General features: G+C 46.8%; 1 protein-coding gene, 2 long non-coding RNA genes and 1 pseudogene across 3 annotated transcripts; all 4 read right to left on the minus strand.

Moving 5' to 3' along the window:
- Positions 1-11,553: 11,553 nt before the first annotated feature.
- Positions 11,554-13,519, minus strand: LOC123046735 (uncharacterized). Its single transcript, XM_044470158.1, has one exon. The coding sequence runs from the start codon at positions 13,505-13,507 to the stop codon at positions 12,053-12,055; it is 1,455 nt and encodes a 484-aa protein (XP_044326093.1). The 5' UTR covers positions 13,508-13,519; the 3' UTR covers positions 11,554-12,052.
- Positions 13,520-34,053: 20,534 nt separating this feature from the next.
- On the minus strand, positions 34,054-34,659 carry LOC123042096 (uncharacterized). The gene is made up of 2 exons (XR_006418704.1): positions 34,421-34,659; positions 34,054-34,333 (listed from the first exon to the last, which is right to left on the minus strand). It is a non-coding gene; the product is annotated as an uncharacterized lncRNA (long non-coding RNA).
- Positions 34,660-35,006: 347 nt separating this feature from the next.
- LOC123042097 (uncharacterized) lies at positions 35,007-36,177 on the minus strand. Its single transcript, XR_006418705.1, has 5 exons — positions 36,065-36,177; positions 35,636-35,974; positions 35,500-35,562; positions 35,171-35,430; positions 35,007-35,077 (listed from the first exon to the last, which is right to left on the minus strand). It is a non-coding gene; the product is annotated as an uncharacterized lncRNA (long non-coding RNA).
- Positions 36,178-46,814: 10,637 nt separating this feature from the next.
- On the minus strand, positions 46,815-55,295 carry LOC123042098 (glutamate receptor 2.7-like; annotated as a pseudogene).
- Between the last annotated feature and the right edge of the window lie 16,794 nt (positions 55,296-72,089).

Here is a 72,089-nt window from a genome sequence, read left to right on the forward strand (position 1 = left end):
AATACCCGAAATCTGTTCGACAGAATGCCGGCCACCAGTAACTACGAGATGGCCAACCGTTTATCATCGAGAACATCATCTTCGAAGGCGGTGCGGGAGCTGCTGCCTTCGCAGACGGTGCAGGCGCGGCTGCCTTCGATCCCGACAAGACCCGAAGCCAAAGACGGCGGAGCGCCCTTCATGTCAGCCTCCTTTGATCAAGCTAGCATGGACGAATCCTTCATGCAAGACCAGGTCGGCATGGGCAGCACCTTCCTGCTCAACCTCAAATTCCAAAAGGACTATGGCCTTGAGGAAGAGGATGAAGTGAACATCGACAGAGAACCTTTGTTTGAGGACGAGCTCGCCAACCAAGCCGACGCAAACAAGAAGCGCAAAAGCAAGCAGACGAAGGCATACACGCAGTCGGAGGACAAACTCCTTTGTGAGTGTTGGAGGGACATTGGACAAGACCCCAAGGTCGGTGCCGAGCAAAAGGCATCTACCTTTTGGCTTCGTGTTCATCATGAGTACTATGAATGCGAGAAGTTCGCGTCGTACCAAATGGAGACCAAGCGTGGGTGGGTGTCGCTCTCGAAACGATGGAGGGTGATACAACAAGAGTGGAACAAGTTTTGTGCAACCCTTGAGAGCATCCAAGCACGTCCCGTGAGCGGCCTCAGCCTCAAAGATATGGTATACGTGCGCCCCTCTTCGTATCTGTTTTCCGTTGTGCTTGCATGCACATTTGCCCATATGGTTGCATGCTATTCAACATTTTAAGCTTTGGAGACATTCAAGGCCCCACATGGCGGCAAGCCCTTCAACCTCACCCATTGTTGGATGATCATCAACGGGGAGAAGTGAAGGAAATATGCCCTAGAGGCAATAATAAAGTTATTATTTATTTCCTTATATCATGATAAATGTTTATTATTCATGCTAAAATTATATTAACCGGAAACATAATACATATGTGAATACATAGACAAACATAGTGTCACTAGTATGCCTCTACTTGACTAGCTCGTTTATCAAAGATGGTTATGTTTCCTAGCCATGGACAAAAGAGTTGTCATTTGATTAACGGGATCACATCATTAGAAGAATGATGTGATTGACTTGACTCATTCCGTTAGCTTAGCACTTGATCATTTAGTATGTTGCTATTGTTTTCTTCATGACTTATACATGTTCCTATGACTATGAGATTATGCAACTCCTGTTTACCGGAGGAACGCTTTGTGTGCTACCAAACGTCACAACGTAACTGGGTGATTATAAAGGAGTTCTACAGGTGTCTCCGAAGGTACATGTTGAGTTGGCGTATTTCGAGATTAGGATTTGTCACTCCGATTGTCGGAGAGGTATCTCTGGGCCCTCTCGGTAATGCACATCAGTATAAGCCTTGCAAGCAATGTGGCTAATGAGTTAGTTGCGGGTTGATGCATTACGTAACGAGTAAAGAGACTTGCCGGTAACCGAGATTGAACTAGGTATTGAGATACCGACGATCGAATCTCGGGCAAGTAACATACCGATGGCAAAGGGAACAACGTATGTTGTTATGCGGTTTGACCGATAAAGATCTCCGTAGAATATGTAGGAGCCAATATGAGCATCCAGCTTCCGCTATTGGTTATTGATCAGAAACGTGTCTCGGTCATGTCTACATAGTTCTCGAACCCATAGGGTCCGCACGCTTAAGGTTTCGATGACAGTTATATTATGAGTTTATGAGTTTTGATGTACCGAAGGAGTTCGGAGTCCCGGATGAGATCGGGGACATGACGAGGAGTCTCGAAATGGTCGAGACGTAAAGATCGATATATTGGACGATTATATTCGAACTTTGGAAAGGTTCCGAGTGATTCGGGTATTTTTCGGAGTACCGGAGAGTTACGGGAATTCGCTGGGGAGTATATGGGCCTTATTGGGCCATACGGGAATAGAGGAGAGAGGCCAAAAGGAAGGACGCGTGCGCCCCCCCCCCCCTCTGGTCCGAATTGGACAAGGGGCGCAGCCCCCTTTTCCTTCCTCCTCTCCCCCTCTTTCCTTCTCTCCTACTCCAACAAGGAAGGGGGGAGTCCTATTCCCGATGGGAGGAGGATTCCTCCTGGCGCGCCCCTCCTGGTCGGCCGACCCCCTTCCCCTGGCTCCTTTATATACGGGGGCAGGGGGGCACCTCTAGCAACAACAACAATAGATGTCTTGATCTCTTAGCCGTGTGCGGTGTCCCCCTCCACCATAGTCCTCGATAATATTGTAGCGGTGCTTAGGCGAAGCCCTGCGACCGTAGAACATCAAGATCGTCACCACGCCGTCGTGCTGACGGAACTCTTCCCCGACACCCTGCTGGATCAGAGTCCGGGAATTTTCATCGAGTTGAACGTGTGCTAGAACTCGGAGGTGCCGTAGTTTCGGTGCTTGATCGGTCGGGCCGTGAAGACATACGACTACATCAACCGCGTTGTTCTAACGCTTCCGCTTTCGGTCTACTAGGGTACGTGGACAACACTCTCCCCTCTCGTTGCTATGCATCACCGTGATCTTGCGTGTGCGTAGGAATTTTTTTGAAATTACTACGTTCCCCAACAAGAAGTTCAAGGCGCAATATACAACCGCCAAAGCATGTGGGGGGGGAAGCCGTGGAGGAGTATGATGAGGGCGAGAAGCCATGACCGCGGGGAAGACCAACTCCAAGGAGGACAAGTGCAATGCGGCGTCGATTGCCTCGCATGCCAGTTTGGAGGGCATGATGAGGGAGGACACAAGGGAGGAGAAGCGCCCACAAGACAAGGAAGAGCAAATGAACGCCTTCATGAAAATCCAAAGGAGGAGGCTTGAGCTCGATGCGGAGAAGCCAGCCAAGATGCTCGAGATGAAGGCGGAGAAGCAAGCGAAGATGCTCAAGATCGAGGCCGCCAATGCCAAGACCAAGGTAAAAGAAGTGGCGCTCGCTAGCATGATGACAAGGGTGAAGATCATGAAGGTGGACTTGAGCACGGTGTCACCGAGGAAGAGGCAATGGTTCGAGAAGATGCAGGCCGACATGCTCAAGTTCGATGACGAGTGATCTATGACCGAGAGCGCCATTCTTTTTTTTATGTCGGCAAGTGTACTGGCATGACCACGGCCGAGATGGCGTGGTCGAACTCCCGCCCCTTTTGTGTGTGCTGGCATGTGTGCCGGCCGCTGGCAACTGCGCCTGCATGAACTGTGTGGTTTTTTTCTAAAGGCTGGTATGTATGCCGGCCGCTGACATGAATTCTGGGCGATGGCATGGCCGCAAGCCTTTTAAAATTTATGTGCGGACATAAAATGAATCTGCGCGTTGAACGCATGGCCAACCCAAACGTAAAATGAAGCGGACGACCCAAACAGTCAAAGCGTGCGTCCGTTTGGCTCGCGTCGCGTTGGAGTTGCTCTTAGTCAATACAGTCACTGTGTACTCACCCAGCTTCATATATTCTCTATGTTGATCGGTCAACTCTCCACCCACACGGGTCCCATATGTCAGTGAATAGAAGAAAGAAAGAGAAGGATAAATATTGCGCAAGTGGGGATACGAACGGGAGAGTTGCGAGTGAGGGATCGCACGCACTAGCCACCTGAGCGCACAACGTGCTCTGTCAATAAGAAGAGCTCTACGCTGCTGTAGAGAGTGTTCTATTGGGCTAACTGTGACCGTTAAGCATCTTTAGCCTACCCCTTAAAAGAGCTTAACTCTAGTGCAACCCTCGAAACGTTTAAGTTCTCAAGGAGTGAGGATCGGAGTAGTGTCGGCGGCCGCATTCCTTGCCTCCGATGACCACCGTACCCGCAACCCTTCCAATCTCCGGTCACCAAATTCCGGCTAGATTTCGACAAGATTCCTGTGAAGTTTTTCTCGGAAGAAATTGGAGGTCAGTACATGATGAAAATCACTGCAAGCTCAGTCATATCCATGAAGACGGAACCCATCTATTTCTCTATGCAATTTCTGCGTGAGAATCTGAAACTATCTAGAAATTACTTGGACATACGGAGGTTCTATCGAGGATTGCGTATTGTTCCCCGAAGAGACTGCGGACATCCTCTTTTTTCCTTGAAGTGGTCATTGTTGCTAGTTGGAATATTTGAATGCTTAAAAGAAGCTCGAAGTCGAAGCTGAAATGTGTGTGTGAAACCGAGAAAACGCATGGGCTAAAAGTGATGGCAGTGTGTTTTTCTTAACAAAAACCATGAGTACAGCGCCCAGTTGGGGATAAGTTTGGAAGAAATCATTCGTAGAGAGGGTGACAGCGGAGTGTCCTCTTGACTAATCCGGACCAAGTTGCGTAGCCTAGCAATCGGCAGCACTCAAATCATGGCGCAGGTCAAAGTCATAAGAAAAACACCCGTCGTGGAGCCATGGAGGCCAGCAGCTGGTCATGCGATGCGAGCCGCAACCCTGCAAGTGCGCGAGGAAAAGGACAGACCGAGCGAGTGGCCTTTGTTCGGTTTCGAGCGACCCCATGCACATGCATGATTTCAACTGTGGGTGTGGGTGCCGATGGCTCCTGCAAGTTGGTGAGCACGGGAGCTGCAGCCGCGTTGGCAGTACACGGCGCCTGCCTTGTTGCGTGGAATCCGGAAAACCGGCGGTCGCGGGGACGAGGCTGGTCATCGCCCATCAGGTTGGCAGCCGTTCCATCGTGTGGCTCTTGCAACTACAACGGCAACGCACGGTTTCGGGCCTACACGTACGGCTCCATGGCGCGGCCGCGGAGGTCTTTTGTTACGGTGTATTTTGCTACTGGTGGTTGTAGTGAGTAGTGCAGGCCACATTTCGCTGATGATTATGTGCTTGTAGACTTTCCTCTGTTTCAAATTACGGCATCTCCAATCCACAATGTCAGAGGGGAGACGCGCCTCGGCCAGGAAGGCGGCAGATCTGGGCCAGGCGTGGCCGCGCAAGTGGCAACCGGGATTCGCCGCGGCGGCCGTTGTGTGTGGTCTGCCCCCTGCCGACCCCGGCGAGGAACTGCAGGTGCAGCTGTGGGAGCGGATGGTGGCGGCGCGGGCTGGTTCTGGGGCGCTTGCGCTCAGGTCAGCAGCTTGGTTGCGATGGAGCATCGTGCGGTGGTGCGCGCTGGATGTGCGTCGTGGTGGCTCCCCGGCCATGGGCTCCAGGGATGTGGCCGCTTCTGGGTTGTCCACCAGGAGTGGTCTGACAGCCGTTGCTTGCAGCCTCAGCAGCTCCTGCCCGTGCTGGTTTGTAGGAGTGTTGGAGTTGTTTGTCACCGACCATGCGGGAGGTGGTACCTGCATTGCGTGTCCTCGGCGTGCAGGGTGTTAGGGCATCTCCAGCCGTTCGGCCCCCCAGGCGCCTAAATAGAGCAGCCTGGGGCGTGGCGGCGCTAGTTCGGTCCCTGGGGACGACCTGGCTCCCAGTCACGCCCCCACGCGCCGCCCCAGGATGCGGGAAATTTAAATTTGGTCGTTCCCGCTCTTAAAAGACGCCGCAAATCCGGCGATCGGACGTAGTCTGGCGTTACAAAAAATAGAGCGCCGCCGCCGCAAGTTCGCGTGCGCAACGATTCACTCGGCGGGGTCGGCTCCAGGCGTTGGCGGAGTCGGCGTGCGCGGGCTCGTCGGCGGCGGAGCTGCGTCGGCGCGGCTTCGGCACTGCTGGGCGGCGATGCAGAGGCGTCGGTCGGGCTTGGCGTCCGTGTGGTCGTGGGCGTCGTCGGCGTCGTCGGCGTTGCCGTCGGCAGCTCGTTCAGGATGAGGCCGCGCTGCACCAGGTACCACGCCTTGAGCTTCTCGTCGTTGCTCTGGAGCATGTCCGCCCCGCCCATCAAAAAAGTCATGTCGGTATTCCTCTTCTTCGCGGCGACGTTCGTCCGGAGCAGGTCGAGCTTGATGGCGTTGTTCTTCATTAGCGACGACCACCGCGCCTCGGTCTTCTCTTCGCGTAGGACGGCCCGTGCCTGGGCGTCGGCGAGGCAATGCTCGATGGACTCCTGCACTCGCGTGGTTGCCGCGTCGGCGCTTTTCCCCTTCTTTGCCAATTTATGGCCGTCCGGGCGCCCCTCTGACGCGCCCGGAGTCGTCGCGTCCGGCTTGTATGTCTCCTTGGCCTTGTCGAGGGCACGTCGGACTTCCGCCCACTTCTCGCGGGAGAGATGCGAGGGAAAAGCGTCAAGAAACGGCGGGAAAAGGCCTTCGGGTCGCCTCCAGGGCGGGCGCACGCGCCTTTTTCGCTTGTGCCGGCTCCCCAAGCGCCCCCAGGGCGCCGGGTTCGGCCTGGGTCCGCCGGGCACCAGTTTTGGCCCGAGCCGGCGAAAAACGGGCTCCTGGGGCCTTTTTTTGGCGCCGGCGCGGCAAAATCGCCCGGGGAGGGCCTGTTGGGGGCGCGGCTGGAGATGCCCTTAGGTGTTCTGTTTCGCTATGATTGCGATACCAAGGTGCTGCGGCGGCGACGGTGTGATCGAGAGCAGACTATGCAGCCTTAGTTCTTCGCGAGGGGTGGGAGATGGCCGACGTTATGGATGAAAATCCTGCACGGCTTCGGTCGGTGTTGACGGCGATGGCGCCCGTGGGTGTCGTTCCCCTCCTTGAAGGCGTTGCTTGGATGTGTCGGGATCTCTCCCGCTTGCTTGGGTCGTTGTCTCCGGACGAACGCCTAGGTCTTGGACCGGCGATGGCGGCGTCATGGCGTCGTTCCTCTGTTGGGAACATAGTGGATGGAGACATGGCTTGGAGGTTTGATGTTGCGGTCCTCCGGTGTGTGGCACTGGTCCGAGTAGAGGTTCTTGGACGCAATGTACACCTATGCCGGTGAATCCAAGAAGGTGACTTTCTCGAGACCAACCGAGTCCCTCCACCCACTCGTGATCTCCTTTTTGGCAACCAAGGGTGGGTGGTGCTTCGGTAAGGGAAGTCCAGTTGAAGTTGCTACTATTCGTGTGATCGGTGTTGGTTGAGACGTGGCTATTGCTCTGGTAAGGACAGGTTCCTTTGCGTTGTGTTTCTAGTGTATGCAAAGGCTTTTCTTCGGATTAGCGCGGATGTGGTGTTGATACTACACTTGTCTTCTGCATCGAGTTGTGGTCTCTTATAATTGTCTTCTGCCTTCTATAAAAATATGGTACGCCATTAGCGTACTCTCAGAAAAAAAATGTTGACCCGTAAATTTGCTCCAGCAACCATCCGTGGACAGGGAGCCCGACATCCAACGCTACCCGCATACATTTTAACCATTGTTTGAACTAAATGGACGAAAGTCATGCAAACACGACGGATTTCATATAAATTAGACAAAATTCATTACATTTTGAACAATTTTTAAATAAACCATACTCTAAACCTAATCTAAATGATTGTTGGCGTCCGTTCTACATGTCCGGCCATGAGCCCCAAGAACTGAAACTTCGGCTCTTGCATTTGCCTTCTCGAGTTCCGTCTCGGCACTCTCCAGCTCCGCCTCCGCAACCTCGGGAAATGAAGTTGTTCGTCTTCACGTCGCTGCCAAGCAGCTAATCGGCCGACGATGTTCAGCCCACCAAGCTTGGCTTCAACGGGAGGGAAAGAGCGGTGGCCTTCTTGGGACCCAGTGGCGGTGACCTACCATGCACTACACTTCCTCGCTGCCGGCGGCGCCCGCTGACGTGTCGGCTTCGTGGTCGTCGCGGTGCTGACGATGTCCTCCTCATCATCACTCTTGCCCCACAACTCATCTGCCGCCTCATCAACTCCCAGTAGGTGGCTTCTAACTTCGCTTGACGTTGGCGGTACCGCTAGCGTTGCAGCGGATCACGTAGGCGGAGCGGTAGTACGCGAGCTACGCCTTCTTCTCACGCACATCCACGTTGATGGATGTGCCTGCGGCGAGCAGCTCCTCCGCGGGTAGGTGCTCCTCAAGGAGGCAGAGGTTGTAGGCCTGGTCGGCCTGCGCTTGTCGGAACTTGGCCTCCTACTCCTCCCACGGCATGTCCGTGTATTGCACATGGGCCTCGCCGATGGTGGGGCCAGCATGCATCGACGAGGAGGGTAGAGTCGGATCGTCCTCCATTGGGGCGTCACCGGCCTCCGTTTGCCGGCTAGCCTGCTGGCCGGCAGCAATGGTGGCCATCTCCTTCTTCGACTCCAAAGAGAGGGTGTCCCAGAGGGCTTTGGAGCGCAAGGAGGCCATGACGGGCGTGATGCGGAAAGGACAAAAGGGCCGAAGGAGGATAACTGTGGCTATGGCCAGGGCTGGTGTTTATATAGTGGTCGGATGGCAATGGGCCACAACGGTGTGGTTAATGGTGGGCGGCGACGGATGGACGAGTGATGCCGAAGTATGTTCCTCGGCAACCCCCTATTATTAATTCAGCACGGCGGACGAATGGGGTGTCGTTTGAACACGGAGCAGTCACCTACACCGGGAAGTGGCGTTGTCAACGTTCTCTCAGCCGGTGCGCCACTTCAATGCCAGCAGCAGTGAGAGGTCGCGTCCGCTCTGGCTGCGCATGAATGCGGCACTGACGCTATGGAGCGGCGCTGACTGTTTCGGGTAGGAAGCGCGCCCGGGCGAGGGAGGGGGTTAATGGTGGGCCAGTGTAGTCAGATGCGGACTTGGCAGTGGTCCGGACGCCCGCAAAGCCCCCTCCCCATGTTTTGTCTCTGTTTTGCAGGAAAAAGTGCGTCTGGACCACTGAGGGGACCGATACAAGACCATGTTGGATGGCAAAACACGTCCGGACCGCGTGGTCCGGACTGTTGCGGGTGGTTTCAGGGTCGGCATTGGAGATGCCCTTAGGATCGATGGGTCATCGATTGGGTTAATGAGAGTTTAGAAGGTACTCCTACTCCTGCTGCTGAGAACCAACCAATTGTTAGGAGGTTAGTGGTACCCTTGGCTTATCAGTGATAAAAGACTAGGGTTTGACGCTTTGGTGTCTCATAAAAACGAAACATTCTTAAGTGGGAAATGATGTTCCCGTTCATAGCAAGCCACATTTGATAACTTCATCAATCTCAAGACCCAACGACTCAGTCTCTCAACTCTAGTTCCCCTTTTTTTTCTTTCTAAACTACAACTTCCCTAAATCACAAAATTCCAATAATTTAAATTATCTTGCAAAATTCGCCCCCATCGTACCTTGCAATTTCACCGAATTAGACACGCACGCGCGCGCGCGCACAACAACAACAACACTTGTTAGGGAACATATGTTGAGTAAAGTCGCAATTTTTTGATTAATCTAATCCAGAAGTAAATCATGAGCATGGCATTGATAGTATTAATATGGTACTGATACCTAACCATGCAAGCTCATACAGTAGGTACATCTACGTAAACATCAAGCCTAGTGACCACGGGAATAAACAGGAGAGAGATAAACAAATTATACCCTCCGGCCAGGTTGTAGTCGTGGGCGGCGGCGATGTCCTATGCGGCCTTCTTCTCAGATTTGATGGACACGGTGATGTCGAGGAGAACGAGGATGCAGTCGAAGTAGCAGACAAAGGCGAACAATGGTGAGCAGTCGCGTCGGAGATGCTCTCCAGAAACCTAATCGTCCTTCTCACGGTGTAGGATCGCAAAGGGCGGAGTTCTGGAGGTCTGCTCTCTCGTTCAATCGTACATGCGGTGGACGGGATGGGATCGCCGGAAGCAACATCAGTGAGTGAAACAATGGTGGGGGAGTGTGCGAGCAGGTGGGGCAGATGCGGTCTGATCTGGGTGACGGCTAGGGTTGTCAACGCCTCCAGTATATATATTCAGTTGTGGAGGGAGACGTGGGTTGGAAACATGCCCCAGTCATCAACAATCCACGATCCGACGTCTCAGATACTCATAATTAATTAACCATTCCCGATGAAAAAAATAAGCGCACACATAACATAGGTCTGAACTCGGCTCGATCACGGCACGCGCGCGGGGGCAAGGCATGGCGGAGGATGGAGGTGCGCGCGGGAATCACTCCTCTTCTCAAGCTCCAATAATATGTGGAAGAGAAACACTTATAAAGGTTTTTTTTAGCGGTTCCTTCACTTGTGAGGTGAGACTATTTGGACAACATACACAACAGGAAGCATGATACTAGTTAATCCATCTTGTAAAAATCACAACAATAAGAAGCATGTCGATAGGAGTTGGCACAATGAGCCACTCGATGGGTTCAACTTAATACAGTTACGACTCCCTTGTCATTTGTCCTGACAGAAGGCCACGTTTTGTGCTTCATATGCTGATCTTGCTAGTTATAGAAAGAAAGGGAACAATGGAGCATCTGCCACTGGTACCACCAGGTGAGATGCCGAGGCCGACGACTTACACGGCCGGCTTCGTATCACGCATGCTTAAACTTAAAGGTTCACGTGGGAATAATACTTGTCGTGTGTAGTTAGTTTACCACCGCTGCACGCTAGGTAGCCAGCTTGGTCTATATCTATCTTCCACGTACGATCACACAAGCTCTCAGCACCGTCGAGGATATAGTTAGTTTCCACAGATATGCACAAGCAGCAGCACTCCATCACGATTCACGAACTCATTCACGTACGATCCTAGTTAGAGTTTGGACGAGGATGTGCAGCTGCGGTAGGACGTTCAGCTACGACCGGCAGCTGCACATCCACTTCCAAGCGCTAGCTAGGATCGTCAACAACGGCCTGCAGCAGGACATCCATGTACGTGGAGGTTAATCTTGATAGGCGACGCCGAGTTCAGCAAGGAGAACCTGACGGGGGTGTTCGAGGAGGAGGTGGCGCTGTGGGGCGAGGTCAGGTACCAGTCGCACTACAGCGAGTAAGTTCCAGGCCAGATGCACGCTCAAGCTGCAGCTCGCACTGCCGGGCACGCCGGCTGTCGTGTACTCGTGTTCCAGATGGTCAAGTGCAAGCTCGCTGCGGCCGGCAGATAAGAACTGTAAGCGGCTACGATTGGTGGCTTTTCTTATATTATTAGCTATAAATGTCATACTCTCTCCGTTCCAAAATTCTTGTTTTAGATACGGATGTCTCTGGTCATATTTTAGAGTTAAATACATTCATATCTAGACAAATACTACTGTATAAGACAAGTACTACTGTATAAGACAAGCACTACTGTATATAAGACAAGAATTTTGGGACAGAGGTAATAGATAATTTCAGATGTGTGGTTAAACTGTGTCCAGGATAATAATTTCAGATGTGTGGTTAAAAGTGTGTCCAAAAATTGAAACGCAGACAATGTATAGAACGAGACTCTGGTTTTGGGCGCTATTTTAGATGCATAGAACATCAGGACATCAGCCATGAGCTCAGGAAAATACTGATGTCCACGATCATACAGTTCAATAACAGTCTGAAAAGGCCTTGTCATGCATTGTACATATGTGTGTGAGACTGCTTGCTAAACCACAATCTGATACGCCTTTTGCTGTATGTTGTGTATGGGTTAATCAAGAGAACATTTAAATCATACTGTGATAGCCGGTTCGCCAATATGCTTGTGAAAATTGACATGGTTTTGTTTTAGCAGAGGCCACATTTCATATGACAAAAACTTATAAAGGTATGAAGCCAAATGAAATTGCATGTTGAGACAGCATAAAGCAAGATGTGGACAGAGTGATAGTAGAGTATGCACCGTAATATTACATGTTTCCACCAAAATTTGAAGACATGGAGTGGAATATGAGCAATGTACTCTTGGTTTTGTTGACATGGGAGTTTGTAAATCCAATCAAGAAAAACTGATTCATTGCAGGAAACTGACTCTCCTTTTAATCCCAAGTACTCATCTCTGCAGTGGCAATGCTTTGATTTTATCCAGCTAATAGTTGTATGAAGCAGGAACAAACACATCATGTTCAGAGTCATCAAAAATACACACCAGCTCAGTGGTTATGGGGAAATAGTTACACTGAGAACAGGGTTGGTAGTATGCTCCATCCTTGCAGCTCTGAAAGTGGAGGCGAACAAAAACACTGTCCAGAAATGCTGGCCTGTTTAATCACTCAGTATGAAATAATGATACAGAAAACATCTGGACCGAAAATGCATCCAGAAGTCCCCAATAAAAATTAGATCAAACACCCGTCAAAAAATTAGATCAAAACAGTGGGACCCAATACTATGGCTTTAGTTTTGGTTTCCAGTTCTCTTCCTTGCAACGCCGCTGATCAATAATCATTGACTCGAAAACAGACAGAACATCATCCAAACCCATCTCATCCTCTCCAAGTTTCTTCATGGTGATAACTATGCTCTCAATGGTCGACAAGCACCCGGCCTTTGGCTCCTGCCTCACCTCGCTGTACAAGCTAACCTTATCTGATTCTAGCTTCACGTGTGGCAGAAGTTGTAGCCATGGATTCTCATGGTACATCCGCTGCGCCTTTGCCCAGGTGCCATCCAACACAATCAAATGTTTCACCTGACAATCTAAAGCATCAAGGCTGATTGCACCCTGGCATGGAAATAGCAGAGCTGCATGTGGCGGTATGGTGATGGAAAATTCCTCAAACTCCGAGACTTCACCTGTACGTCTGGACTTGTTCTTCTGTATTTTCGTGACAGTAAAGCCATTCGAGATAGCTCCTTGACCAACAGAACCTCTGCACAACCATCTGATTTTGGGCTTTACGCCGCGCTCAATGTCAATCTTGAGTTCCGTTTCTGTATAAGCAACAGAGCACTTTTCCATATTTTCCACGGCCCAACCTTCTCCAGTAACAACACCAACTTCAACATTTTCAGTGCAAATACCATTAACTGAGGTAGTTTCAACTAAAGGGTGAGGCAGATCAGCATGTACCTTATATGTCACACATGTCTCACTTCTGTGTTGGCCGTCAGCATTAACGGCATTGGCTACATAGCTTTCCGACTGATTTGCGGCTGAGACTGGCCTTTCAAAATCTTCAGCATGTTCATTGCTTTTCGCCTTCTCGAATCTGAAACACTCATCACCATTAGAGTCACATTCAATGACACCGCCAACTTCTCGATCCAGATCAGAGGAAACACCATTGCTTATTTCCCCATTATCTAATCCTTCACCACCAGCTTTCCTAGAGATTGCAATAGTGGCATTTTCCTCACCCAAATGAACACCGAAAGGATTGATCCCCATATCTTCAGAATCACTGCACTTTGCATGATTCAATCTTTTGCCTTGGCTTGGCTCGAAACCATCACCATCTTGTATGCCAGTCTGCCCAGAAACAGCCGAACCATCATGATTTCCGGCAAGGGAGGCGCCAACACCAGTTTCTCCGTCTGCAAGATTCGAGGTCGTGGCGCCGCCGAGCGTCCTGAGGAGGAAGCTGGCGCGGTGGTTGACGTCGGTGACTTGGGTGACGGCGAGGTTGCGGAGGCCGAGGCGGGCAACACGGATGGAGCTGAGCGGGTGCCGGACCTCCATGGTGTGCTGCAGCACGGTGACGCCGACGGTGGTGTCCAGCGGGGGGCCGCGGAGGCGGCCGCAGAGGCAGACGCTCAGGGGCTTGGTGCAGACGGCGCACATGGGGCGGCGCTGGCCAGGCTCCCGGCGATGCGGGTCGCTCTGGCCCTCGCGCGCCGCCATGGGTGACGAGGTGGGGGGGGGGGGGGGGGGTCGGTTGAGTTGCTGCGGGGTTGGGGGGTGGCGGCTGTCCGGCGGTTTGAGAGTCTAGGGTTTTGGAAGGGGGCCTTTTGCGGAATCGCTTTGGAGGCAAATCCAGTTTGCCGTTTATCGCGTCAAATTGTCGACCAACTGCGTGCACACAGTCAGAGAGAATGGGCCGGCCCAATTAGGTTAGGTTAGTCCGGTTTCTGGAATGTTTGGGTCCTTTTTTTAATTTAAGGAAGGTTCTAGAATGTTTTATTCTGTTTTTTCGTTTTTCTTTTCTTGTTTCTCTACTGATTATTATCCTTTTATTTTTTACTTTATGTTTTTTCTGGGTTTATTTTTCTTAGTCTTATTTTCTTTCAAACAATGTTCCTGGAATTTAATATGTTCAAGTTTTTTGAAAAGCTTTCAAAATTTTAAGAAAAATGTTCAAAGTTTAAAGACTGTTTATATATATTATTTAAGAATGTTCACATTATTTCAAGGAAGTGTTCTTAATTTTCAGAAAATGTTCTTTTCTCAAAATAATTAAATTTGAGGTATTTTAGAAAACCAAAGAAAACCCAACTAAAAACTAATAAAAAGGTCGGAAAAGCCTAAAGGAGCTATAGGGCTGAGCACTAAATCGGTTGGTTCATCAGCGCCCCCCTATGCGAAAGATAGACATCTTGACACAAAGTGTGTCACGTAGGAGCTCTCCAGCTTTGGATCTAGTAAAAATGTGTGTTTTGTGATATTTCTCTTCTAGTAGCTAACAAAGCCAATAGAAGTCACTAGGTAGCGACATAACAACACTACACGACCCCACAACGACCAAAACAAATTGGTTAAATAAAAAGATGATTTTTTTTAAAAAAAAAGAAAGAGAGCTCCCTCTCCTGATTTCACTAACAAAACCAATGTCCTTTTATGTAAACGAAACTAAAAGAGAACAAAGAAAAATCAAAATGCACATATCCCAACAAAAACCTAACATAGACTAATTAGTTTTTAGCCTAACACCGACAAGTACCAACAACATCAAGGGAACCATGGAGGGAGAAGCAAGGAAAGCCACTACAAAAGTGCTTCCCAATCCCATCTGTCGCCCCGTAAGGTTCACTTGCTACTTGTTCGAACATTCTTGTTCCCCAAATCAACGCTTCTCATTTTTCATATTTTTATTGCAATATGGTCCAAAAACTTATGAGATGACTCATCAGGTGTACACAAAATGTATCAATCCATGGAGTCCTTGACTGAGAGTCAATGATTAGTGCCTACACACAACTAAAAGACTTTCAATTGGTCCCCAACACTTTTACTGAGGGTGTCAACCTCACTAACCTTGCTATTTACAATTATTAATGTATTGTGATTGGAATTGATGATTGTAAGCGAGTGTAAATAAATGTTACTATCATAAAAGAACAAAAAGTAAATTGACCGTGGTTGTGATCATGAGAAATAAATGACCGGGATCTATAATTTCACCAGTGGCATCTCTTCAGGTAACATATGTGTGGTGAACAAATTACATTTCCGTATCAATTAAATTCCTTTCGCGGAAGCGCTTTGGAGGCAAATCCAGTTTGCCATTCATCGCGTCAAATTGTCGACCAATTGCATGCACAGAGTGAGAGACAATGGGCCGTCCCAATTAGGTTAGGTTAGTTCCGGCTTCTGGAATGATTGGATCCGGTTTATTGTGGTTTTAGGAATGTTCTAGAATGTATTATTCCGTTTTTTTTTGTTTTTTTTCTTGTTTCTATACTGGTTTTTACCTTTTTAATTTTTAACTTTATGTTTTCTCCGGCTTTTCTTTTTATGATTTTATTTTCTTTCAAACAGTTTCCTGAAATTTAAAATCTACAAGTTCTTTGAAAACTTGCAAATTTAGAACACACACATTTTACAAATGTTCATAAATTTTTAAGAATATTCCCATTTACTTTCTTAATTTTCAAAAAAGGTTGTTTTTAGAAAAAAATCAGGTGTTTTCATCAACCAAAGAGAAAAGCAAGTAAAACTAATTAAAAACTGAAAAAAAAACCCAAAGGAATCACTCGCTATAGCGCTGAGCGCTAAATCTGACGTTTCATCGGAACGCCCTATGCGAAAGGTAGACATATTGACGCAAAGAGCATCGCATAGAAGCTCTCCGGCCTTGGATGTACTCAATCCGTTCGGAACTACTTGTCGCCAAAATGGATGTATCTAGATGTATTTTAGTTTTAGATACATCCATTTTCGAGACAAGTAATTCCAAACGGAGGGAGTAGTAAAAAAAGTGAGTTTTGTGACATAAACACTGGTACCCTTTCTCTTGTACTAGTAGCTAGCAAAGTCGATAGAAGTCACTAGCTGGCGACATAACAACACTGATACACAAAGTTCTCAGTAGCTAGCAAGGCCCGTAGAACTTCAAATCACGCACACAAAAAGTGACACGTTAATCAAAAACTATGACTTGCCATCGTGCCTCCTTTGCAAGTGGTGGCATGACCCCACTGAGACCGAAACAACTCAGCTAAAATAAAAGATGAATTTTTTTAAAGGGCTCCCTCTCCTAATTTCACTACAAAAACAATATCCTTTACATAAACAAAACTAGAAGAGAGCGAAGGAAAATCATAATGTACATACCCAAGAAAAACCTAATATCAACTGAAGTCTTTTTTAGCCCAACATTGACTGTTGAGCATAAGATTATTAGGAAGTATAGAATAGACTATGATTTGGTCCTGTCTTGTCTTGTACTCCAAGTTGGTCTTTGTACTCCTCTACATATGCCCACGAGTCTCAATCAATACAATGAACGGACTATTTCATCAAACCTCTCTCTCCTTTCTAACATGGTATCAGTTTCCGGGTTCTAAACCCTAGCCGCCGCCGCTTCCGCACCCACGCGCCGCTCCTGGGGCGGTCGGCCTCCATGACCGCCGCCGGGGGCCGCGCCGCCCGTACCTAGGGTTCGTCCGCCGGTCGTGTTGATCGGCTGCCCTACAAAGTCTTTTTCCCGAGCCCTTGCTTTGGATTTTTTCGCTCTCTCGCCGGTCGCTTTGATCGGCGTTTTTTTTTGGTTTTCCAATCTATGCTTGATCGGTTTGCGTCCCCCGCCGCCGTCGTCGACACCGAGTGCCTCTACTTCGACCCCGGCGCAACCAGCCGGCCTCTCATCCGACCCGGCAGCCACGCGCGTCGAGGCGGCCCGTCAAGGCCAGCCGTCGTCCGTGCGTCGGTCCGCCCGTCGCCCTGCGCCAGCCATCACCGCCCTGCTTCGATCGGGACTTCTGCATCACCCGACCCGACGGCCTCGCGCCATGCGGCGGCCAATCATAGCCGCCCTGTCGCCCGTCGTCGCCGGCTTTATCTTGGACTCCGCCGCCACCCCATCTCGCGCACGATCAGATTGATCACCCGCCCGCCGCCGCGATCCGCCTCATCTACGCCATGCGACCGACCTGGCCCGTCGGTTGCGCGCGCCTCTGCAGGTCCCGTGAAGATCGTCCCCGAGTTCAGCACGTCCCTCCACCGATCGAGCAATGGGCTGCCGCTGCGTCGCCCCGTCGGGCCGCAGCGCCGCCGCCCCGTGGTTCTTCTCCCGGCTGCACCGACCCGCGTCAACGCTGCATCGCCAATTCAGGCTGTAGTGCTGCGGCCCGCGGTCCACCGCCGCCCCGAGGCCGTCCGCTCCTGGTCGTCCCCGTGGCCGCACCGACCCTCGCGCCGCCGCTGCGTCGCCCCGTCGGGCCGTAGCGAGCGTGGCACGCGGTCCACGCAGCCGTCCCGAGGTCGTCCCCGCGGTTGCACCGGCCCGCACTCCTCCGTCGCGCCGACCCTTCGGGCTGTTGCGCCGCGCGCCGCCGCTCGCCGTAGCCACGGCCACCGGCCCTTCCTAGTCCACCCAGCGTGTCCAAGAGAACCACCTCGGCTCCGTCTTCCTCCTAGACGCCCCACGCAACCGGGGAAGCACCATAGTGCCTGCATCGCCCTCGTCTTCAACCTCGGGCGTCCGAGATCGTCTTCACCGCCCTGCTCAGCTCCGGCCTCCCCCGAGCCAGTCGACCCGCTCCGTGTGTTCTATGTGAACTCCTGATCATCCCCCCTCTCCGTCTTCTCCCTAGCATGCCGTAGCCGCCGCGCCTCTCTCACCCGACAGCGCCGCCGCCAAAGCTCATCGGCGATGACGCTCCGGTGACCATTTGGTCCCGGGAACGCGTCCAACGTCCTCGCCGCGCCGCGTAGACGTCATAGGTGCTAACCTCGCATCGCCAAGACCGTTGTAGCCTCGACCCCGAGCTCGCCCGAACTCTGGCGGCCGCAAAAGAGCTCGCCGCCGTCAGCTCCAGCCACCCCAGCTGCTGCTACTTGCCTCTTTGGACGCGCCTTCCTCCCAGGAACCCGTAGGAGCAAACAACGCGTCAAATGATGCTCCGTAGCGAGCGCACGGTGCACCTCCACCGTCGGCCGTGGTCGTCGCCGGTTAGCCTCCGGCAAGCTCACGTGGCACGGTCACTAGCGACTAATGACCCAGCTAACTAACCCTCTGGGCCACTGACGCATGGGCCCCATGCCCTAATTAACCCCAGCTTTATTTCTGCTTAGTCTAACTATAATCCAAAGGACCCATTTGTCAGGGTTGACCCTGCTGACGTGGCCGTTGACCAGGCCCACCTGTTTGCGACCCTAACCAGCCTGAGTCACAGACTAGTGGGCCCCTCTGGTCAGATTTGACCCGGACCAGCCCTGTTGACTTGCTGACATCATCATGACATCAGGATGATGCAGTAAATGTTTTCTGGAATTTAAATAAATCTTAAATGATTTATTATTTTCAGAAAATGTCCTAAACTTCTAAAAATCATAGTAATTCAACTGTAACTCCAAATCAAACAATTTATATATGCAAAAAGCCCGCGGTCTCCGCCGCCGTCCTGAGGTCTTCCCGTCGTCGCCCCGATCTGCCCGCCACCGCTGCGTCGCCCCTTCGGGCCGTAGCGCCGTGGCTCGCGGTCCACTCCGCCGTCACCGCGCGACTACCTCCCGTGGTATGCGCCGCGCCATCTCCCTTGGCGCGGGAACGCCACCGTCCGCGCCGGTCTTTGTCACGTTGTCAGGGTTTTCCGCCTACTTCGAGCACCGCCGCCGCCGTCAGGCCGTCGCCGCCGCCGCTACCCCGTAGCCGTCGCAGCCGCCTGTCCACCTCCTTCGTCTTCATCCAGCACCAGCCCGTCGTCAGCGTCACCGTCATCTACCCCGACCACTTCGTCTACTCTGACCACCATTGGTGACATTGGCCCCGGCGCCGATGGATGCCGCAACCGTCGTCGAGTTCTTCTATGCTGGCCCTCCGACTTCTTCGACATGGCGTACAACTCGTGCAGGTCCTAGTCTCCGCATGCCCGGTGCTGGCAACACCGTCGCGTGCCTTCGTCCACGACGTGTCCCCGGGCCTGGCAAGCCTGGTGCGGCGCTTTGTCAACTTCGTCTTCGTCCGTCTACGCATGCCCGATGCTGGCAACACCGGTGCGTGCCTTCGTCTACGATGTGTCCCGGGCTTGGCAAACCCGCCGCGACGCGTCGTCAATGACATCTCCTCTCCGGCGCACTACTTCGACACCACTGCGCCCATGCTAACTCGGTGCCCCTTTCCGCACGCGGCTCCACGACGACTTCCTCGACACCGGCCACCCCGACTCGACATCGACCATGGCATTCTTCGCACGACTACCTCGACCACGGCTCCACCACACACACTCTCGGCTACATCGACAAACGGCACAAAGGGCTACCGCCTGCTTGAGCAACCTCGTTGGTTTCCACTCCAGTCATGACTTCCGTGATGCGTCGACCGTTACGACTGTGGGGGGTGTCCGTCGGCTTGCCTTTGGATTCTTCTCCAGTCTCACCGTCTGGGTCGCTACCGTTGTGACTGCGGGGGGATGTTGAGTATAAGATTATTAGGAAGTATATGATAGACTAGGATTTGGTCCTGCCTTGTCTTGTACTCCAAATTGGTCTTTGTACTCCTATATATATGTCCACGAGGCTCAAGCAATACAATGAACGGACTATTCCACCAAACCTCTCTCTCCTTTCTAACACTGACGAGTACCAACAATACAACATCAGGGGAACCATGAAGGGAGAAGTAAGGAAAGCCACTATGAAAGTGCTTCCTCGCCCGTACAAACAATCACCAACTGTTACACCATCACCAGAGCATCCATCGGCCAACAATTAATCTTGATCCCGACCACTATCCATTCGTCACCCTGAAAGGTTCACTTGCTACTTGTTCAAACATTCTTGTTCCCCAAATGAACGCTTCTCAATGTTCGTATTTTTATTGCAGTATATGGACCAAAAAGTTATGAGATTACTCACCAGGTGTAGCACGCCTCACGGGGTGTTCATTCTCACATTATCAAAACATGATCATTTTCTCGTATTCTACAGCGCCAAGAAGACAACAAAAACCCCACTGGTCATGAAATGTTGCTACTGATATTTCCAAGTAATCTTTATGTTTGGTGAAATCAGTTGTTCGTCCCTAAAGTGCAAGGTTTTGTGGTGAGAAGTAAATATTTCCCTCAGTTAAGAACCAATGTATTAATCCACGGAGTTCTTGACCGAGAGTCAATGATCAGTGCCTACACACAACTAAAAGACTTCACTTGGTCCCCAACACTTGTACTGAGGGTGTCAACCTCACTAGTTTTGCTAGTCAAAAGTACTAATATATTTTATGGTTGGAATTGATGATTGTAAGCAATTGTAAATAAATGTTCAGATTGTAAAAGAACATAAAATAAAGTGGCTGTGGTTGTGATCATGTGGAATAAATGACTGAGGTCCACAATTTCACCGGTGGCATCTCTCTAGATAACATATGTGCGGTGAACAAATTACATTTCTGTATTAGTATTTATGATGCGATCACATATCTCATGATGCGTATAGGCATTACATTATTGGATCTATAGACCGTTATCTAACTACATCTATAGTTAATACTACACCCAAGCCCTTTATCCAGCATGCATTTCTTAAGTATTAAGTGAAAACAGAGCATTGTGTTAAGCAATGCAATATAATGTAGATAGTATATTTTCTTTGCCTGCGGCTCATCACCGAGACAACTAGTCAACTATCTTTTATCCTTAGTGGCAATAACACAATACAAGCATTTTCCCTTTCGGACACTCGGATGGAATACTCTCAAGATTAAACCTATCTAACATACACAATTGTCTCTCAGGGATCATTCATCTAAACATGGACAATGATAGAATAATTAATAGAAAGAGCATATATGTCTATAAATAATGCCGCAAATAATTCAAAAGAAATTGATATCTATACCAACATAAAATTTCTCAAAGGGGCAAATCCAGTTAATCTCGTCCATCAAAAACCATGTCAATCCAACAACCTAGATTATTCCAGTGGTGAGTGCTCAACGTGTTTTGCTTGCAACTAATATCATACTCCCTCCGTTCCACAATGTAGTGTGTCTGCGCTTCTCGAGATTGAAGTTTGACCATAAAGTTAACCAACGAGACCGGCATCGGCGGGAGCAAAAATTATACCACTGAATTCGTATTTTCAGTATGAATTCAGTGATATAATTTTTGCTCCCGCCACAGTCGGTGTCGTTGGTTAAATTTACAATCAAACTTGGATCTCGGGAAGCGCGGACGCACTATATTGTGGAATGGAGGGAGTACTAAATATCAACATACGTGCTAATCACATATTTAATGTGTACCTGATATCCTACCTAATGTAAAATGAAATGAACACATAATTGATATCCTACCTAATATAAAACTGTAATTAATTTCCAACCTAATATTAACGTGCATTGCACGTATGTATTTACTAGTGATCATAGAGTGACCATTCATCACACTGCAACAAGAACATCGGGAATTACATCGAATGGATCATATAGGGAAGCTCATGTGATCTTTGTATTGAGAAACAAGGGGGAGAGGATGCCATCTAGATAATGTTATGGACCCATAGTCCAAGGAGGGAAACTCACACATGGAGATGCTGGCAACAAGGATGATGAAGATAGCTCGGGTGATGAATTTCCCCTTCGACAAAGCACCGGAAAAGGTCTTCAAATTGGATCATCATGCAATGTGAGGAGGGGGCAACAAATATTTCTCGATAAATCTTTCGATGGTTTTCTGAAGAATATAAAGGCAGGAGCATCAAGAGGCCGTGGAGAGGCGCCCTAGGGTGTGAACACAGGCCCACATCACGACCCATTCCCTTCATGCAAACTCCCCATGTGGGGCCCACTAGGGTGCCTCCAGTGGCCTTTGGCTCCTTCCTGATATGAAACTTCGTCCATATTTTCCTTGGATTTTTTAGTCCCCAAAACAGTGTTTTTGTAAGAAGTCCAAAACATGCAGAAAGCAACAACTCGCATTGGATTAATATCTTAGTCTAATAAAATTATATAAAAATATGCCAAAACTATGTAATAATGATATAAAAGTAGCATGCACATAGCAAAAATTGTAGATACGTTTGAGACATATCAGACCTATTTCCCAAGTCTTGGAATCCACATAAGCCTATCCAAAGAACATTGCGAAAGAGGCAATCAATAGTTTCTTTTTTGTGACATAACTAACTAGAGCAATTTCCTTGTCAGCCCCTTCTAAGCTATTTATCTTTAAGTAGAAGCTATTTTTCAGAATCAGCCTTAAGAATATGCAATTCTCAATGGCTTTTTTGTCTTCCACAAAAAATGTGGGGGCACTCGACATTATCATCACATTGTTTTGAACAAAAGTTGCCTAGTGGAGGATAAAGTCCATTTGATACAATGATACTTACATTGAAATTCTTCACACACCTCTTGTATAATCTCCCGTAACAAGAGAATATCACCCATAGAGTACGACAAAAGGTAATTGAGGCAAATCCCAACTCAAACACATCTGACACAATAATGATATTATCAAAACCTATGCTATACATGTGTGGATATGATTGCACAAGGGGTTTGTTCTCAATCCACCAGTCTTCCCAAAACTGGGTCCTTTTTCCATCCCCGACACAATGTTTGCGCATGCCAATTTTTTTCCTATAGTGCAAAATTCTAGACCAGGATTGGGAATCACCTCATTTGGGTTGTAAACCAGACATGCATTACCTTTTCACATACTTATTCTCATGTTATCTTTTCCAGACTCTATAAGTATTGGCCAACTTCCAAGACCATTTTGAAATTAAGGTTTTGCTCATCATTGTTAAGTTTTCAATACCCAGACCCCCGAAGATCTTTAAGCACAATAGCATTAGGCCACATCACTAGATGATATACCTTCAACTTCTTGCCAAATTAATCTTACACTAAAATATATATCATTTTCTCACTCCAACAGGAAGTTCATAAAGGACATCATAAAGGTAGGCATGGTAGGGAAAGACTGTATCACAATCAATCTACCACTAATGGCCAGAAGTCTCCCTACCAACTACCACATCCTTTCTCAATTTTGTTTTATACATGTTTGCAATATTTGTTTAATGATTCTATGTTTTATATATTAACATGCATACCTAGGTAGTTTATACACAACTTAGCAACACGACAAGTAAAGATTTTTCATGTAGTTTTCAACTTCACCTTTTCCCCCTCCCCAAATGGGAAGCTCAATCTTATGAAAGTTTGTGTGTGTGTGAGAGAGAGAGAGAGAGAGGGGGGGAGAGAGAGAGAGAGAGAGATTCACATTATATGCACTTTCCTAATCATCTTGCAAAAGAAATATGGCATCATCTACATATTGGAGCATATTGACATCATCCTCTATAGATCTCCCATAAGCCCGGTATGAATGGGTTTAGACCATCCAATTTTTTGGGGATCGAATCATTCAATCCATATGTTTGGCTGTATATAAGAGATGGGCTAATTATTTGGATGAGACTCCTAGTCATGCTCACATGGTCATGCATACAAAGGGTGGCCATTTGATTTGACTGATTCTTTGGGGTGGACCCGTTCAACATCTTCATGGCATATTCTCTTTTTTTAGTGGAACCATAAAGTGCTTTATAACCAAACATGTCTATTTTCTGGACGATCCCAACTCATCCCTGACCACCCTTGCAACCAAACGCACCCTTAGGTTTTTTAGCATTATCTAAAAGAATAGATGATGCATCAACAACTAACTCAAAAGTGAGGGGAGACATGGAATCTGAAAATAGTCTCCAATTGTGTTGTTAACTTTGATCTATACATGCCTACCTCCAAAAATGTGCATCACCCAATCAACCCAAACAGGTGGGAACCCTTCCATCTATGGCAAATGTACACAGAGCCATTTTACTCTACCATATGATTTCCAATGTCTGTTTTAACAATCACATCATTTTGCTTTTGTTGAAAAATTAAAACTAACATTCTGAAGACATATAGTCTAAATTGTTTGGACTTGCTTGGCATCTTTACCCTTAAGGGATCAGAGCCACTAAACTATAATTAATACCGGTACTATCTGGCTTACCATGAAAGAAATAGGTCTACTAAGAGCGTTGGCCGCCCCAAACGACGCGCGCGCGCGGGGCGGTTTGCCACGCTCGAGCGGCCGCGGGAAACAAGCGCGCGTGGGAACCGTTTGCGCACGCGCACGAAAAGGCGCCAGCTCGTGCGCACCTATAAAAGTGATGCGCGCGCCACGCGCCTTCTCCACGCTTCCTCTTCTCCTCTTCCTCTCCCTCTCTGCCACGCGCCGCTCCAGCGCCCCACCACCGACGTGTTGGAAATATGCCCTAGAGGCAATAATAAAAGCATTATTATTATATTTCCTTGTTCATGATAATTGTCTTTATTCATGCTATAATTGTATTATCCGGAAATCGTAATACATGTGTGAATAATAGACACCAACATGTCCCTAGTAAGCCTCTAGTTGACTAGCTCGTTGATCAACAGATAGTCATGGTTTCCTGACTATGGACATTGGATGTCATTGATAACGAGATCACATCATTAGGAGAATGATGTGATGGACAAGACCCAATCCTAAACATAGCATGAGATCGTATAGTTCGTTTGCTAGAGTTTTCCAATGTCAAGTATCTTTTCCTTAGACCATGAGATCGTGTAACTCCCGGATACCGTAGGAGTGCTTTGGGTATACCAAACGTCACAACATAATTGGGTGACTATAAAGGTATACTACGGGTATCTCTGAAAGTGTCTGTTGGGTTGACATGGATCAAGACTGGGATTTGTCACTCCGCATGACGGAGAGGTATCACTGGGCCCACTCGGTAATGCATCATCATAATGAGCTCAGAGTGATCAAGTGTCTGGTCACGGGATCATGCATTACGGTACGAGTAAAGTGACTTGCCGGTAACGAGGTTGAACGAGGTATTGGGATACCGACGATCGGATCTCGGGCAAGTAACATACCGATTGACAAAGGGAATTGTATACGGGGTTGCTTGAATCCTCGACATCGTGGTTCATCCGATGAGATCATCGTGGAGCATGTGGGAGCCAACATGGGTATCCAGATCCCGCTGTTGGTTATTGACCGGAGAGCGATCTCGGTCATGTCTACATGTCTCCCGAACCCGTAGGGTCTACACACTTAAGGTTCGGTGACGCTAGGGTTGTAGGGATATGTATATGCAGTAACCCGAATGTTGTTCGGAGTCCCGGATGAGATATCGGACGTCACGAGGAGTTCCAGAATGGTCCGGAGGTAAAGATTTATATATGGGAAGTTCTGTTTCGGGCATCGGGACAAGTTTCGGGGTTATCGGTATTGTACCGGGACCACTGGAAGGGTCCCGGGGGTCCACCGGGTGGGGCCACCTGTCCCGGGGGGCCACATGGGCTGTAGGGGGTGCGCCTTGGCCTACATGGGCCAAGGGCACCAGCCCCAAGAGGCCCATGCGCCTAGGGTTTCAAGGGAGGAAGAGTCCTAGGAGGGGAAGGCACCTCCTAGGTGCCTTGGGGAGGAGGGATTCCTCCCCCTTGGCCGCACCCCCCTAGGAGATTGGATCTCCTAGGGCCGGAGCCCCCCTTGGCCCTCCTATATATAGTGGGGGAAGGAGGGCTTTCATCCTACGCCTTTGGTTGCCTCCTTCTCCCTCTCCAACACCTCCTCCTCCTCCATAGCGCTTGGCGAAGCCCTGCCGGAGTACTGCAGCTCCATCAACACCACGCCGTCGTGCTGCTGCTGGTGCCATCTCCCTCAACCTCTCCTCTCCCCTTGCTGGATCAAGAAGGAGGAGACGTGGCTGTTCTATACGTGTGTTGAACGCAGAGGTGCCGTCCGTTCGGTGCTAGGATCTCCGGTGATTTGGATCACGTCGTGTTCGACTACATCATCCCCGTTCTTTGAACGCTTCCGCTCGCGATCTACAAGGTACGTAGATGCATCTAATCACTCGTTGCTAGATGAACTCATAGATGGATCTTGGTGAAACCGTAGGAAATTTTTTGTTTTCTGCAACGTTCCCCAACAGTGGCATCATGAGCTAGGTCTATGCGTAGTTCTTCTTGCGCGAGTAGAACACAATTTGTTGTGGGCGTAGATGTTGTCAACTTTCTTGCCGTTACTAGTCTTATCTTGCTTCAATGGTATTGTGGGATGAAGCGGCCCGGACCAACCTTACACGTACGCTTACGTGAGACCGGTTCCACCGACTAACATGCACTAGTTGCATAAGGTGGCTGGCGGGTGTCTGTCTCTCCTACTTTAGTTGGAGCGGATTCGATGAAAAGGGTCCTTATGAAGGGTAAATAGAAGTTGACAAATCACGTTGTGGCTTTCACGTAGGTAAGAAAACGTTCTTGCTAGAGCCCTACTTCAGCCACGTAAAACATGCGACAACAATTAGAGGACGTCTAACTTGTTTTTGCAGCAAGTGCTTTGTGATATGATATGGCCAAAGTTGTGATGAATGATGAATGATCTATATGTTATGTATGAGATGTTCATGCTATTGTAATAGGAATCACGACTTGCATGTCGATGAGTATGACAACCGGCAGGAGCCATAGGAGTTGTCTTTGTTTTTGTATGACCTGCGTGTCATTGAGAAATGCCATGTAAATTACTTTACTTTATTGCTAAACGCGTTAGCCATAGTAGTAGAAGTAATAGTTGGCGAGCAACTTCATGGAGACACAATGATGGAGATCATGATGATGGAGATCATGGTGTCATACCGGTGACAAGATGATCATGGAGCCCCAAGATGGAGATCAAAGGAGCTGTGTGATATTGGCCATATCATGTCACTATTATTATTTGATTGCATGTGATGTTTATCATGTTTTTCATCTTGTTTGCTTAGAACGACGATAGTAAATAAGATGATCCCTCAAAACAATTTCAAGAAGTGTTCTCCCCTAACTGTGCACCGTTGCTAAAGTTCGTCGTTTCGAAGCACCACGTGATGATCTGGTGTGATAGATCCTTACGTTCACATACAACGGGTGTAAGACAGTTTTACACATGCAAAACACTTAGGGTTAACTTGACGAGCCTAGCATGTGTATAGACATGGCCTCAGAACACAGAAGACCGAAAGGTCGAGCATGAGTCATATAGAAGATACGATCAACATGAAGACATTCACCGACGTTGACTAGTCCGTCTCACGTGATGATCGGACACGGCCTAATTGACTCGGATCATGTTATACTTAGATGACTAGAAGAGGGATGTCTATCTAAGTGGGAGTTCATTGAATAATTTGATTAGATGAACTTAGTCTAAAATCTTTACAATATGTCTTGTAGATCAAATGGCCAACATAGTCCTCAACTCCAACGCGTTCCTAGAGAAAACCAAGCTGAAAGACGATGGCAACAACTATACGGACTGGGTCCGGAACCTGAGGATCATCCTCATAGCTGCCAAGAAAGATTATGTCCTACAAGCACCGCTGGGTGACGCACCTGTTCTCCCTGCAGAACAAGACGTTATGAACGCTTGGCAGGCACGTACCGATGACTACTCCCTCGTTCAGTGCGGCATGCTTTACAGCCTAGAGCCGGGGCTCCAAAAGCGTTTTGAGAGACATGGAGCATATGAGATGTTCGAAGAGCTGAAAATGGTTTTCAAGCTCATGCCCGGGTCGAGAGATATGAAGTCTCCGACAAATTCTTCAGCTGTAAGATGGAGGAAAATAGTTCTGTCAGTGAGCACATACTCACTATGTCTGGGTTACATAACCGCTTGACTCAGCTAGGAGTTAATCTCCCGGATGATGCGGTCATTGACAGAATCCTCCAGTCGCTTCCACCGAGCTACAAGAGCTTTGTGATGAACTTCAATATGAAGGGGATGGAGAAGACCATTCCTGAAGTATTTGCTATGCTGAAATCAGCAAAGGTAGAAGTCAAGAAGGAACATCAAGTGTTGATGGTCAATACAACCACTAAGTTCAAGAAGGGCAAGGGTAAAAAGAACTCCAAGAAGGATGGCAAGGGAGTTGCCGCGCCCAGCAAGCAAGCTGCCGGGAAGAAGCCAAAGAATGGACCCAAGCCCGAGGCTGAGTGCTTTTATTGCAAGGAAAGTGGTCACTGGAAGCGGAACTGCCCCAAATACTTAGCGGACAAGAAGGCCGGCAAAACGAAAGGTATATGTGATATACATGTAATTGATGTGTACCTTACCAGCACTCGTAGTAGCTCCTGGGTATTTGATACCGGTGCAGTTGCTCACATTTGTAACTCGAAGCAGGAGCTGCGGAATAAGCGGAGACTGGCGAAGGACGAGGTGACAATGCGCGTCGGGAATGGTTCCAAGGTCGATGTGATCGCCGTCAGCACGCTGCCTCTACATTTACCTATGGGATTAGTTTTAAACCTCAATAATTGTTATTTAGTGCCAGCTTTGAGCATGAACATTGTATCGGGATCTCGTTTAATTCGAGATGGCTACTCATTTAAATCTGAGAATAATGGTTGTTCCATTTATATGAGAGATATGTTTTATGGTCATGCTCCTATGGTAAATGGTTTATTCTTAATGAATCTCGAGCGTATTGCTACACATATTCATAGTGTGAGTACCAAAAGATGTAAGGTTGATAATGATAGTCCCACATACTTGTGGCACTGCCGCCTTGGTCACATAGGTGTCAAACGCATGAAGAAGCTCCATGCAGATGGACTTTTAGAGTCTCTTGATTATGAATCATTTGACACGTGCGAACCATGCCTCATGGGTAAAATGATCAAGACTCCGTTCTCAGGAACAATGGAGCGAGCAACCAACTTATTGGAAATCATACATACTGATGTGTGCGGTCCAATGAGTGTTGAGGCTCGCGGTGGCTATCGTTATGTTCTCACCCTCACTAATGACTTGAGTAGATATGGGTATGTCTACTTAATGAAACACAAGTCTGAAACCTTTGAAAAGTTCAAGGAATTTCAGAGTGAGGTTGAGAATCAACGTGACAGGAAAATCAAGTTCCTACGATCAGATCGAGGAGGAGAATACTTGAGTCACGAGTTTGGCACACACTTAAGAAAATGTGGAATAGTTTCACAACTCACGCCGCCTGGAACACCTCAGCGTAATGGTGTGTCCGAACGTCGTAATCGCACTCTATTAGATATGGTGCGATCTATGATGTCTCTTGCCGATTTACCGCTATCCTTTTGGGGGTATGCTTTAGAGACTGCCACATTCACTTTAATTAGGGCTCCATCGAAATCCGTTGAGACGACACCGTTTGAATTATGGTTTGGTAAGAAACCTAAGTTGTCGTTTCTGAAAGTTTGGGGATGCGATGCTTATGTCAGGAAACTTCAACCTGAAAAGCTCGAACCCAAGTCGGAAAAATGCGTCTTCATAGGATACCCTAAAGAAACTACTGGGTATACCTTCTACCTCAGATCCGAAGGCAAGATCTTTGTTGCCAAGAATGGGTCCTTTCTAGAGAAAGAGTTTCTCTCGAAAGAAGTAAGTGGAAGGAAAGTAGAACTTGATGAAGTATTACCTCTTGAACCGGAAAATGGCGCAACTCAAGAAAATGTTCCTGAGGTGCCAGCACCGACTAGAGAGGAGGTTAATGATGATGATCAAGATACTTATGATCAAGCTCCTACTGAAATTCGAAGGTCCACAAGGACACGTTCCGCACCAGAGTGGTACAGCAACCCTGTCTTGGAAATCATGTTGTTAGACAACGGTGAACCTTCGAACTATGAAGAAGCGATGGCGGGCCCGGATTCCGAAAAATGGCTAGAAGCCATGAAATCCGAGATAGGATCCATGTATGAAAACGAAGTATGGACTTTGACTGACTTGCCCGTTGAGCGGCGAGCCATAGAAAATAAATGGATCTTTAAGAAGAAGACAGACGCGGATGGTAATGTGACCATCTATAAAGCTCGGCTTGTCGCTAAGGGTTATCGACAAGTTCAAGGGGTTGACTACGATGAGACTTTCTCACCGGTAGCGAAGCTGAAGTCCGTCCGAATCATGTTAGCGATTGCCGCATTCTATGATTATGAAATATGGCAAATGGACGTCAAAACAGCATTCCTTAATGGTTTCCTTAAGGAAGAATTGTATATGATGCAGCCGGAAGGTTTTATCGATCCTAAGAATGTTGACAAGGTGTGCAAGCTCCAACGCTCGATTTATGGGCTGGTGCAAGCATCTCGGAGTTGGAACATTCGCTTTGATGAGATGATCAAAGTGTTTGGGTTTATGCAGACTTATGGAGAAGCCTGCGTTTACAAGAAAGTGAGTGGGAGCTCTGTAGCATTTCTCATATTATATGTAGATGACATACTTTTGATGGGAAATGATATAGAACTCTTGGACAGCATTAAGGCCTACTTGAATAAAAGTTTTTCAATGAAGGACCTTGGAGAAGCTGCTTATATATTAGGCATCAAGATCTATAGAGATAGATCGAGACGCCTCATAGGTCTTTCACAAAGCACATACCTTGATAAGATATTGAAGAAGTTCAATATGGATCATTCTAAGAAGGGGTTCTTACCTGTGTTACAAGGTGTGAAATTGAGCTCAGCTCAATGTCCGACCACGGCAGAAGATATAGAAGAGATGAGTGTCATCCCCTATGCCTCGGCCATAGGGTCTATTATGTATGCCATGCTGTGTACCAGACCTGATGTAAACCTTGCCGTAAGTTTGGTAGGAAGGTACCAAAGTAATCCCGGCAAGGAACACTGGACAGCGGTCAAGAATATCCTGAAGTACCTGAAAAGGACTAAGGAAATGTTTCTCGTTTATGGAGGTGACGAAGAGCTCGTCGTAAAGGGTTACGTCGACGCTAGCTTCGACACAGATCTGGATGACTCTAAGTCACAGACCGGATACGTGTATATTTTGAATGGTGGGGCAGTAAGCTGGTGCAGTTGCAAGCAGAGCGTCGTGGCGGGATCTACATGTGAAGCAGAGTACATGGCAGCCTCGGAGGCAGCACATGAAGCAATATGGGTGAAGGAGTTCATCACCGACCTAGGAGTCATACCCAATGCGTCGGGGCCGATCAAGCTCTTCTGTGACAACACTGGAGCTATTGCTCTTGCCAAGGAGCCCAGGTTTCACAAGAAGACAAGGCACATCAAGCGTCGCTTCAACTCCATTCGTGAAAATGTTCAAGATGGAGACATAGAGATTTGTAAAGTACATACGGACCTGAATGTAGCGGATCCGTTGACTAAACCTCTCCCTAGAGCAAAACATGATCAACACCAGAATTCCATGGGTGTTCGATTCATCACAACGTAACTAGATTATTGACTCTAGTGCAAGTGGGAGACTGTTGGAAATATGCCCTAGAGGCAATAATAAAAGCATTATTATTATATTTCCTTGTTCATGATAATTGTCTTTATTCATGCTATAATTGTATTATCCAGAAATCGTAATACATGTGTGAATAATAGACACCAACATGTCCCTAGTAAGCCTCTAGTTGACTAGCTCGTTGATCAACAGATAGTCATGGTTTCCTGACTATGGACATTGGATGTCATTGATAACGAGATCACATCATTAGGAGAATGATGTGATGGACAAGACCCAATCCTAAACATAGCATGAGATCATATAGTTCGTTTGCTAGAGTTTTCCAATGTCAAGTATCTTTTCCTTAGACCATGAGATCGTGTAACTCCCGGATACCGTAGGAGTGCTTTGGGTATACCAAACGTCACAACGTAACGGTGACTATAAAGGTATACTACGGGTATCTCCGAAAGTGTCTGTTGGGTTGACATGGATCAAGACTGGGATTTGTCACTCCGCATGACGGAGAGGTATCACTGGGCCCACTCGGTAATGCATCATCATAATGAGCTCAGAGTGATCAAGTGTCTGGTCACGGGATCATGCATTACGGTACGAGTAAAGTGACTTGCCGGTAACAAGGTTGAACGAGGTATTGGGATACCGACGATCGGATCTCGGGCAAGTAACATACCGATTGACAAAGGGAATTGTATACGGGGTTGCTTGAATCCTCGACATCGTGGTTCATCCGATGAGATCATCGTGGAGCATGTGGGAGCCAACATGGGTATCCAGACCCCGCTGTTGGTTATTGACCGGAGAGCGATCTCGGTCATGTCTACATGTCTCCCGAACCCATAGGGTCTACACACTTAAGGTTCGGTGACGCTAGGGTTGTAGGGATATGTATATGCAGTAACCCGAATATTGTTTGGAGTCCCGGATGAGATACCGGACGTCACGAGGAGTTCCGGAATGGTCCGGAGGTAAAGATTTATATATGGGAAGTCCTGTTTCGGGCATCGGGACAAGTTTCGGGGTTATCGGTATTGTACCAGGACCACCGGAAGGGTCCCGGGGGTCCACCGGGTGGGGCCACCTGTCCCGGGGGGCCACATGGGCTGTAGGGGGTGCGCCTTGGCCTACATGGGCCAAGGGAACCAGCCCCAAGAGGCCCATGCGCCTAGGGTTTCAAGGGAGGAAGAGTCCTAGGAGGGGAAGGCACCTCCTAGGTGCCTTGGGGAGGAGGGATTCCTCCCCCTTGGCCGCACCCCCCTAGGAGATTGGATCTCTTAGGGCCGGCGCCCCCCCTTGGCCCTCCTATAGATAGTGGGGGAAGGAGGGCTTTCATCCTACGCCTTTGGTTGCCTCCTTCTCCCTCTCCAACACCTCCTCCTCCTCCATAGCACTTGGCGAAGCCCTGCCGGAGTACTGCAGCTCCATCAACACCACGCCGCCGTGCTGCTGCTGGTGCCATCTCCCTCAACCTCTCCTCTCCCCTTGCTGGATCAAGAAGGAGGAGACGTGGCTGTTCCGTACGTGTGTTGAACGCGGAGGTGCCGTCCGTTCGGTGCTAGGATCTCCGGTGATTTGGATCACGTCGTGTTCAACTACATTATCCCCATTCTTTGAACGCTTCCGCTCGCGATCTACAAGGTACGTAGATGCATCTAATCACTCGTTGCTAGATGAACTCATAGATGGATCTTGGTGAAACCGTAGGAAATTTTTTGTTTTCTGCAACGTTCCCCAACACGCCGCGCCGCCATGCCGCCGCGCCACCGAGGAGCGTCCGGCTACCGCGGCGTCCGCCTGCGCCCCAACGGCAGCTACTCCGCGGAGATACGCTCCGGCGAACTCCGGCTCGGCCTCGGCACGTACGGGATGGCGCGCGAGGCCGCCCGCACGTACGACGCGGCGGTGTGGCGCCTAGGCCGGCCGCGCGGCCAGATGAACTTCCAAGATGTGTACACGCTCCAGCAAGCGCTCAACTTCGCCCCTCTGCCTTGTCTGAACACGGCGGAAGACCGTGCGGAGCACGCCGAGTGGCAACGCCGCCTCCTCGTCGCCCAGGAGGACGAGCGGGTCATGGCGGAGTGGCGCCAGCGCCACCAGGAGGCACTACAAGAGCACAGACCTTTTGTAACACCGTCTTGTGTTACTACAGGTCCAAAAGTGTGTTACTAGGCCATATAGTAACACGGTTTGAAATGTGTTCCATTAGACCGTGTTACTAAGTGGTGTCAACTGTCACACATAATAATTGTTACCATATGTTAAAAAATGTGTTACAGTTGCATTATAGTAACATGTGTGTTATGTGTTACCGAACACACCGGTAACACACTTTTGTAATTATAGTAACATCGATAGTAACATATTTTGATAGACGTAGAACATCGGTGGTAACATGTTTCTGTAACTATCGTAACACAACTGGTAACACATTTTTTTAGCATCGGAACACAACTAGTAACATAATATCCATGTATCGTAACACTATAATTATAGTTGTCAACTACTCTAGTAACAAATTTTGTAGCTATAGTAACACCATCAGTAACACTACTATATCAATATGGTAACATAATTAATGTATTTGTTTTTTATTAGTAACCACAAAATTGGATACCCATTTTATGGAATATAAATTTATTAATAAAATAAATGCAATTGCATAAATTTTTAATCATTTTATTATTATGCTTGGCAGCATATCAAAATGATATTTAAACTTAAGCGGAACACATACAGAAATTCGTACGAAGATATTTATTACGAATATAGAAGAGTGTATGATACATATGCATTACAATAAAGATATCAGTCATATAATTTTGAGGATAGAAAACACAACTATGGGGAATATTACACTGTCGCATTTGCATCAATTCGATAAAAGAAAAAGATCTTCTGGATGATATTACACTTTTAAATCTATCAATGTAAACTACAACTATTGTAGCTAAAATCTTCAGATTTTATTTGCTTCTTGATCCAAGAATTCAGCTGCAAATCAACCATCCTTCTCTCGAATCTGTAGAAGAAAATTGCACCTTAGATATGTGTGATTAAATGTACACAAATATGATTTCAGAATGTGAAAGGGAAGATTGTAACTTACAAAAGCTGAAGGCCAGGCAATTAAGTATCCTGAAGTGAAAGCCTCGCCAATTGTCTTGCAATCAGAAACATCCCTTACCAACTCCTCATTATCAAGAATAGGTTCGTCTATGCGCACAAGAGCAAATTCAGCACCTAACTCAATACCACCAGCCTTAGTTCTTGGATCAGTACTCCGAATAGTACCATACGCAACATTCCGCTTGTTCGGATATGTTGAAGTCTTTAAGACTACTTTGGAAGCAGCCTATATTATGATCAATATTAGCATTCTATGACATGATAATATAATATGCATGAATAATATGAGATCTTTTTAATGTCAACCCAGTAAGGTGCCCTAAGAAACTAAATAAACTGGACCCCGCAACGAAGTCTAATGCCCAAGGACACCTCGCTAGCTCATGCTTGGTTAAATTTATCGTTTACTTGCATACAGCCGATTGAGCAAAAATTGTAATAAAATCCATTTTCAAGCAGGCATGATAATGAGGGTTTGGGTTGGTAATTTGGGTGTAGTAAACCATGCTACTTGGTGAATCTTTACCTTGATGGAAGAAGAACACCTTCTTTTTGAGCGGTGTGGGTGTTCAGTTCTAGTCCTTTGCTGGTTCGGTTTTGAAACAGATTCACTCGTAATATTCCTCGTTTCCCTCACCTACCAAGATACAATAATATTAGATGGAATGATATTCATACCTTGAAGCTACAGATTGCTACAACTTCAAAACTCAAAAGGCACAAAAATTACCTCTAGCACATAATCAATAACAAGGTCTTGTGGTGATGATGAATTTTGTTGAATTTGTAATTGGTTGACATCATGGTCGCCAACCTAGTTCCATGACACAACAATGGTAAGCAAGCAATTATTTTATATTCTATCTTTGTGACATGAGTAAGAGTAACTACAGGCATAACCTTTTCATGCGAACGTGATAAATTATTATCCTCAAGAATGTCATGTTGCATAGACGAGCATGCCTCAACGGGTCCATTGCACTGGATTCTCTACAAACTGAAATATTAATATGAAGGTTTCAAGTGACAAGCAATGATGTAGGCATTTATTAACATTACCTTTGTTTTACCAAGCAGTACTGGTGACCGAGAAATACCATTATCATTTGATTGGAGGTTTTCCTACAGAACTAACAAATCTGAGTAAACTATTGATAGAAATGCATGCAAAGGGTGGGATAAAGAAGTCCTTTACCTCTTCTATGCCATTATTGACATAGCCTTCTTTGTTATTCATATCTTTAATAATCTGGTCTTGCTTTTTTATATGCTCCTTCATCTTTGCTATTACCTCCCAAACATCATGTTCAACTTCATATAGTGATCCATCAGTTGTAGTCATATTGATGTTCTTTAGATACCGTGGCGTCGGACCGTAGACTTGCTTAGGAGTTGGAAGCAAACCCATGCCATGCACTTGTCCAATCTTTTCTTTCCCTAACACTTCCTGCAAGGCATCACCTTCCCATGCGACTCTTCCATTCAAATTTTGTGCCAACTCTGGTTGTTCGGTTATTAGATTCTCCAATCGATCCTATAAGAAAAGAATCATGCATACACTAGTTAGATTGAACCATAACTTGATCCCGAGAACAATTTGACAATTTCTATATTAATTGCCTACCAGGCGCTTATTTCTATCTTTATTTTTAGCATCAGCATCGTCCTTCTTCTTGTGAGTTGCTAAATAAACATTTGATATGTGTGGTCGTTTCTTTTCAGGATCAGCTTGCCTCTACAAACCAGAAACATCACCCATATGACAAAAGAGACATAGGAAAACACTTCAGGAATCAAGATACATCTACAGCTTTAAGATGGCATGACGAAGAGTGCACAAAGGATGGAGCATCGCGTCATATAGTTGATTCAGAGGCTTTTAAGGCCATTGATTCTAAGTATAAACACATCGCGTCAGACCCCCGGAACATGAGGTTTGGAGTAGGAGCTGATGGGTTCAATCCATTTGGGAAGATGAGTTCCAAACATAGTTGTTGGCCCGTGGTCTTAGTGCCCTATAATCTTCCTCCATGGTTATGCATGAAAGCCTCCTCTCTTCTACTTACTTTGATTATTCCAGGTTACCCTGGAAAGAACTTCCATGTATTTATGGAACCAGTTTATGAGGAACTAGCTGAGTTGTTTGAAGTTGGAATGTTAACATATGATGCATCTCGAGATGAGATGTTCCAACTTTATGCGGTTGTGTTGTGTATTGTGAGCGACTACCCTGGGCTTGCAATTGCTTCAGGACATAGCACCAGTTCTGAGTCCGGTTGTTTCCCGTGTAGTGATGAAACTTGGTCTTTACGCTTGAAACATGGGAGGAAGTTCTGTTTCATGGGACATCGCCGATTTCTGCACCCAGACCATGAGTTTCGCTATGAATCTGACTCGTTTGATGGATTGGAGGAACACAAAGCAGAACCAACTCTTTATTCTAAAGTTGGAGTTTTAGATAAGATAAAATCAATTAAGAACTTTGATGATTCCAAAACTAGGAAGTTTGTTAATGGGTTTTTCTCTCATTTGACTTATTGGGACTACAATTTGCTCCGCCACAATCTAGATATTATGCACATTGAAAAGAATGTATGTGAAAATATATATGGGACACTTCTAGGAATAGAGGGCTAGTCAAAGGATAATTTAAAGGCACGACTTGACCTGCAGGACATGAAAATCAGGCCAGATCTACATCCTGAAAAAAAAACAATGACAAGTATTTTCTTCCTCCTACTTCTTATACGTTGTCAAAGAAACAGAAGCAACAGTTTTGCAAAGTACTTCATGATATAAGAGTACCAGATGGGTATTCGGGGAACATCTCAAGATGTGTAAATGTTTCTGAAGGGAGAATTTCAGGCCTTAAAAGCCATGATTGTCATATTCTGATGCAACAACTATTGCTTGTTGCATTGAGAGGCTTACTTCCAGATAATGTCACATCTGTCTTGTTTGATCTATGTGCATATTTTAGAGAAGTTAGTGCAAAGGTTCTTCATGTGAGAGATCTAGAGAAGTTAGAGCAAAGAATAAAGATAACATTATGCCGTATGGAGATGATATTTCCGCCTGGATTTTTTACTGTTATGGTGCATTTGGTTCTTCATCTAGCAACAGAGGCAAAAATAGGTGGCCCTGTGGCCTACCGTTCAATGTGGTTTCTGGAAAGGTATTTTGTCAAAAATGAGACATATATACTTTCTAATTATTACAGTACTACATTCATTACCATTTTTTGTCTTCTTTTTTCATTTTTTATTTATGCAGGTATCTTTGTGTCCTGAAGTCATATGTGCGTAACAGAGCACATCCAGAAGGATCTATCGCTGAAGCACATCTTGCAGACGAGTGCATGACATTTTGCTCAAGATATATTGATGGTTTCGCCACCAAGCATAATCGGCCTTCAAGGAATGACGATGACGATGAGCCGGTTGATGTTGAACAAGGATCAACTCTATTTCCTTTGGTAGGAAAACCACTTGGAAAGCCTGGCAATTATGTTCTTAGAGGGATGACTAAATTCCAAGCACATAGATATGTGTTGTTCTACTGCTCAGATGTCAACCCATTCCTTCGGTAATACCTCAATCCTCTAAATAATATCAGTTTTTTTTACATGTTTTCACAACTCTTTCTCTGACTTCAAAACTAATTATAAAATTACTTTGCAGAGCTCACGCTGATGAGATCACTAGAGAGCGTGGTGTCTCAAACATGGTTGAGTCCATCCAACATGATAAGTTCAATGACTGGTTCAAAGCTCATGTAAGTCCGTATTTCATATTCCTTGTATGTACAACTGAAGCCATTTACTAAACAACTTCTTAATCTACAGATAATTCAATTGGAGAAGGAAAATGGTATTGGTAGTATTAATAATGATATTAGATGGCTAGCACGTGGCCCAGTAGATGCAGCAAAAAGGTACCGTGCTTACAACTCCAGAGGATATAGGTTTAGGCCTAAACGTTTAGACAAGGTGAGTCAAAATAGTGGAGTGGTGGTACATGCCAAAACATCTACTTATGCTGCACCAGGTGATGCGACCCCTGTTTTAGGTGATGTGACTTACTATGGCAGGATAATTGATATTATTCAGTTGAACTACTTTGGACAATTTTCGGTGGATTTATTTAAGTGTGAATGGGTTGATATTTCTGAAAAAGGAATTAAAAGGATAAGTATGGCTACACACTTGTTAACTTCTCACATTTGATGCACAAAGGAGACAAGATTGAGCATGAGCCTTTTATTTTGCCTAACCAAGCTGATCAAGTGTTTTACCTAGAAGACGAACTGAACCCAAGTTGGTCAGTGGTGATGCAGAATAAACTACCTAGAGATAGATGTGACACTGGAAATGATGAATGCACACGAGACGTAGAAGCTGAGCCATTCCATGTTTCTCACCTCACGGATATGTTTAAAGCGAAAAGGAAAGATCAACATTGGGTAAGGTTTGATATTGAGGAAACAATTGTGGATGCTAATGATAATTCTTTGATCGATGAAGAACGGTGATGGTACATCATATAAAGGTATTTCTCTGTTCAAGCAACATTTTCTTGATTATATATACACTGTAGTTTTAGCTAAAGTCAAAGCTAAGTTTGCAGGACATTAATAACCATTGTATGTTCTTGCAGATCGTTGGCTGAGCTTACACCCTTCAAAAAATTCGAAGGAATGAGGTCTTTCACTCAACATATAAACCCATTTTTTCTTTTTCTTTATTGCTTTTCAGTTTCTTGTCCTATTTTCCATAGATGCTGCCATTGTGCATCCCTATATGCATTGAATTTAACTTGACTCTTTTCGATTTGTTATGAACTTTTTCTCATGCGCTTCAGTGAATCTTCTTTTTCAGAAAAATTTGCAAGTCAAGATTACAAGGATTGTTCTAAACTGCTAGATGAAGCAATGTGTTCTTTTAGCACACTTTTATATGTTTGCATAGTTTTTGCTATTCAAACATGAAGCTTGGAAAAATTCAGAAAATTGTTACTAAAGTTAAGCTTTATGTACGACATATTGTCATTGAAAATAGATACACTTTTGTCGAAGAAGTATTATGTCAGATTTACCATCTTGTAAACTTAGTTTATGTCTGTTTGAAATTGGCGTTTTAATTTATGTGGGATGCTTGTTTGCTGTCAAAACCTGATTCAATATTTTCTTTGTTGTTGTGAACCAACCATTGCACGTGTTACTTCTGTTGCTTGCACTTGCAGCTAGGTGCTAGCTGTTGTGCCTGTTGCTTACACTTGCAGCTGGTTGCTAGCCATCTTGCCGCTCAGATCGGGTGCCTAACTATTGATGATATGCATTTGAACTGCTGATGCAATGGCCAGTAGTAGAGGAGCCATGGGGACGCACTACAGCAGAGGAGCCATGGGGACGCACTACAGCAGAGGCGCTCAAAGAAGAGCAGCAGAGGTTGAGGTGTTCAAGAAAAACAGTAGCAAAGTAGCCTTTCGCGTGACATTCCCTTCTCGCTCTTGCCCTTATCTCCCCTTGATCTTTTTTTCATGAGAAACTGTCAAATCTATTCAACTTCAATCATGGCAGTACAACGGACACCAGAAAATAATAAAAATTACATCTAGATTCATATACCACCTAGCAATGATTACAAGCACTGAAGCGAGCCCAAGGCGTGCCGCTGTCATCGCTCCTCCCTCGCCGGAGTCGGGCACAACTTGTTGTAGTAGACAGTCGGGAATTTGTCATGCTAAAGACCTATTATAGGACCAACGCACCTTAACCGAACGAGGCCTTGGTTCCCTTTTCTCCAGTCGAACCACCGGTCCGGTTCTTAAAACTATCTTCAAATTTAAGCTCTCGTTCGCTGTTGGTCTTCCACTCCTTTGTGAGTAGTCACATCAAATACTTAATTTCATATGATCATTTTAAAGTTTGCATTTCACATTTATGGTTGTTGAGTTATCCTAAAATTCGTGTAAAAATATAGTTAATATGATATTCACTGCAACCAGACCGAAAATAGTTTGGTATTTACCAACCAAACTGTATTCTTTTTCATACCATATTACCAAAGAATGAAAACACTATTTACCAAAACAAGAACGTATTATCATGTTGACACATGGGCCCTATGTGTCAAGGTATTTGTGATCTATGCATGCAGTTGATTTTAGTTTTTCTAGTCCCCCCCTATAATAGAGCTTGTAACACTATGTATCAACCATGATTATGTGTTACTACCATTGTTGAACTACGTAACACATTTCGGTAACACATATTCATATGTTACCACGTCAAGATCTATGTAACACACTTGACCAACACATATTTACATGTTACTATTGCAATATCCCGGTAACACATTTTGAGGCCTTATATAGTATGTGTTACTGCCTGTCGTTCGACACAAAATGTTGTGTTACGGTAATTTCCCTTGTCACACATTTTTCAATCTGTTACATGATTGTGTTACTTAAAGTCTGTTTTGGTGTAGTGAGGACGTCGCCTACGAGCAGGCCTACTGGGCAAGGCGCCGCGAGGAGGACACGCGAAGGCGCCGCGCGACGCGGTTGGACAAGCGTCGGCGGAAGGCGTTGGCGAATGCGCAGTCCGACCTCGTTGCAGTAGGTGGGCAGCCGTTCTTCACGCCGAACGATGAGCGGTGGCTGGACATCTGGCTAACTACCTCGGATGACACCGCCGAGGATGATAGTGGTGATGATGATAGCGACTTAGAGTAGTTTTTTTAATGCAATCTATGTTTTTTATCGTTTGTCGTTTTTATTTATGCAATCTATGTTTCGGATGTAAAATACCTTTGTAGCGTTTAAAATCTATGCAATCTATCTAGTTTTTTTTTAATTTCTGCTTTCAATGCCTACATTTCTAGTTTGTAGAACGAGTGCACGTGCTGCGTTTTTTGCGCGCTGCATTTTAGCGCGGCTGCTGGAGCGGGCGTAGCGCGTGTAAGACAATAAGTTTTGGGGGAACCAGCACAACCCTCTAGGGGTGGCTTATCTCATTATATATAATGGATGTGTTACAATACGTACAATATACGTACATAAGTACAGAAGCTATACATAGTCTAACACCCTCCCTCAATCTTAGCCACTTTCTAAAGAACTGAGAAGGGTAAGATTGCGCCTACAAGCCTCAAACTGTGGCAGAGGTAAAGGCTTAGTGAAGATGTCTGCAAGTTGATCCTTAGATGAGATAAACTTGATCTGGAGTTGCTTCTGTGATACACGTTCCCGTACAAAGTGATAGTCAACTTCAATGTGTTTCGTTCAGGCATGAAATACTGGATTTGCAGAAAGGTATGTAGCACCGATGTTATCACACCAAAGAATAGGAGGCTGTGGTTGAGACAAACCCAACTCCTGAAGCAAAGACTGCACCCAAATAATCTCTGCAGTAGTATTAGCCACAGCCTTGTACTCAGCTTCAGTACTGCTACGTGACACAGTAGCCTGTTTCCGAGCACTCCAGGCGATCAAATTAGGGCCAAAGAGTACTGCATAACCCCCCGTGGATCGCCTGTCATCTGGGCTACCAGCCCAATCTGCATCAGAGAAGGCCGAAAGGACCCGAGAGGAAGTCGGCCGAATATGCATACCAAATGTCAGGGTGAACTGAACATAACGAAGAATGCGTTTAACAGCAGCCCAATGAGTATCTCTGGGAGCCTGAAGATACTGACAAACCCTGTTAACAGCATAAGAGATATCTGGTCTCGTGATCGTCAAGTACTGAAGTCCACCAACAATGCTCCTGTACTCTGTGGCATCCGCAGGAGACAAAAGCTCACCATCAACAGCTGTTATCTTGTCGGTAGACGACATGGGTGTGGTGGTCGGTTTGCACTTCAGCATGCCCGCTCTTTGTAACAACTCCAAGGAGTACTTCTTCTGCGTAAGGACAAGACCAGTAGCACGAGAGGTGACCTCAACTCCAAGAAAGTAGTGAAGCTTCCCAAGATCTTTGACCGCAAAATCAGCACCAAGAGAGCAGACAAGAGCATCAACAGCATACTGAGAAGAGCTGACAAGGATAATATCATCGACATATACCAAAAGATACATAGTGACTTCTGGCTTCTGTAGAAGAAATAATGAAGTGTCAGCAGTGGACGGCACAAACCCATGAGCACGAAGGGCAGAGGCAAGGCGGGCATGCCAGGCACGAGGAGCTTGCTTCAAACCATATAGTGCTTTGGAGAGACGACAGATATAGTCAGGACGATCAGGATCAGAGAAACCAGGCGGCTGTTTCATATAAACCTCTTCCTCCAAAAATCCATGTAGAAAAGCATTCTGCACATCAAGTTGACGAAGTGACCAACCACGAGAAACAACAATGGAGAGAAGAAGCCGAATAGTGGTAGGCTTGACGACAGGACTGAAGGTGTCCTCATAGTCAAGACCATGGCGCTGCCGAAAACCGCGAGCAACAAGTCGCGCTTTGTAACGCTCAATAGATCCATCTGAATGCTTCTTCACTTTGAATACCCATTTTGAGTCAATAACATTTACCCGTGGTGGTGGAGGAACGAGAGTCCATGTCTTGTTACGAAGGAGAGCATGAAACTCCTGCTCCATAGCCTCTCGCCAATGTGGAATGCGCAGGGCAGCCTGATATGAGCGAGGCTCAGAAGATGGATCCGCAACAGTAGCAGCCAAACAAGCAGCCAACCAAGCAACCGTACCATCCTTACGTTCCTTAGGTTTGAAAATGCCACTGCGACTGCGTGTATGTGGTCGGGACACAGGAACCACCGAGGTCGACGAAGCAGCCTGCAACGGGCTGGAGGACAGCGACGTTGACGAGTCAGCCGGTGACGAGGAGCCAGACACAGTAGCCTCGGGCTCGGTCGGCGAAGAAGGCCGGCCCACCGGCGAAACCGGCAGAGCAGACGAAGCAGCTGGCGACGCCGGCATCACAGACCGGGCCGATGGCGAGCCCGGCATAGTGGGCCGTGGCGCGGCTGGTGTCGCGAGCCGATCCGCGGATGAAGGCGACGTGAGGACGGCATCGCGGACCCGAGCTGCAGGCGAAGACGGCGTGACGGGCCGAGCCGCGGGCGAAGACGGCGTGACAGGCCGAGCCGCTGAAGACTCGGCGGCCGCTGGCGAAGAGGGCCGAGCCGCTGGAGACTCGGCGGTCGCTGGTGTAGCGGACCGAGCAGTGGAGATGCTCGGCGCGACAGGCTCTTCGGGTGACCATGCATGGGCACGCGAATCGATGCCATGCAACATAGGGCGATCGACGTGCCCATCAGAAGGCGGCGATGATGATGGTGAATCCTCCAACAGCTCCAAACGAGCCCCACGTCCGGTTCCTGCACCATGGTTAGGTAACAGCAAAGGAGAGTATGCAACATCATCAAATTGGTCAGAAGCAACAGAGGATGAATGCAGAGATGGTGGTTCGACAGTGGACACAGGAAGTTTGGCAAAGGGAAAAACATGCTCATCAAACACGACGTCCCGAGATATATAGACACGATTAGTGGGAACATGAAGACATTTGTAACCTTTATGAAGAGAGCTATAGCCAAGAAAAACACACTTCTTAGAACGAAACTCAAGCTTGCGCTTATTATATGGACGAAGATGCGGCCAGCAAGCACACCCAAATACCTTGAAAAAGGTATAATCAGGTTGTTCATTAAGGAGAACCTCAATGGGAGTCTTCATGTTTAAAACACGAGTGGGAGTACGGTTGATGAGAAAGCATGCAGTGGTGAAAGCATCACTCCAAAACCGAAACGGAACAGATGCATGGGCCAAAAGAGTAAGACCAGTTTCAACAATATGACGATGCTTACGTTCGACTGAACCATTCTGCTGATGTGTATGTGGACATGCTAAACGATGAGCTATCCCAAGCGACTGAAAGAAGGAGTTGAGGTTGCGATACTCGCCCCCCCAGTCCGACTGGACATGAACAATTTTGTGCTTGAGAAGACGTTCAACATGTTTTTAAAACTGAACAAAAATATCAAACACATCAGATTTGTGTTTAATAAGATAAAGCCAGGTAAAGCGACTATAAGCATCAACGAAACTGATATAGTAATTATGACCACTGACAGAAGTCTGAGCAGGACCCCATACATCTGAAAACACAAGTTCTAAAGAATGTTTCACCTCACGACTGGACTCCGAAAAAGGAAGTTGATGACTCTTCCCCTGCTGACAAGCATCACACACTGCTACATCTTTATTACTAGACAAACTAGGAAGCTCATGACGACGCAAAATATGACGAACAATAGGTGTGGCCGGGTGACCAAGACGAGCATGCCACTGTGACGGAGAGACCCGAACTCCACTGAAAACACGGGCGACGCCAGGATGCTCCAGACGGTAGAGGCCCTGGCACAACCGCCCACTAAGAAGAATGTCCCTCGTGCCCCGATCCTTAATAAAAAGATCAAAAGGGTGAAATTCACAAAGCACATTATTATCACGTGTGAGTTTAGGAACTGAAAGAAGATTACGGGTCACAGATGGAACTCGAAGAACATTGCGAAGCTGAAGACTCCTATTGGCATGTCTAGTGAGAAGAGATGCTTGACCAATATGAGAGATGTGCATACCTGCTCCATTGGCGGTGTGGATCTTGTCGGAGCCATGATAGAGTTCACGAGTGTGAAGCTTCCCCATCTCGCTAGTCAGATGCTCTGTCGCCCCAGAGTCCATGTACCAGTGTGGATCGATGGAGTAGGACTGAGTGTGTCCCTGTTGCTTCTGCGGTGCGGGACGATCAGCCATGGCGACCTGACGGGCATTGTTGCGTGTATCTTTGCCGTCATTGCCAAGACCAAGGAAGCTTCGCTGGAAGCGCTTATGACACTTGGAGGCCCAGTGCCCATCGCGGCCACAAAGCTGGCACACACGTGGACCGCCAGCCCCCGGTAAGGTCGCAGTAGGTGGGGGGGCCGAGGCGGGCGACGGTGGCAACCCCAAGGGAGACCGGGGTGATGAAGAAGAGCGGCCACCCTTGGTGGCGGCGTTGGCCGAGAGGGAGCCAGTGCCCCTGGAGCGGCGTGTCTCGACCCGTTGCTCAGTGAGAAGGAGCCGAGAGAAAACCTCGTGTGCCAGCATGGGTGTCGAGTTGCCCCGTTCGTTGATGATCTCGACTAAGGCATCATACTCCTCATCAAGACCATTGACAATAAACGAGTTGAACTCGGAGTCGGTGAGGGGCTGTCCAATGGAGGCCAATGTGTCGGCGAGGCCCTTGACCTTGTTGTAGAACTCAGTGGCAGTGGAGTCAAGCTTCTGACACTCTCCAAGCTGACGACGGAGTGCAGAGACACGAGCCTGGGACTGCGCTGCAAAGGTTCGCTCAAGGATGGTCCAGGCCTCATGAGACGTCTTCGCGAAGACAACAAGTCCGGCAACTGCCGGCGAGAGCGACCCCTGGATGGAGGAGAGGTTCGCCTGGTCCTGCCCCGTCCAGACGCGATGGGCCGGACTGTAGACCGGACCGTGCACGCTGTCTACCAGTGCGGGTGGACAGGGAAGAGATCCGTCGATGTAGCCTAGCAGGTAGTGACTCCCCAAGAGCGGGAGAACCTGCGCACGCCAGAAGATGTAGTTGTCGGCGGAGAGCTTGATGGTGATGAGATGACCGAAGTGAAACGGCGGCGGCGAAGACGATCCCATCGAGGGGGCTGCCTGGGGTGCAAACACCATGGAGGCAGCCGGAGGCACCGAAGCCGATGCGGGAGGAGGCGGGACCGCAGCCAGGGCGGACGCCGTAAAGCTCGCGGCCAGGTCGGACGCCGCAAGGCCCGCGGCCGGGGCGGACGCCGCCAACCCCGCCAGCGGGGCGGTGTGATCCACTTGCGGCAGGAGCGACGGGACGACGCCCGCGGAGTCCACAGCGGACGGCGGCGCCGCGGTGTGGACCACGAGGTCGCGCCCAAGCGAGGGCGCCGGCGGCGTGGAGTAGACGGAGCCGATGCTCCTGGTCCCGATCGGAGCCGGAACGGCGACGGCATCGAGCGGGAGGTTGAGCAGAGCCGCAAGAGAGGCTGGGAGGAACCCCGCAGCAGTGGAACCGATGGTGGCGGCGCTCGACATGGCGGTGGTGAAGGCGGCGGCGGCTGCGGCGGCGGTGCGGGTATTAGGGTTTGGAAGCGGAAGCGATCGTAACCTAGCATGATACCATGTAAGACAATAAGTTTTGGGGGAACCAGCACAACCCTCTAGGGGTGGCTTATCTCATTATATATAATGGATGTGTTACAATACGTATAATATACGTACATAAGTACAAAAGCTATACATAGTCTAACAGCGCGCCACGCCAAACCAGGCGATGGGCGCACGCTAAAGCTGTTTTTTGCGCGCGCCGCGTTCGGCGTCTGTTGGAGATGCTGTAAAGGGACAGTAACCAGTAATCTAGCGGTGCAGCTGAGGCTCTCCTGTTGACGTGGCCATCTCCACAGAGGTCGTTGCCCCCTCAACCCCCTGCTCCAATGAGTTGCCCGCCTCTGACGCCGGCGTGTTCTCCAGAGAAGACGCGGCATTCATCTCCGAGTCGACACGCACGCTGAACGGACTCGCCCCGCCGTTCCTCACGCTCTCGTCGTTCCATGTGGGCGTCCGGTTCGCGCAGTCGCAGGCGCTGTTCATCGCGAACTCGTCGTGCCGCGTCCTGAAGGTGGGGGACCGGAGGTCCCTCGTGTCATAGTGCTGCAGCCTCGCACGCAGCTTTCCACAGCGGCACGCTCCCGGACCCGGAGCCGGCGGTGGCCTCGGCTGCTCGGAGCCCGCTGCGCTCGCGGATGGCGAAGGTGGCGAGGTAGACGAGCAGCGTGAGGCCGGAGGCCAGGCCGGTTAAGAGGAATATCCCCCCGAAGCTCATGAATCTTAGGCCGGACGACGGGGCTACCTCGGCGCTGCTCTGTTGCAGGCACGCATCCGGCTCCCCGAACCACGCCTTCTCGATCTTGGACATCTTCTCTCGTTCCGCCAGCGTCAGTATGCCCCGCGACACGTCCCCCGTCATTGGAGAATCCTTCGGGAACACCTGCGAAACACAAGTAGGAGGAGTGCTAATTAGTCAAGTACGTGCGTACGTACGTACAAACAAGCAGAGTATAATCCGAGTTCCTGACGAACCCAACATCGTATGTGTCCTTGCAGTATTCCGACAGTCTTGTAGATGGGCCGACAGTCTTGTAGATGGGCCCCACCATCATGTAGTCCTTGCAGTATTCCGACAGGAAGAGCTTCAGGTACGGGATGGGATCTCGTCGAACACCGCGGCGACCCCGCCGTTCGCCGAGCCTCTGGATAGCGCGTCTGCGTACCCCTTCGACGAATTGTACTTCCTCATCCTGCTCTGGTCGAAGCCCATTTTCTGGAGCGAGGATTCGATGAAGCTGCCCTCCTGGTACCCTATGTAGTGGCCGTTTCTCTGGAGCTCCCTCACGTCGGTCACCGTCGGCAGGAGCTTCTGGACGGTCAGCATCGACGTCAGGCTCGCCGTGTAGCTCGACGTCAGGATCAAGACGACGAAGACCCACATGATGACGATGAACCTCGACAGATTGCTCTGAAGCTTCTCTCCTGAAAATTAACAAGCTCTCTTATGCTTAATTACACAATCACGCCCATGCAATTTACTAGTAGTAAAATTAGTGAGAAGAGTGCCTACTGTGTGAGAACGTGAGGGTCGAGAAGGCGAAGTAGAAGATGAGACCGAACTGCTGGCAGGGCGTGCCTCGAAACTCGGGGTTGATCCGGTGCTCGATCACCCACACGACAAAGCCGGTGAAGCAGAGGAAGCCGAGGCTGGCGAGCCAGAGGCCTGTGCTTAGCGGCCGCACGAAGATCCACATGTTTGAGCCCGTGTCCTCCTGCGCCGCCACCACCATCGACCACCCCGACTCCGTGAATGGCATCGTGAAGTCCACTTCGGCCATCCTGCTCGCGGTCACCGTCACGTCTCCCACGACCAGGTCGAATTTCTGCATGTGCAACCATCACTACAACGTACGTAATCTTCCAAAATGGGAACCAATACTGGACGACAGTTTGGTCGTTATGGTACTAACCTGATCGTGTACCAGGTCCACCAGTTTGTCATAAGAATCCAAGCTAACGTTCTGTGGCACGTACCGGTAGCTCACAGGATAGGGGAGATTCTTCATGACCTCATCGAACACGTCGATGCAATAGCCTGTGATCTTCTCCACTCCGGTTGTGGAATTCTGGGAGACGTCCACGAACTGCTTGAACCCGCCCATTTGGTGACACGGTCCAGCCTTTCGGAGCGGACCGTGGCTCGCCTGGCCACAGGATTTGTCTCAGCGCCTTGGCGCTGTTGGGGTTCAGATCTTGCGTGATCCCGAACTCCGGCGTCCAGAAGCTGACCGTCCTGGCTCCTCTGCCGATGATGTTCACCACCTCATACGCCGGCAGCTGCAGCTGCCCGTCTACCAGCTTGAACTTGCCGGCTATACCCTCAAACGTCGTGGCGAGCACCGCCTTGAGAAGTGATGTTCCGGTGGCCGACACGCCGAGCCGGTCCAAGTCCGTCAGCGCCGTGGTCCCTCCAGGCGTCTGGAACGCCGGGCTGGGGACGCGGGCCGTCTCGACGGCCGCAGCGATTGCCCATGCCGTGTCGTACGACCATAGCCTCATCAAGGTTGAGTCGCCGACACCCCCATCTGCCGGATTCTCCCGCCGGGACCTCGCCATCAGCCGTGCCGAGAAGTTCTTGGCGGCATCCGTCAGCTGCACGTAAGGCTGGAGGCTGACGACGCCCTGCATCGCGTCGACGTCCTCGGGGCTGAGCCTGTCCATGAAGCTGCCGACGCCGTCCGTGGCGACCCAGACGTACTCCTGGGACATCATGCCGGCCTTCTTCGCGCGGCGGAAGAGCCGCGCGGCGAGAGGATACAGCATGTGCACGACGAACACGCGCGTGGGCATCGCCATGAAGTGGTACAGCACCGCGTCTAGTCGGGCGTCGTCCGCGTCGCTGGGCACGGCGGTGCGGTCCATGATCTTGGCGCCGACGCCCTGGAGCGCGTCGGAGAGCGCCGGGAGGATGCCGGTCCCGTAGGGCGTGTCCTCGTACACGACGACCGCCGCGCGCCACCTGAAGGCGCCGAGGACGGCCGCGACGGGCGCCGTCTGGAAGGAGTCGTTGGCCGCCGTGCGCACGAAGAAGGGCGTCTGCACGGCGGTCAACGCGGGGGAGGTGGCGGAGTAGGAGATGACCGGGACGTGGGCGTGGTCGCCGATGCGGGCCACGAACTCGGCCTCAGCAGAGGTCGGAGGCCCAATGATCGCCTGCGCCTGCGCGTTCTTGATCAGGTCCACCGCTGCAACACCCATTACACAAACAGCAAAGTCACGATGTACCACGCTCAGCAAATAGAAATCCCACGGTGCACAACTTGTTAGAATACTTGTATGCGTATTATGGTGCAAGTATAAACCGTATATACGCTGTAAGACCGGTGCGGCATGTTTATCTCGTGTAACTCGGTTGGTAGGATGTTGAATTGATCTCTATCTTGTATAGTTAACTTGGAGATCAATCCAACAACCTAACCAACTAAATCTTGTAAACCCTAGCCGCATTGTGGCCTATATATAACACGCAACGCGTCCCTGCTAGGCATACGCTTAACACAATCTTTTATGGTATTCAGAGCCTCCTTCTCTAGCACATCACGCACCCATGGCCTCCTCAAGCTCTGCCGTCGCCACACCAGCCCTCATCCCGATCGCCGATCGTCTTCACCGCTCCAACTTCATGGTGTGGCGCGCGCAGGCCATGGCAGCCATCCGGGGCGCGCAGCTCGTCTCCTACCTCGACCCTGAGAGGGAGCTGCCGGCCTGGAAGCTCACGGACAAGGAAGGCAAGCCCACCGATGTGCCCAATCCGGCGTACGACATCGACAGGGCTCGCGACTCCCAGGTGCTGAGTTTCATCTTTAATTCAATCTCCGCACCGGTGATGATCCAGGTTGCACACTGCAACACGGCGGCCGAAGCTTGGGTCGCCATCACGGAGATCTTTATCTCCCAGACTCAGGCGCACATCGTCAACACCAGAATCGCCCTCTCCATGACGAAGAAGGGCAACTCGACGGTGGCCGAATACATCGGGCGCATGAAAGCGCTCGGTGACGAGATGGCATCTGCAGGAAAGCCTCTCACTGACGATGACATGGTGTCCTACATCCTGGCGGGGCTCGACTTCGACTACATGTCGTTCGTCTCCACCATCTGCGCCCGAACTGAATCCATCAAGGTGAGCGAGCTTTATTCACAGCTCATTAAACTTTGAAAGCAGGCTGGCTATGTTTGAGGGCGGCGGCCAGTCGTCCCACTCCTCCGCCAACGCCGTCTCACGCGGCGGACGTGGCGGACCCAGCCGCGGTGGTGGCCGCTGTGGCAATGGTGGTCGCTATGGAGGCGGCCGAGGAAACGGAGGTGGTGGCCGTGGCCAAGGCCGCGGTGGTGGCCGCAGCAATGGAGGGGGAGGTCGCAATGATCTTCCGGAAGTCTTCTGTCAAATCTGCACCAAGCCGAACCACACCGCCATGGAGTGCTACCGCCGCTTCGACATCTCCTTCAACAAGGAGAAGAGCGTGGCGGCCGTCAACACCAACCACACCAACTCTCAGTCCTCCTATGAAGTGGATACCAACTGGTATGTGGACTCTGGAGCGTCAGATCACATCACCAGCGAGCTCGACAAGCTCACCGTTCGGGACAAGTACAACGGGCATGATCAAGTAAACATGCCCAATGGCGCAGGTATGAAAATTGCTCATATAGGTCATGCTTATGTTCGTACCCCTTCCCGCAATCTTCATCTTAAAAATATCCTACATGTACCAAATGCCACCAAGAACTTGATCTCTGCTCATCGGCTATCTTATGACAATCACGTTTTTCTTGAAACTCATCCTCATTTTTTCTGTGTTAAGGACAAGGCAACGAGGAAAACCCTCCTCCGCGGCAGGTGTAGAAACGGGCTCTATCCCCTATCATTAGCTCCCGTAAGCTCGGGAAGTCATGCACTTGGCGCCACCAAGATCTCATCATCACGGTGGCACAATCGTTTAGGTCATCCATCTTCGGCAATCGTTCAGCATGTTCTCAAGCACAATAATATTTCCTTTTCTAGCAAAGAGTTGAATAATCAGGGTGTATGTGATGCTTGCCAACAAGGCAAGAGCCATCAACTACCCTATCCAAATTCTAGTAGTATTTCCAATGCTCCTTTAGAGCTAGTTTTCTCTGATGTATGGGGGCCCGCCCGAGATTCAATCAATAAGAAAAACTATTATGTGAGTTTCATAGATGATTTCAGTAAGTTCACTTGGATTTACATTCTCAAACACAAATCCGAAGTGTTCAAAGTTTTTCATGAGTTTCAAGCACTTGTTGAACGTCTCTTTGACCGAAAAATCATCACTATGCAAACGGACTTGGGAGGCGAGTATGAGCGCCTAAACTCCTTTTTCCGTCAGATAGGCATCACACACCATGTGTCATGTCCTCACGCCCATCAACAGAATGGGTCAGCTGAGAGAAAACATCGCCACATTGTAGATGTAGGTCTCTCACTTTTGGCTCATGCTTGCATGCCCTTGAAATTTTGGGATGAAGCGTTCCTCGCTGCCACTTATCTCATCAACCGCACTCCTAGTAAGGTGATCAATCTTGAAACTCCCTTAGAAAAATTGTTCCATGAAAAGCCAAATTATCATCCTCTCCGCACTTTCGGCTGTGCTTGCTGGCCAAATCTCCGTCCTTTCAACTCTAGAAAGCTAGAATTCCGCTCCAAGCAGTGCGTTTTTCTTGGCTACAACAATCTTCACAAGGGTTTTAAATGCCTTGATATACAAGCAGGACGGGTGTATATTTCCCGTGATGTCATCTTTGATGAATCAGTTTTTCCTTTTGCTGCATTAAATCCAAACGCCGGAACCCCTCTTCGCTCCGAAGTTCTTCTCCTTCCTGAAACCATCCCCTCTGACCCTCTTGATCATGGGGACGAACAAACAGCTGATCCATCGGGTGATTTTCATAAAAAATCTGCAGTTAATTTTGGTGGAAATCCGGTTGTTCTTCATGATTTTATGCAGCAGGCAGGCGCGGAACACCATCCAGATTCAGGTGCTGCAGATCCTGACGGCGGCGATCCCGGGGCTGATTCTCCCTCGTCTGGCGCGCCTGCCAACAGCAGCGGCGGCGTATCTGCCTCAGGAGGAGACGAGTCGCCCGCGGCGTCCCACGCGTCCAGCCGGGGGCCCACAGGCGAGGGCCCGGAAGCGCACTCCGCGCCTGACCAGACGAGCGCGCCCGTCCCGAACCGCCAGGTGGCGCGGTCTCCTGCACGCGGTCGGGCCGACCAGGCGGGTGCTTCGCGGATAGGAGGCAGCATCCGCCTCGTCCCTCGCGCTGGCCAATCAGATGCAGTGCATGCGCTGACAGCATCCGCATCGGATCGGATGCGTCTGGATCGGCTGCTCCGGCTCCTGGTACGAGGATGAATGGATCTTCTGCGGCTAATGGTTCTGCGGTTATTCTTGCACCAACACAGAGGACAACAAGGTCGCAACATGGTATTTTGACACCAAAAATACGTACGGATGGTACAGTCAGGTATGATAAGGTGCGGTTTGTTGGTCTTACCACTACTGGAGAACCACATAATTTGTCAGAAGCTTTAGAACATAAAAACTGGAAAAATGCAATGGATGAGGAATACAATGCTCTTATGAAAAACAGAACATGGCATTTAGTTCCTCCAGCCAAAGGCAGAAATATAATTGATTGTAAATGGGTCTATAGAATCAAAAGAAGAGCAAATGGAGAAATAGATAGATACAAAGCAAGATTAGTTGCAAAGGGCTTTAAGCAAAGGTATGGGATAGATTATGAAGATACCTTCAGTCCAGTTGTAAAAGCAGCTACTGTCAGACTTATTCTCTCTATTGCAGTATCAAACAACTGGCATCTTCATCAATTGGATGTGCAGAATGCGTTTCTTCATGGCGTTCTAGAGGAGGAAGTATATATGAAGCAACCACCTGGGTATGAGGTAAAAGATAAACACAATTATGTTTGCAGGCTTGATAAGGCTCTATATGGTTTGAAACAAGCACCCAGAGCATGGTACTCTAGGCTGAGTGAGAAACTCCAAAGGCTTGGTTTTCGACCATCCAGAGCTGACACATCTCTGTTCTTCTATAGGAAAGGGAAAATCATCATTTTCATGTTAGTATATGTTGATGACATTATTGTTGCAAGCTCATCACAGGATGCAATTAAGGCATTGCTTGAAGATCTAAGAAGAGATTTTGCTCTAAAAGATCTTGGTGATTTGCACTACTTCTTGGGAATAGAAGTAAAGAAGGTTAAAGATGGCATAGTCTTAACTCAAGAAAAGTATGTGTCAGATGTGTTAAAACGAGCAGGTATGATGAATTGCAAGGTTTCGAATATGCCTCTCTCAACTTCTGAAAAATTGTCAAAAGAAGAAGGTGAGCCACTAAGTGCTGAAGAATCTACAAACTATAGAAGTGTTGTAGGTGCCTTGCAATATCTAACGCTTACAAGACCTGATATATCTTTTCCTATTAATAAAGTATGTCAGTTCTTGCATACTCCTACTCTTGCACACTGGACAGCAGTAAAGAGGATCCTGAGATATCTAAGAGGCACTATGAGTACAGGTTTGAAGGTCACAAGGTCAACATCAACTTTGGTGAGTGCATTTTCTGATGCAGATTGGGCAGGTTGTCCTGATGATAGAAGATCAACAGGGGGCTTTGCTGTTTTCTTTGGACCAAATCTCATCTCATGGAGTGCACGGAAACAAGCTACTGTATCAAGATCAAGTACAGAAGCTGAATATAAAGCCTTGGCTAATACTACGGCAGAGTTAATATGGATTCAAACCTTACTAAACGAGCTTCGTGTAAGTCATTCTCCAGTTGCACGTTTGTGGTGTGATAATATTGGTGCAACTTATCTTTCAGCAAATCCAGTGTTTCACGCAAGAACAAAGCACATTGAAGTGGATTATCATTTTGTGCGAGAAAGAGTAGCTCAGAAGCTACTTGATATTCGTTTCATTCCCACCAATGATCAAGTTGCAGATGGCTTCACTAAAGCTTTATCTTGGCGAAAACTAGAAGAGTTTAAGAACAATCTCAACTTGGTAAAGTTATGATTGAGGGGGAGTGTTAGAATACTTGTATGCGTATTATGGTGCAAGTATAAACCGTATATACGCTGTAGAACCGGTGCGGCATGTTTATCTCGTGTAACTCAGTTGGTAGGATGTTGAATTGATCTCTATCTTGTATAGTTAACTTGGAGATCAATCCAACAACCTAACCAACTAAATCTTGTAAACCCTAGGCGCATTGTGGCCTATATATAACACGCAACGCGTCCCTGCTAGGCATACGCTTAACGCAATCTTTTACAACTAACATTGGTTAGCCGTAGTTGACCTAAAATTATGTAAACGTAAGATGCCGGACGGTGAAGCGAGCGGTGGTGATTGAGCTTACCAGCAGAAGCGGCGCGAAGAGGGTCCCCCGTGGAGTCCCTGAAATGGAGCGCCACCCTCATGGCCGAGCTGAGGTGCGCGGCGTAGTAGCCCTCCACCGCCATCTGGATGCCCGTCCGCCGCCTGCGCCCGACCGGCGTCGTCAAATCCAGGATAACGCCGACGCGGGCCTGCGCTGGCGGCGCGCTCTGCGCCGTGGCCACCATGCTCACCTCGTACGAAACCAGCGCAGCTGACAGGAGAACGAAGGAGAAGAAGGAGGGAGACCGCACCAGGCAATTTGCCATCATCTCTCACTGCATATATTAGCCCGATCACTACTACAGCTTCTACAAGGTGGCTGCTGCGGCTCTGCGCTATAATGCTCTCTAGGTCTCGTGTCTATATATATGCAGCATGGCGACTTGGCGAGATTGCGTGTGGACTTTATTGACTTTGCGGCGTTAGCTGGTGTATGGCAAGTAGTACGTGGCAGCGCAGGAACCGGTCCAAAGTCGCGGGACCAAAGTGGGACGGGAAGACCGGAAGACCAAAGACATGCACTGAAGCTATGTGTCGACTAGTAATTCGAAAGCTGGATTATTTTCACGGAATGGCGTCCGATTGTAAAAACTATTACATCGAGATCCTTGTATCACCTAACGGACAACTACTGCCATCAGGATGAGCTGATGACTATGTCGTTATATTGGCGTACTTACCAGAGTGGTCATGACCTTGTCGATGACAGTCAGGAAATCTTTGTTCCCGTGCCCATAGAGGCTAGCATCCCGGATCCACGGTAGCTATCTTTGAACCCCAAATCAATCTGAAGCACCTGACAATAGAACTTACAGACGTGCACACATGACAAGAAATCCTAACCTCGCCACCATGAGGAGACAATAGGAATATATGCGAAGCTCAAAAGACCATCTCGACAATGAAGCACCGCCAGGCGCCTCTGCGAGGACCACACTAACCTGCACACGGTTCTGAACAGTACGAAGCCCCACCTGAACGAGGGCGAGCCCAAGAAATTTTATTACATGCCGAAGGCGCATTCCTCGGTCAGAGACAAACCTTTATGTGTTAATCAAACCTTAGGGTTACAATCCGTGCTATAGAATATGCGACACACTAAGTCATTGATGGTACATATCCAACGGCTGTAAAATAGATGAACCGATCGTTTTGAACTGTTGGTTCCTTTGATCGAACTAACAATATACTCTTCTTCTCGCGAATCGTCCTGAAAAGCTAGTGAACCAGGCATGCGGTGATGGCAGATTAGTAGATTTTGGATCATACAACTGATGACAGCTAAATAGGCAAAAGGCTTTTCAGAGCAGTGTTTTTTTTCAAACATTACATGTCTTTTCTTCACTAAAATTTACGCGCATTTAGAAGACACGTTCATGTTCATTGTAGAGATTAAAGCATTGTTTTATCTTCTACTTCCGTTCTTTTATTCTATTGTTCACGCCGGAGCATATAAATCTGAGCTCCAGGTCACCCTTTGCAGTTTACCCTTTTCTAAGTTACTTTGTTGCAAAACAAGGACTAAATTTGGGTAAGTTGTTCCCCACAACTTGTTCACGAGACATTGGATCATTTTTTTTTGTATTACTAGTTTCACGAACATGAAAATGTGAGCCTGGTCTAGCTCCTTCTCTCGAAAGAAAGTGAATAGAACTATGGAAGGGATTGGCAGGAAATGTGTACAGTAACTTTACAACCAATTGTGCGCACATATAGTCACATAGTTGGTCCCAAGAGTATATGAACATTGGCCAGTTTTACATTAACAAAATCTCACAACCACAAATCGAGAGAGTAATAGTGTCTGGACTCTAGAGACTACCCACTGAGGCCGCGATGCATTGCCGGTGTGCACGGGATCTTCTAGGTCTATGTGGGTTGAGTTTGTGTTTCTCGGTTTATAGGCCTATTTATCAGGTAAACCCAACAATTCCTAATATTTTGGTACATATTTGGCCGTTCCTTGATAGAAAGAAAAAACAAGACGCTTGAAGAAAGGTTTTGTGTTACACTTATGAATCTAATATATTTTTTGTTAACATTCCCATGATTAGGTAGAGTTTTTCCGTGCAGTGTTACAAGGTGGTGTGACAAACACGGACAACATCACTTGGTTGCGTACTTGACCTAAAGACAATATTTGTGTTTCCAAAAAGTCAAAACCGGGTGGGAAGTATCTCTCATACCAAGTGGGTGAATATTCTACACCTTTCGTTAAGCAGAGACAGATATATTATGATGCATTAATTCCTAAAATCTAGAGGATCTGTTTGCTTTGCTGGCTTCAAGATTATACCTAACCTCTCGGAGGTGTGGGAATTTAACTACTGCATGGAAAAACTCTACCATTGTGATATGCTTTGACATGAGAGTAGCTTTGAAACATTGATATATGGTTTTTTTTTGCGGGGTCATATATGGTTTACACAATAAATCAAAGTAAGATATGTGAGGGACTTCTTGACAGTTAGGCTGACACAGCAGCTGAAAAGACAACAAAGAATTATCTTAGTAATATGGGAATTTACCTTATTATATTTATTAATATATTTATAGGGTATCACTATTATAAGCTAGAGGCTGAGTTAACAATTTAGCATAAATTGAACGATCACTATTGCATAACTGATTCAGCAAGGAGCAATACATGCACTTTATAAAGGGAAAAAGAACTGAAGAAGTTTCCGTGAACGTGCAGCATACTTTCGGATGTCAAACGTTGTCCATGATTGCCGATTAATCTACTCCATTTGCAATACTCCCTCTGTCCCAAAATCACTGTCGTGGTTTGAGCTAAAACCACGACAATAATTTTGAAACAGAGGAAGCAATTATTTATTGTTTACCGTTACTTGTCACCCATGTACAAATAAAAGTTTCCAGATCACACATGAGCTTTACGCGTTATTCCTCCAAGAAGTAGAAGCAGCAAAATTTTCTTTTTAAGAATTCAAATAACACCTACACTCCACTACGCTGACGATTGTGCACTATAAATTCGATGTGGCTGATACATTGACATTGGCACTACTGGCAAAAATGAATATAGTCATATCACAATGTGTCAATGTCAAAGCTACTCTCATGTCAAAGCATATATGGGGGCTTCCAAATGGAAAGTCAAAATGAGGAGACAATAATATTGTTTTCATTGTTGCCCATGCATGCAAGATGTTGTAAGTGCCCAGGAAGTTCAGGCATATACTCCCTCCTTTTTGGTTTATAGGGCTCAAATCTGAAATCTCATCAATCAAGGCATATGGTGAGTGGAGGAATGTATTTTGTACTTTACAAAACTACTCCCTACATTCCAAAATATAGCGCGTCCTTGGTTTTCGTGCTTCAACTTTCACCATAAATTTGACCAATGAGACCGTCTGCGGCGGGATAAAAAATTATACCAGTGAATTCGTATTCGAAAGAAGTTTTCAGTTATATAATTTTTGCTCCCGCCGCAGTCGGTCTCGTTGACAAAATCTATGGTTAAAGTTGAACCTCGGGAAGCGCGGGCGCACTATATTTTGGAATGGAGGAAGTATTCAAATTAAACTAATGCATTAATTTGAATTAATTACAGTGCATGCATGCTTGGCCACTAGATGAGTCGGGACATTACATGCATTGGTGTGTTTCTTTTTAATTCTTGCATGCAAAGATTTAATGCTCCTTGAAATCTTAAAATGAGATGGAGATGAGCCCTTTAAATTAAAAAAATGAAAAATATGAGACAAGCCTTATAAAACAAAAAGGAGGGGAGTAGTAATAAACATTTTCCAATAAATAAATAAATAACGAAGGTGCTCTCGTGCCATTGAATGTTCTCTGGGCCGATCCATCCCAAGTTGCCTAACAACTAACAACTAGTAGAACGCCCATGCGTTGCTACGGGCTAGAATGCATATAAATGAATCGACAAATAATTAAAGTCCTCTTCAAAGTCAAACACATTTCTCTCTGATATGTCCAGGCATGTTCGGACATCAAACGGGTGTCCAGCGGGCTCTCCAAAATCTAACTGTTTGGACAGTCTGGGCTCCCCCAAATCCAACCCACTTGTGGGGAGAAATGTGGTTGTCCGGAGTATCTGCCATGTTATCTCCAACACACGGTCCCATAAAACCCCCATCCCACGATGCACCCTTCCCTTTTCCTGCCAGACCCCTCCCCTTCCCGCCCGGATTTCCACCATAGTGGGACATTTCTCGCTGGAGATCTTTTCTTTAAAACCAAATAACGCCTACCTCACTTTTGCCATGGCACCCTCTCTCCTTCACACCTTACTTCTGACGGACTTCCAAGAGGAGTCCCCGGCAACCTCCTTGCTCTCCCCTAATTCCCTTTCCCCTGTTCATGTCGATCCGCCGCCAGTATCAAGGGGGATGAGGCGTGCACTGCACGTGACGCCCCTCGAGCCAAGAAGGCAGATCTCATGTCTCCTGAGCCATTGCCATGTTGTAACTTGTAGTTGAATGGCGTGCATTACCGTTAAAAAATATGATGTCCGTTACGGAATTAACGGCCGTACGAAAAGAAAGACTACTAAATATATAATTCAAGAACATGTTGAAGATCACCAATATGAGCAGGAGGAAGTGGTTTTACCCACCAAATGCATTCAGGGTTACTCTTTCACGTCTTCATCAGCTGCCAACTACATCCAACCATAAAAACTGAAATTGGAAGATGAGAATTTGAGAAATTGGGAGATGGAAAGCTTACAAGCACTGGAGTGCATTGGAGCCTCAACATTCCGCAAGGGCTTATTGAATTGTTAATTGCATTTTTTCATGAGAGATACCACATGCTTGTTATACTATTATAAAATTTAGATATGAATTATAGAGGCTTCTAAAGTGCTATACAGTGGGTTGGAATCCAGTAGAGATCCATTACTAAAGTTGATGAACTACAACTTATATGAAACATTACAGATTAGACGAAAATTTCTTCCTAATGCTAAACCCAGAAAACTCTATTGCATCATAAGTTGATCACCTACATCTTTATCTAATACTCAAAAAAAGTCGGAGGATCAGTAGAACATCTGTTCCTCATGCTAAATCATCCTCTAGAGTTGTCCGTTTGATCAATAGTATTAATTTTCTTGTCATGTTAGAGCCATCATGTCCTGTAATTGCCAACCAAAGTACTCTGAACTCACATTGTAATATAGTACATCTCAATTGCAAAGTTCGAAGGACCTTTTTTTGCTAAACTATACCAATTCACAAGCTAGTTATTCAATGTATGTTACTCAACCGAAGGAGGAGCAAACTTATACTCCCAAATGACCAAAGCAATAATGCATCAGTTCTTAGAAACCTTGCTTGACCAGGTAGTCACCATGCTTATCCACAATTATAATCCACTAGCCATGAGTCATGGACTCATTATAGATACCAATAATCAATAAAATGCTGGTGTTCTTGATAGCAGTGCTACCACTACCCTACAAAAAATGTAGACAAAAAATAATAGTCAAATATTTACCTTTTTTGTAAAAAAGGAGACAAACAAATATAAGGTCAAAACTGATAGGACACGTTCATCTCATAAATCAGGGTATATAATCTTGTAAATCAAAACTTAATTTGCTATACTGCATGCACAAGATAGAAGATACCATCAATTTCCATTCTGAACCCCAAACATGTATCCTATTTGGAAAAGTCTTAATGAAATGCACAAGAAATTATAATAGCTCGTTACCTTCATATGATTGAAATTGCAAGTTTAAACCACCTCTAGTTTCCTTCTTCCCCTCACCGACGATGCAAGCGAGAGTAATGTGGATTAATGAAATGATGACCCCTCGAAAAGCCAAAAATGGTCTCGAGGTCCCATGATCCCTTTTTATTAGAATAAACTCATCCAAAAAATAAGAAAGAAAAACCTTGCATGCCAATTGCTCATTGTACCTGAAACTATATTCAATTGTACTTGTCTGTTTACATTGAACAAGCAGCGTTGGGATTAAACACCATATATTTTCCAATTCTTTTTATTTCTGAAGTTGCAAGTAGAATTCCGGTTATGATACCCTGCGTGGGGTTGTTGTAATGCAGTTGCTACATTAAATAGGATGGTGACTACTTGTCCAACCTACGCAATGCAAAGCTCCCTCTTATCACCGAGATGTTCACGAATTGATCAAGGTTGTTCACACTTCACAAATGGATTTACTTTTCTAATCAGGAATTCAGGATGCTTGGCTTGATCTTTGCATGGGCAACACATTGAGGATACTAACTTTGCAAATGCGGTTCGTCCGAGTAGTGCGTGATAGCCGCTGCGGAACGGGACTATGTCGAAGATTAACTCCTCGCTTCGGAAGTTATCCGGGGATCCGAAGACCACTTCAAGTGTAACTGAGCCTGTACAGTTGGCCTCTACACCTGGTATGATGCCTTTAAAGGTCGTCTTTGTGGGTTTAATCCTTGAGGGGTCTATGCCCATTTTGCGCACTGTATCCTGATAAAGCAGGTTCAGGCTGCTGCCGCCGTCCATCAGGACTCTAGTGAGGTGAAATCCGTCAACGATTGGGTCTAGAACCAATGCGGCGAATCCGCCATGGCGGATGCTAGTGGGGTGGTCCCTTCAATCAAAAGTGATCGGGCAGGAGGACCACGGATTGAACTTTGGGGCGACTGGCTCCATCGCATATACGTCCCTTAGTGCACGCTTCCACTCCCTTTTGGGTATGTGGGTTGCGTTTATCATGTTCACCATCCGCACTTGTAGGGGGAAGCCCTTCTGTCCTCTATTGTTCGGCGGCCGGGGCTCCTCCTCGTCGTCGCTATGCAGCCCCTTGTCATTGTTTTCGGCATTTAACTTGCCTGCCTGCTTGAACACCCAACACTCCCTGTTGGTGTGGTTGGCTGGTTTTTCGGGGGTGCCGTGTATCTGGCACGAGCGGTCGAGTATTCGGTCCAAGTTGGACGGGCCCGGAGTATTTCTTTTGAATGGCTTTTTCCGCTGACCGGGTTTAGAGCCTTTGAATCCCGCATTGACTGTCGTATCTTCAACATTATTGCCGTTAATGCGGCGCTTGTGCTTGTTCGACGCGACCTGCCGTTGCTGTCCTTGGTATCTGAATTACCAGGGCTCTTGGTCATGTTGTTACTACGAGCTAGCCAGCTGTCCTCTCCCGCACAAAAGCGGGTCATGAGTGTTGTGAGGGCTGCCATGGATTTCGGCTTTTCCTGTCCTAGGTGCCGGGCAAGCCACTCGTCGCGGATGTTATGTTTGAAGGCTGCAAGGGCCTCTGCATCCGGACAGTCGACGATTTGATTTTTCTTGGTTAGGAACTATGTCCAGAATTGTCTGGCCGATTCCTCTGGCTGCTGAATTATGTGGCTTAGGTCATCGGCGTCTGGTGGTCGCACATAGGTTCCCTGGAAGTTGTCGAGGAATGCGGCTTCCAGGTCTTTCCAACAACTAATTAACTGCGCTGGCAAGCTGTTAAGCCAATGCCGAGCTGGTCCTTTAAGCTTGAGTGGGAGGTATTTGATGGTGTGTAGATCATCACCGCAGGCCATGTGGATATGAAGGAGGTAGTCCTCGATCCATACTGCGGGATTTGTTGTGCCATCGTATGATTCGATGTTTTATGGGTTTGAAACCCTCGGGGATTTGATGATCCATTACTTTATCTGTGAAGCATAGTGGGTGTGCGGCGCCCCTGTACTGGGCTATATCATGTCGTAGCTCAAATGAGCTTTGTCTGCTGTGTTCGGCTCGGCCGGATTTGCTGTATCCGGCATGACGGTTATCGTCACGTGTAGTGAGGCGCCCACGTGATCCGTAGATCGATCTTGTTTGCCTTGCCTTGTCCTCCAATATATCTCTCAGGTCTGGCGCATTTCCCCGTGCCTTGGTACTTTTTGAGCGACGCCGGGGTGCGGCTTGAGTGGAGGGCCGAGAGGCCTCTCTGTTGCGGCCACGAGGTGGCCGGTCGGCCGCATCATGCGCTGGTGATGTAGGTTTGGGTGCTTCCTCCTCTAATCGGGGTAGCAGCCTGCGTTTTGGGTAGCTCTTGGAGGGGCGTTCGAGTTCATACTCTTCGGCCGCAAGGACTTCAGTCCATCTGTCAGCTAGGAAGTCTTGGTCAGCTCTAAGCTGTTGCTGCTTTTTCTTGAGGCTGCTTGCCGTGGCCATAAGCCTGCGTTTAAAACGCTCCTGTTCGACGGGATCCTCAGGCATGAAAAATTCGTCGTCGTCGAGGCTTGCCTCGTCTTCGGAGGGAGGCACGTAATTATCGTCCTCTACCTCTCTATCTGCCGCTCTCTCATGAGGGCTGGCTTCTCCATCCTCCTATGCTGAATCCTGCTGGAGGGGGTTGTCTTCGGCACTTTCCGGGGTGTTATTGTCTCCCGTGCCAGAATCACCATTTTTGCTGTGGCGGGAATTAGAGCGGCGCCGCTGACGCCGGTGCTTAGGTTGTTTCTTGGAGGGGTCATCCTCCGTTGTGTTCCATGGCCATTCCCATCTTTTGGGATATCCACCATGTATATGTTGTATGATGAGATGGCCTTCCAGTGCCCTGTAGGCGCTGGTTCTTGGTCATCTCCTGCATCGTCGTCCATACCGTCGATGTCTTCAGAGTCGAAGTTGAGCATGTCGGTTAAATCATCGACAGTGGCTACGAAGTGGGTGGTGGGTGGGCTTTGAATTACTTCGTCGTCTGCATCCCAACCTTCCTGACCATAATCTGGCCAGGGCTCTCCTGATAAAGAGAGAGACTTTAGCGAATTCAGGATGTCACCAAAGGGCGAGTGCTGAAAGATGTCCGCGGCAGTGAACTCCATGATCGGCGCCCAATCGGATTCGATAGGCAGGGGCGCGGAAAGTTTGGAGTTCGGAGAGGAGTCCGGCACCTTGGAGTCACGAGCTTCGCAAAGGACAGGGTTGGTGTTCGGCTCAATCGCCATAGAGATAGCAGCCCCCGAGGCAGTGTCCAGCCACCCGTCCTCGATCGGTGCAGTCGGCTCCGAGCTAAGGGTCGGAGCGGACACTTGTGCGGCCTCCAGGGTACTATCCGGCGGCAGAGCTAGATCATGCCCATCGTGACAGTGCGGCGCGCTTGGCTGTGGCTTGAACCCATCGAAGATCAAGTCTCCGTGGACGTCAGCCGTATAGTTCAAACTTCCAAATCTGACCTGATGGCCAGGGGCGTAGCTTTCAATCTGCTCCAAATGGCCAAGCGAATTGGCCCGCAGTGCAAAGCCGCCGAATACAGAGATCTATCCGGGGAGAAAAGTCTCACCCTGGACCGCATCATTGTTGATGATCGGAGGAGCCATCGGGCCTAAAGATGACGACACAGAGGAACTCTTAATGAAAGCACCAATGTCGGTGTCAAAACCGGCGGATCTCCGGTAGGGGGTCCCGAACTGTGCGTCTAGGCGGATGGTAACAGGAGACAAGGGACACAATGTTTTTACCCAGGTTTGGGCCCTCTCGATGGAGGTAAAACCCTACTCCTGCTTGATTAATATTGATGATATGGGTAGTACAAGAGTAGATCTACCACGAGATCAGAGAGGCTAAACCCTAGAAGCTAGCCTATGGTATGATTGTTGTTCATCCTACGGACTAAAACCCTCCGGTTTATATAGGCACCGAAGAGGGTTAGGGTTACACAGAGTCAGTTACAATGGTAGGAGATCTACATATCCGTATCGCCAAGCTTGCCTTCCACGCCAAGGAAAGTCCCATCCAGACACGGGACGAAGTCTTCAATCTTGTATCTTCATAGTCCAGGAGTCCGGCCAAAGGTGATAGTTCGGCTATCCGGACACCCCCTAATCCAGGACTCCCTCAGTGACTACTTGTCCAACCTACACAATGCAAAGCTCCCTCTTATCACCGAGATGTTCACGAATTTATTAAGGTTGTTCACACTTCACAAATGGATTTACTAGTCTAATCAGGAATTCAGGATGCTTGGCTTGATCTTTGCATGGGCAACACAATGAGGATACTAACTCACCCTAGCAATAACTGTAAATGAGGCGACCAACATAAGACACCAAGTTGTTACTAAAGGGAAACTAAAGATCCAACTCAGCAAGCGATGGGAAAAAGGTACAATACCTTGTGGATAGTAGTTTCAAACTCACATTCTTCTTTCCCAGAAGGGAAACTAAGGATCCAACTCAACAAGCGATGGGAAAAAGGTACAATACCTTGTGGATAGTAGTTTCAAACTCACGTTCTTCTTTCCCAGAAGGGAAACTAAAGATCCAACTCAGCGAGCGAGGGAGAATTGCGATTGTTGGACAACGAATTGGATAAGGATGAATCTCACATTTTTCACCTACCATCACTGGCTAGAGGATCTGATACGTCTCCAACGTATCTATAATTTTTTATTGTTCCATGCTATTATATTACCCCTTTCGGATGTTTATGGGCTTTATTTTACACATTTATATCATTTTTGGGACTAACCTACTAATCGGAGGCCCAGCCCGTATTGCTGTTTTTCTTGCCTATTTCAGTATTTCGAAGAAAAGAAATATATCAAACGGAGTCCAAACGGAATGAAACCTTCGGGACCGTGATTTTTGGAATGAACGTGATCCAGAGGACTTGGAGTGCAAGTCAAGAAGCAGCCGAGGCGGCCACGAGAGGGTAGGGTGTGCCCACCCCTATAGGGCGCGCCCCCTGTCTTGTGGGCCCCTCGGGCAGCCACCGACGTACTTCTTCCTCCTATATAAGCCTACATACCCCGAAAACATCCAGGGAGCCAACAAAACACAATTTCCACCACCGTAACCTTCTGTATCCGCGAGATCCCATCTTGGAGCCTTCGCCAGCGCTCCGCCGGAGGGGGAATCGACCACGGAAGGCTTCTACATCAACACCATAGCCCCTCCGATGTGTTGTGAGTATTTTACCACAGACCTTCGGGTCCATAGTTATTAGCTAGATGACTTCTTCTCTCTTTTTGGATCTCAATACAATGTTCTCCCCCTCTCTTGTGGAGATCTATTCGATGTAAACTCTTTTTGCGGTGTGTTTGTCGAGATCCGATGAATTGTGGGTTTATGATCAAGTTTATCTATGAAAAATATTTGAATCTCCTCTGAATTATTTTATGTATGATTGTGTTATCTTTGCAAGTCTCTTCGAATTATCAGTTTGGTTTGGCCTACTAGATTGATCTTTCTTGCCATGGGAGAAGTGCTTAGCTTTGGGTTCAATCTTGCAGTGTCCTTACGCAGTGACAGAAAGGGTTGCAAGACACGTATTGTATTGTTGCCATCGAGGATAAAAAGATGGGGTTTATATCATATTGCATGAGTTTATCCCTCTACATCATGTCATCTTGCTTAATGCGTTACTCTGTTCTTTATGAACTTAATACTCTAGATGTAGGCAGGAGTCGGTCGATGTGTGGAGTAATAGTAGTAGATGCAGGCAGGAGTCGGTCTACTTGTTGCGGACGTGATGCCTATACACATGATCATTCCTAGATAATCTCATAATTATTCACTTTTCTATCAATTGCTCGACAGTAATTTGTTCACCCACCGTAATACTTATGCTATCTTGAGAGACGCCTCTAGTGAAACCTATGGCCCCCGGGTCTATCTCTTATCATATAAGCTTTCAATCTACTTTTATTTGCATCTTTACTTTTTGCATATATATTATAAAATACCAAAAATATATTTATCTTATCATACTATCTCTATTAGATCTCACTTTCGCAAGTGGCCGTGAAGGGATTGACAACCCCTTTATTGCGTTGGTTGTGAGTTCTTTGTTTGTTTGTGTAGGTGCGTGGGACTTTTGAGGAGACTCCTACTAGATTGATACCTTGGTTCTCAAAAACCGAGGGAAATACTTACGCTACTATTGTTGCATCACCCTTTCCTCTTCAAGGAAAACCAACGCAAGCTCAAGACGTAGCAAGAAGGATCTCTAGCTCCGTTGCCGGGGAGGTCTTCGCTCAAGTCAAGACATACCAAGTACCCATCACAAACCCATCTCCCTCGCATTTACATTATTTGCCATTTGCCTCTCGTTTTCCTCTCCCCCACTTCACCCTTGCTGTTTTATTTGCCTTCTCTGTCCCAATCTCCTCCTCTCTTTTCGCTTGCCCTTTTTCTGTTTGCTTGTGTGTTGGATTACTTGTTGCCATGGCGCAAGATAATACCAAATTGTGTGATTTCTCCAATACCAATAATAATGATTTCCTTAGTACTCCGATTGCTCCTGTTAATGATGTTGAGTCTTGTGAAATCAATACTGCTTTGCTGAATCTTGTTATGAAAGATCAATTCGCCGGCCTTCCTAGTGAAGATGCCGCTACTCATCTAAACAACTTTGTTGATTTGTGTGATATGCAAAAGAAGAAAGATATGGATAATGATATTGTTAAATTGAAGTTATTTCCGTTTTGACTTAGAGGCCGTGCTAAAGTTTGGTTTTCGTCTTTGCCTAAAAATAGTATTGATTCTTGGAACAAGTGCAAAGATGCTTTTATCTCTAAGTATTTTCCTCCCGCTGAGATTATCACTCTTAGGAACGATATTATGAATTTTAAACAACTTGATCATGAGCATGTTGCCCAATCTTGGGAAAGAATGAAATTAATGATTCTCAATTGCCCTACTCATGGTTTAAATTTATGGATGATCATACAAAAATTTTATGCCGGTTTGAACTTTGCTTCTAGAAATCTCTTAGATTCGGCCGCGGGAGGCACGTTTATGGAAATCACGTTAGGATATGCTACAAAACTTCTTGATAATATTATGGCTAATTATTCTCAATGGCACACCGAAAGATCTTCTAGTAAAAAAGTGCATGCTACAGAAGAAATCAATGTTTTGAGTGGAAAGATGGATGAACTTATGAAGATGTTTGCTACTAAAAATACTCCTCTTGATCTCAATGATATGCCTTTGTCTACTTTGATTGAGAATAATAATGAATCTATGGATGTGAATTTTGTTGGTAGGAATAGTTTTGGAAACAATGCTTATAGAGGAAACTTTAATTCTAGACCGTTCCCTAGTAATTCCTCTAATAATTATGGAAATTCCTACAATAATTCTTATGGTAATTTTAATAAGATGCCCTCTGATTTTGAGAATAGTGTGAAAGAATTTATGATCTCTCAAAAGAATTTTAATGCTTTGCTTGAAGAAAAATTGCTCAAAGTTGATGATTTGGCTAGGAACGTTGATAGACTTTCGCTTGATGTTGATTCTCTTAAACTTAGATCTTCTTCCCCTAAGCATGATATCAATGAGTCTCTCAAAGCAATGAGAATTTCCATTGACGAGTGCAAGGAAAGAACCACTAGATTGCGTGTTAAGAAAGATTGTTTTATAAAGGCGTGTTCTTCTAGTTTCCATGAAAATAATGATGAAGATCTTAAAGTTATCGATGCGTCCCCTATTAGATCTTTGTTTTGCATTATGAATCTTGATAATGGGACTGAATATGAGTCAACTTTACCTAGAAGGCGTCCCAATAATTCGGAGTTTTTAGATCTTGATGCTAAATTTGGTAAAAGTGGGATTGGAGAGGTCATGACTTTAAATAACATTGAACCCACTATCTCGGATTTCAAGGAATTTGATTATGATAATTGTTATTTAAAAGGTTGTATTTCCTTGTTGCAATCCGTTGTTAATTCTCCCCATGCTTATAGTCAAAATAAAGCTTTTACCAAACATATCGTTGATGCCTTGATGCAATCTTATGATGAAAAACTTAATTTGGAAGTTTCTATACCTAGAAAACTTAATGATGAGTGGGAACCTACTATAAAGATTAGAATTAAAGATCATGAGTGTTTTGCTTTGTGTGATTTGGGTGCTAGTGTTTCCATGATTCCGAAAACTTTATGTGATATTCTAGGTTTCCGTGATCTTGATGATTGCTCTTTAAATTTGCACCTTGCGGATTCCACCATTAAAAAGCCAATGGGAAGGATCAATGATGTTCTCATTGTTGCAAATAGAAATTTGGTGCCCGTAGATTTTATCGTTCTTGATATAGATTGCAATCTTTCTTGCCCTATTATTCTTGGTAGACCTTTCCTTAGAACGATTGGTGCGATTATTTATATGAAGGAAGGGAATATTAGATTCCAATTTCCATTGAATAAAGGCATGGAGCACTTTCCAAGAAAGAAAGTCAAATTACCTTATGAATCTATTATGTGAGCTACTTATGAATTTAGTGCCAAGATGGCACTACTTAGATCTATCTTCGCTTTTATGCCTAGCTAGGGGCGTTAAACGATAGCGCTAGTTGGGAGGCAACCCAATTTTATTTGTGTTTTTTGTTTTTGTTCCTGATTAGTAATAAATTTTGCATCTACCTTCTGTTTAGATGTGTTTTTATCTTTTAATTAGTGTTTGTGCCAAGTTGAACCTATATGATAACCTATGATGATAGTTAATTTGATTCTGCTGAAAAACAGAAACTTTGCACGCATGAATTTAGTTTTGCTAAATCACATAAACGTGCTTTTGCGTTGATTATTTTTGCTGCTGATAAATAGACAAATTTTCCAGTACTTCCTATTTTTGTAGGATTTTTAAAGTTCCAGAAGTTTGCATTAGTTACAGATTGCTACAGACTGTTCTGTTTTTGACAGATTCTGTTTTTCGTGTGTTGTTTGCTTACTTTAATGCATCTATGGCTAGTAAAATAGTTTATAAACCATAGAGAAGTTGGAATACAGTAGGTTTAGCACCAAAATAAATAAATAATGAGTTCATTACAGTACCTTATGTGGTGATTTTCTTTTCTTTCACTAACGGAGCTTATAAGATTTCCTGTTGCGTTTTGTGTTGTGAAGTTTTCAAGTTTTAGGTAAAGCTTTTATGGACTATGGAATAAGGAGTGGCAAGAGCCTAAGCTTGGGGATGCCCATGGAACCCCAAGATATTCAAGGATAGCCAAAAGCCTAAGCTTGGGGATGCCCCGGGAAGGCATCCCCTCTTTCGTCTTCGTTCATTGGTAACTTTACTTGGAGCTATATTTTTATTCGCCACATGATATGTGTTTTGCTTGGAGCATCGTGTATTATATTAGTCTTTGCTTTTTAGCTTACCACAATCATCCTTGCTGTACACGCCTTTTGGGAGAATCCCACTTGATTAGAATTTGTTAGAATACTCTATGTGCTTCACTTATATCTTTTGAGCTTGATAGTTTTTAATCTAGTGCTTCACTTATATTTTTTTAGAGCACGGCGGTGGCTTAATTTTGAATAAATTGCTAGTCTCTCATGCTTCACTTATATCTTTTTGATAGTCTTTTAGAACAGCATGGTATTTGCTATGGTTACAAATTTGGTCCTAGAATGACGAGCATCCAAGTTGGGTATAATAAAAACTATCATAGAAAGTGAATTGGATGCTATGATCACTTTGATGTTTGATAATTCTTTTGAGATATGGAGGTAGTGATATTAAAGTCATGCTAGTTGAGGTGATTATGAAAAATGCTTGTGTTGAGGTTGGTGATTCCCGTAGCATGCACGTATGGTGAACCGCTTTGTGATGAAGTTGGAGCACAATTTTATTTATTGATTGTCTTCCTTATGAGTGGCAGTCGGGGACGAGCGATGGTCTTTTCCTACCAATCTATCCCCCTAGGAGCATGCGTGTAGTACTTTGTTTTTGATGACTTGTAAATTTTTGCAAAAAGTATATGAGTTCTTTTGACTAATGTTGAGTCCATGGATTATACGCACCTTCACCCTTCCACCATTGCTAGCCTCTCTTGTGCCGCGCAACTTTTGCCGATACCATACACCCACCATATACCTTCCTCAAAACAGCCACCATATCTACCTATTATGGCATTTCCATAGCCACTCCGAGATATATTGCCATGCAACTTTCCACCGCTCCGTTCATATGACACACATTAGTTTTGTCATATTGCTCTTTGCATGATCATGTAGTTGACATCGTATTTGTGGCAAGGCCACCTTCATAATTTTCATATATGTCGCTCTTGATTCATTGCATATCCCGGTACACCGCCGGAGGCATTCATATAGTCATATGTTGGTCTAGCTTTGAATTGTAATTCTTGAGTTGTAAATCCATAAAAGTGTGATGATCTTCATTATTAGAGCATTGTCCCAGTGAGGAAAGGATGATGGAGACTATGATTCCCCCACAAGTCGGGATGAGACTTCGGACTTTACAAAAAAAAAGAGAAAGGCCAAAAAAGAAAAATAAAAAGCAAGGCCAAAGGAAAAAAAAGAAAAAGAAAAAAGGGGGAGAAAAATAAAAAAATAAAAAAATAAAATGAGAGAAAAGGAGAGAAGGGACAATGCTACTATCTCTTTTTCCACACTTGTGCTTCAAAGTAGCACCATGATCTTCATGATAGAGAGTCTCCTATGTTGTCATTTTCATATACTAGTGGGAATTTTTCATTATAGAACTTGGCTTGTATATTCCAATGATGGGCTTCCTCAAAATGCCCTAGGTCTTCGTGAGCAAGCAAGTTGGATGCACACCCACTTAGTTTCTTTTGTTGAGCTTTCATATATTTATAGCTCTAGTGCATCTGCTACATGGCAATCCCTACTCACTCACATTGATATCTATTAATGGGCATCTCCATAGCCCGTTGATACGCCTAGTTGATGTGAGACTATCTTCTCCTTTTTGTCTTCTCCACAACCACCATTCTATTCCACATATAGTGCTATTTCCATGGCTCACACTCATGTATTGCGTGAAAGTTGAAAAAGTTTGAGATTATTAAAGTATGAAACAATTGCTTGGCTTGTCATCGGGGTTGTGGATGATTAAATACTTTGTGTGATGAAGATAGAGCAACAGCCAGACTATATGATTTTGTAGGGATAACTTTCTTTGGCCATGTTATTTTGAGAAGACATGATTACTTTGATTAGTATGCTTGAAGTATCACTATTTCTTATGTCAATATGAACTTTTATTTTGAATCATTTGGATATGAACATTCATGCCCCAATAAAGAAAATTACATTGAGAATTATGCTAGGTAGCATTCCGCATCAAAAATTCTGTTTTTATCATTTA

Source organism: Triticum aestivum, chromosome 2B, assembly GCF_018294505.1.
Source record: "Triticum aestivum cultivar Chinese Spring chromosome 2B, IWGSC CS RefSeq v2.1, whole genome shotgun sequence".
Taxonomy (NCBI): domain Eukaryota; kingdom Viridiplantae; phylum Streptophyta; class Magnoliopsida; order Poales; family Poaceae; genus Triticum; species Triticum aestivum.

Coding starts and splice junctions, on each gene's coding strand:
- LOC123046735 (XM_044470158.1), bottom strand. CDS start 13,507: ATGGCGGCGCGCGAGGGCCAGAGCGACCCGCATCGCCGGGAGCCTGGC.